This window comes from Carassius gibelio, chromosome A7 (assembly GCF_023724105.1).
Source record: "Carassius gibelio isolate Cgi1373 ecotype wild population from Czech Republic chromosome A7, carGib1.2-hapl.c, whole genome shotgun sequence".
Lineage (NCBI taxonomy): Eukaryota > Metazoa > Chordata > Actinopteri > Cypriniformes > Cyprinidae > Carassius > Carassius gibelio.
Genome location: NC_068377.1, coordinates 14,474,980 through 14,547,068, shown reverse-complemented (window position 1 = coordinate 14,547,068; position 72,089 = coordinate 14,474,980). Strand labels below are relative to the sequence as shown.

The 72,089-nt window shown below is 38.7% G+C and overlaps 1 protein-coding gene across 2 annotated transcripts; it reads left to right on the top strand.

Annotated features, from left to right (window-relative positions):
- Positions 1-52,930: 52,930 nt before the first annotated feature.
- LOC128016632 (sterile alpha motif domain-containing protein 3-like) lies at positions 52,931-59,407 on the top strand. 2 transcript variants are annotated; one of them, XM_052601299.1, is made up of 7 exons: positions 52,931-53,053; positions 53,175-53,275; positions 53,392-53,486; positions 56,385-57,436; positions 57,643-57,798; positions 58,319-58,411; positions 58,634-59,407. In XM_052601299.1, exons 4-7 carry the CDS (start codon positions 56,393-56,395, stop codon positions 58,910-58,912), a joined length of 1,572 nt encoding a protein of 523 aa, XP_052457259.1. In that variant the 5' UTR covers positions 52,931-53,053; positions 53,175-53,275; positions 53,392-53,486; positions 56,385-56,392; the 3' UTR covers positions 58,913-59,407. The 2 variants fall into 2 exon arrangements, with proteins under 2 accessions (XP_052457259.1, XP_052457260.1); XM_052601300.1 differs by lacking the exon at positions 53,392-53,486.
- Positions 59,408-72,089: the final 12,682 nt, after the last annotated feature.

Genomic DNA, 72,089 nt, shown 5'->3' with positions numbered 1-72,089 from the left:
AACTCTTTAATAAAGTCTGTATGGTGCCCTGGTGGCCTGTATACAGCAGCCAGTACAAACATTACAGGGGATTTATCATTAACATTTGTTCTCTAAATGTTATATGAAGCACCATTTCTTCAAACGAGTTATAAGACTGCCCTCTGAGAAATCATGAAAACATTGTTTTAAATTGAAGCAACCCCCTCCCCCTTTACCTTTTGGATGCAGCTCGTGTTTGTAACAGTAATCTTGGGGGGTAGACTCATTTAAAAAAAAATAATCATCAGGTTTTAGCCAGGGTTTTTTCAAACCGAGCACATCTAGATTTTGATCAGTGATCATATTAAGCCAAGCTTTATCATTTGTTTATTCTTATTGCACCTGTTTTTTATGTGTTGAACCTGAATTAAATTGTTACTCTTAAATTGGTTTGGACGTTTTTGTATTTTCTAGTTCGGGGAACAAACACAGTCTCTATAGTTTGATATCTAGGTGAAAGAGAATTAACTGACTTCTGTGGCGTGAAGCGGATAGCAGAACAACAGTTTGGCCAGTCTGTCTACTTCCTGACCTGGACCCCAGTTTGTCAAGTACAAACTCTAAGACTGTGTGCCATATTTCTAGAGAGAAGAGTGGCACCACCCTAGGAGGGATGAAGACCATCTCTTTTCAACAGGTCAGGTCTGCCCCAAAAGCTTATCCAATTGTCTATGAAACCTATGTTATTCTGTAGGCACCACTTAGACATCCAGCTATTGAGTGATGACAATCTGCTTTGCATCCCATCACCACGGTAAGCAGTGAGGGGACCAGAGCGTATTACAGCGTCTGACATCGTGCTTGCAAGTTCACACACCAATTTAATGTTATGTTTAGTGATCTCCGACTGGCGAAGTCGAACATCATTAGCCAGCGTGAATATCTTATTGTAATTATGTTTAGCATTAGCAAGCACTTTTCAATTTGCTAAGATGTCAGGCGCTCTGGCTCCCAATAAACATTGGACTATGGTGACTGGTGTCTATATTCACGTTCCATACAATATAATCACCAATAACTAGAGCACTTTCATCAGGTTTATCAGTGGGGAGAACCTGTTTTAATGTTTTGATTGGAACAGAAGAGTAGTGTGTTGACCCACGACTATGCCGCATTACTGTCATCCAATTGCCCTGCTGCGGGGGCTCTGTTACCGGAACTGAACAATGTATAGGACTCCCTGAGCTAGACGCACCCAAAGCCATATCTAGAACCCTCACATTCTTACTGTCCTCAATTAAAGTTTGAATGCGTGTCTCTAATAATAAAATCTTCTCTGTCAGCCTAACTATTTCCCTGCATTTATCACATGTGAATCTCTCATCAACGACAGAGATAGATAAACCATACATGTGGCAAGCAGTGCAAATAATGATATCAGGAGAATCCATTACTCACCGTGCTTAATGAAAGATTCTTATAACAGTTGTTTGATGAACCTGTGAAACACCGGAGAGAGCGAGAGCAGCGAGAGAGAGAGGAGAGGAGAGGAGAAAATAAAACAGCAATAGGCATGAATGGAAATGCTAATGACAAGCTTATGAGTGCTAATGCTTTGAAGGTGCACTGCACTCGCGGATTTAAAATGAAAGGGAACAATCAAATTAATCCGATTAGATTGATAGACAATATCACAAATATGGTGGGAATTAAGTTATATTTTATAACTTTAAACAACAGAGAATGATAGTAAAATAAAGACTCTACAGAAAAACAAAGCTACACAGAGCTACAATCACTAAACAACAGCAAGGCAAAGCATATGCATTTTATGTCAGACAAGTACTTACTAATTTACTGCAGCACAAGGAAATAGTGATGCAGAGAGTTGGCATGGTTAGAAACCAATCATATGTCTGTGGTGACTTGAAAACAGATTTGCCCGTGCTCTTTTCATTCCAAACTTCTCAAAGCTTTGTTCAATCACCGTCATATCCACTAGTATTGCCTCAGCCAGACCTTACCAGTTATGCCATCCATTCTGTTGTGTTGCATCAAGTTGTCATGTGCTAGAAGTTGAAATTATGCAACTATGTATGTTAGGTGATTGAAAATTTGTTTGATAAATCATTTCTATACTTTGGCTTTTTATACTTTGTTTATCTCTTTTTGTTTGTTCCTCTCTGACCTTTCAGGACCAAGGTGCAGGGGTTTGTGATACAGGACAGGTCCTCAGAGATGTGGGTTCCCAGTAGTGTTGCTTTTGTCAACGAAAATGACTAAATATCGTGGTCAACGAACCTTTATCTTGTGACAAAAATGAGATGAGAAGCAAAATAAAGGCTGGTTATGTGATGACGACTATAATTAAATGTATAATGCAATATTGTTGATGAATAAAAACTAAATGTGGTTTACAAAATAGAAACTATGCTAAAATATCTTTTAATTCCGTTTACCAAAACAAGATGAAACAAAATGTTATAACGTTTTTTCGTCTCATTTAATTGCGTTATTATTATTATTTTGCAGTATTTCTGTTTCCTATGTCTCACTGCGCAGACACAACTGACGTTACTTCCTCAAGCCCCACTCGCAGCATTATTTAGAAGATGACAACAAAGTTAAGCAGGATTTATACTTTCGCCTTGCTCTGCTGACTGAGAGCACACCTTACCAAATGGACGAGGCTTTTAAACCTGTCATTTTTCCGTTGTACTATTCTTTGAAACAACAGGGGAGTGACAAGGAGTAATTGACATCTAAAACCATCTGGAATTACCAGTGAGAAGAAGTCATTTTATCAGTTCAAGTCTTGTGATGAATGAGTTGATGAATTAATTTCTTTATGTACAAACTTAAAACAATCTTAAACTATTGACTGTATTTTGCATCAAACACATGACAACTTTAAGCACATAGTGTATAATTATTATCTAAATTAATTTTTAATTTAATTTTATACAATAAAAATAAAACATACTTCAAAAAAGAAGCCTTGGACAAATTATGCAAAACATTTTTTTCCCCAAAAAATATGTTCCATCAAAAAGCATCTGATGAAGTTTGAACTTCACATTAAACTGTTTTGATTCATACAAACACCAGCACAGACATGCATGTTCGGCTAGAATTGCCCTGAACTGTGTGTAAAGTTAAAAAAGTTAAAAAAAAATGCTGTGCACTCCGCCACGTGAAATTAGTTTGCGCACACTCAAAGCGAACTTCCGGCAACACCACGAAGGTGTCATATTACCCAAGCTCACCCAAACTAAATTGCGGCGACGTCAAGTATAGATCAGCCTTGACACATAGAAAGGGACCGATGGCTGGCCAGCCGGGTTCATCTTCAGAAGACATTTTTTTTTTTTTTTTTTTTTTTTTTTTTTTTTTTTTAAGTGTATGTGTGTGTAATTCTAACATGTTTGGTTGGTAAAATAAATGTTGTAAATTCAAATCAGAGCATCTTCCATGTCTGGAATGGATGGATTCTTAAGTCTATAAGGTAAAAATAATATAATAAGTTAACCTTGTTTGAAACCGGTTTGGCTAAAATTTTATTTTGGTTTTGTCTATACTTCTAGGTACTTGTACTATATTGACTGGGTTAAATAAAACTGCATTACTAAAAAGAGACTACAGTACCATTTTAATTGACTAAAACTAGACTAGACTAAAAAGAGTATGGATGTGACTAAAACTAATAAAAACTAAAATGGCAGCTTCACACAAAGACTAGACTAAAACTAAAATTAAAACAGGCCGCCAAAAACAACACTAGTTCCCAGGAACTTAAAGCTGAAGACACATTCAACAACCGTCTCAATAATGTGGTGGATAGATATCAATGTCTGTGTTAGAAGCACATACAACCTGAGAAGAAAACATACTCCAGTCCGTGTAATAAAATCTGTCCTGAAGTAAAGAGTTTGCTCCCATTGGCCACAGTTCGATGGTCCTCACTGATTGATTCACATGGTTGATGATGGGTGAATACTTAGAGGTGAGAAACAAACGTGACATCAGTGCCTGAAGTGTAATGTACGAGTCAAAAATGTTAGGTGCCTTATTCTTTCACTGAAGCAAGCAAACGATCTCAGCGTCAGTGCGGAAAGTGACGAACTAACTGATCTCTGCTTTATTACAGTTTGCACATATTTTTTTGTTGCGAACATTGATTTTCCTTCAACAGCCGGTAAAAGAGTCACGCTATAACGTGGATCACTATGACACTATGGCTTTTGTTCACACAGCACTCGTCCCGGGACTGAACCCGGCAATGTTACTAGGTCCCCGGCCCGGGTTCAGTGCCGGAATCAATCCGGGGACTTGTTTGCTTTCACACAGGTCCAACGTGCTATAGAAAGGCAATCAGACTGTCCCAGGTGGTGGAGGGGGTTGTGATGTAAGCTCCATTAATGTTTGTGTAAACATGATCCAAAGTTTTGTCTCCTTTAGTGTGGCAGGAAACATGCTGATTGAATTTTGGAGCACTGTCTTTAAGTTGGAGTGATTAAAATCACCCATGAAAAAAAATTTAGCCTCTGGGTGAGCAGTCTGTTGTTTACTAATGGCTGCATGCAGTTCATTCATAGCAAGCTTGGCTTTAGCATCCGATGGAATATAGGATGAAGTTACAATGGTGGAAGTGAACTACAGTGGCAGATAAAAAGGTCTACATTTAACCATGAAAAACTCTAGGTTAGCTGAGCAGTATCTCATAACAATGACGGAGTTCATACAAAAGCTTTGTTAACATAAATGCACAATCCTCCAGCTCTGGTCTTGCCAGAGTCATCTGCTGTCCTATCTGCCCGGAATATGTAGCATACGGCTAGCTCAATAGCAATATTGGGTATGTCGCTGTGTAGCCATATTTTTGTTGAAACCATGACATTTCAATCAAAAGTATCATACTGTGGGTGATGCAAAGTCGTAATTTGTCTATTTTGTTCACCAGTGACAGCACATTTGCAAGGAAAATGCTGGGTAAAAAAAAGAGCCGGAGCAGTGTTCGCTTTAGCTTAGCTCTTAGCCCTCTGTGCTTCCACCGCCTTTGTTTATAATCTCTACGATGCCTGCAAGCACTTTTGCCCGGCTGGGTAGAATGCATAGCCCCTGGTGTGCTGGTCATCTCAGGGATGAGTCGAGGATTGGTGGTAAAACTATTGAAAAAGTGCACACCACTAACCAAAAGTTAATGTCGGGTGTAAGATGTTAGGGCAAAGATGTTCAATATGAACAGGCCCAAGATTAGCAGAAAAATACTGCAAAATTGCAAAAACTGGAGAGACACTGAGTCTTGCAATGTGTACGTGCTGCCATCTTTGTCTATAATTGTGGTTCCAGCACAATGGCCTGTGACTGAAAAACATATTTTGTGTAGGACCTCAGTGAAAAAACACACACAAATAGACTGCACAATCTGCTACGCAATTAATGATTAGCTAAAGGGGAACAATGCTCAGATTGTGTGGACCTGTCAAGGAAAATAATGGCTAAAAGCCTATGTCAGCATTAAGAGAAGTGATAACGTGATTCCACAACAGAGGACGTCTGTTCCAAATACCCCCCACTCATCAGAAAACTAATTATGAGCTTATCATGTGACGTCGGCATCATGAGTTGGTTTCCTGTTAGACGTGTTTCTTATCTACTCAAAGGAGTTGATGAAATTAACTCTGATCCACAAGATCCAAACCCACAGGACTCATCAATTATTAATGTACCTCAACAAAAGATCCATACAGCGTGTCCCATGACTACGTTTCCTGCTTGCTTGTGACCATTTCTTTGAACTTTTAATAAAGACAATTATTGAGAAATCTAAAGGGTTAATTATATTCAGAAATAACACATGCTATGCCTTATGTGTGTTTGATATGCTTATTGGAATGTACGACATCCTAACTGATGTTTTACGCATTTGATCCCTATGCCTTAGTGTAATCATTGTTTTAGTTGGTAAGTTTGTAATGTATGTGTGAAAAAGATGTATTGTGTTCAGTGTTGAACAAAAGCTCACGTTATTTGCTTAAACATGGAGTGAACGGAATGTTCTGTATTGTGTGCATATTATGACACTTTATAAGGTATTAACCAAAGTTCCACAATGGAGTTCATGGAATGTTGCATGATGCTTTATCAGTGTACAAGAGAAACAGTATGGGCATGTCTAAGCTCTGCAACAGCATCCCAAAACCACAATGCCTTAACTAATTCAGCGTGCTTCCTTATTCGTCATGGCTTGAGCTACCTACTTCAAGACCACTGCTAGCATTCTTGTCATCCAGAACTCAAAAATACTCAGTTGAAACTTTGTGACTGCCAAGAATCTTTCAAGTCTTGCAAACAGTGAAACTCTTCCAAAGAAATTCTGAAGCTCTACATAACCATGCAAACAACCAATCATGAGGAGGGTTTTCCCAAAAGATGTCATTCAAACAATAGATCTGCAACCAATCCAAGGCATTGGGATTCCCTGGGACGAGGCAATAAGAGAATCTACAACTCTTCTTTTCAGTGCAAATGCTAGTAAAACAAACAAACTTAATCTCTTGCTGAAATAAGTGCAAATTGATCTTAAGCAGTAAAGATAAGACACATCTCTGCTTTTGTGATTTTCTTGGTGTGATCTAACAAATAACTTACTCCTGGGACTTCATTCAAATCCGTTATCCTCTTCAGTGACTGTATGTGTGTTTTCATTAGGTTTTAGATCCATGTAATAGAGTAGCTCAATAAATTATTTTTCATTTATAAAGAAGTATTGTCTTGTGTAATGTATTTTAAGATTGAACAGATCCTGCTTTACCTATCTCATAGCTTATAAATTATCATTCTGTTTGTGTTCTCACTGTCCATGAAGTAACAATTTTATTATACTGATTTTATCATTCGCTGGACGAACCGTTGATGAAGTATAAACTAATTAAATTCGGAATCAGTTCAAATAAAGCAATTGGAATCTTTAGATTTGATTCTTCTTAAAAGAAAAGAGCTGGAATTTCCTTACACTTGGTAAGGTCAAGGTAGTGGTTATCTCGGAAACTTCATTCATCATCTGCCTGGGAAATCTGAAACAATAAAATGTATATATGTAACTTAAAACAAAACATAAAAGAAAAGTAAAGTAAATGGTCACAAATATATGCACGTCATTACATCGATGATCATCTGTTAAACAGCTGAAACCAGATTTTTACATACACTTCAGAAAAAAAAACTAACTTATTTTACTGTCATACATTAAATGAGAAAACTTTTTCTGTTTTAGATCAATAAATATTAACATTTTTTTTTTTTTTCATTTGTTAAATGTCAGAATAGAGCGAGGAAGATTTTGTATGTATTTTTCTTACCACTTTTATCAAAGTCAGAAGGATACATACACTAAGTTTGTCTTTAAACAAAAAGAGAACTCCAGATGATTCCATTTTGAGCTTAAGAAGCTTCTGATAGGTTAAGTTCAAGTCTGCTTTATTGTCAATTTCCACATGTACAGTACATACATACAGATAATCTCAATTGCGTTACTCTCAGACCCCGGTGCATAAAGATAACATTAACATTAAAGCCTAAAAAATAACTAGATCAAATAGGTACACAATTATTAATGGATTCCATTTGAGAATTGGTGACACACCTGTGTATGCATATAAAGGCACACCTCAAACACAGAGCCTCTTCCATTGACACCATGGGAAAATCAAGAGAAATCAACCAAGACAAATAATTGTGTACTTCCACAAGTGAAGCTCATCCTTCAGTGCAATTTCCAGATGCCTGAAGGCCCAATGTTAATCTGTTCAGACAATAATACGGAAGTATAAAAAACATGGGAATGTACAACCATCATACCACTCAGGAAGGAGACAGAGTCACAGAGAGGAATGATTTTTTTGGTGCGAAATGTGTGAAACAACCCTAGGACAACAGCAAAAGACCTTGTGAAGATGCTGGCTGAAACTGGTAAGACGTCCAGTAAGAGTGTCATTATCCACAGTAAAACAAGTCCTGTACCAAAGCCATTACTTCAAAACCACCATAAAAAAAAGCCAGACTACAGTTTGCAATTGCAAATGGGTACAAAAATCTTAGTTTCTGGAGACATGTCCTGTGGTCTGATGAATTAAAAATTTTACTGTTCAGCCATAATGATAAACGGTATATTTGGAGGAAAAAGGGCAAAGCTTTGAAGCCTCGGAACACAATCCCAACTGTGAAGTATGCGGGTGGTAGTATAATGTTGTGGGGCTGCTTTGCTGCAGAAGGGACTGGTGCACTTCACAAAATAGATGGCATCCTGAGAAAAGAAAATTATGTGGATATATTGAAGCAACATCTGAAGACATCAGCCAGGAAGTTAAAGCTTGGGCACACATAGGCCTTCCAAATGGACAATGACCCCAAGCATACCTCCAAATTAGTTACAAAGTGACTTAAGGACAACAGCGTCAAGGTATTTGAGTGGCCATCACAAAGCCCTGATCTCATTCCCATATAAAATTTGTGGGCTGCACTGAAAAGGCAAGTGCAAGCAAGAAGGCCAAACCTGACCCAGTAACACCAGTTCTTTCAAGAGAGGTAGGCCAAAATTACAGCAAACTATTGTAAAAAGCTTGTGGAAGGATACCCAAAACTTTTGGCCCAAGTAAAGCAGTTTCGGGGCAATTCTACCAAATACTAAGGAAGTGGATGTATACTTCTGACTTGGATAAAAGTGATTTAAAAAAATGGCTTCTCAGGGAGAACCATGCACAACTCGGTAAACTGCAGCCTTTACACTATGCATTATCTATGTCTTATCAGGAGACATTTTTTTTTGTTTTGATTTATGATAATGATCTCTCTTTTGGAGAAACATTAGATAGTCAAATAGGATTATGAACTCAGACTTGACTTGAAATAAATAAATAAATAAATAATAAAAAAATAAATAATAATAATAATTATATATATATATAATATATATATATATATAATTATATATAAAATAAAGAAAGAGGTCAGCAACACTAAGTCACAATTCAAAAAAACGTTTAAATTAATTTAATAAAGTCTCTCGCCACACCCTTTGAATCAAGTTGCTTCAAGGTTGTGGGGGAGGTGGAACAGTTATTTTCATTTCATCAAAACTTTTCCAGCCTCAGGCCACAGATGCATTGTTCTTATCCGCTTTTAATATCAAAAGAAGGCACAGTAGTTTAAGGCAACTGAGTTTTTGACAGCGCCATCTCAACCAGCCAATAATCATTAAAATGTCTAGTAAAGTGACAATCATCAATACATCAATCATTTATTTTATGAGGTCTCCGTTTCTTTGTCTCCTCTCAATATGAATTGCTTTATAAATTCCTCAAAATGTCTATTGAGAAAAGGCATCTTGACCATTTTAACTCAAATGGCTTTATATTTACTCACCCTCATGTCATTGCAAACCCATATGATTTTCTTCCATGGAAAGGGAAAAAAATCCAGACTGTGCCAGTCATTCTTTTCCAATGAACTGTGACTCTAGCTTTATTGGTAACACTTTAGAATACGGTTCCATCATTAATGAATAACTACACAAGAACAATTGCGCACAATATAAGCACTCTAGTGATTTTTAGAAACTAAAAAGGAATTCTGATTGATGAATTAGTAAGTAATAGTGCTTAATCTAATCTTAATCTTAACAATGGTAACTAGAATTTGCACAAGCTCCAGTCTTGATCCTGATAAGAGATGATGTCACCCCCTCAGAGGACCTCAGATGATGCTAACCCTTCAACAAACTACCAAATTTTGCTATAAGGTTGCTGTTAATAGCTGTTTGATCTGTTAATCATCTGTTTGATTACGTCTTTAATTTATTTTTCCATACTTTCTGCCATATGCACATAAACTGACAGTCACCACTGATAATCTATTACTAAATATTGTAGAAACTTAATTTTCTGTAAAGTTTCTTTGCAAAGATTTGGATCGTAAAAAGCGCTACACAAATAAACTTGAATTTAATTTAATTTAATCTAATGTGGTAGTTCACTTAGTTAATAAAAAAAAAAAAAAAGGTCATGGTAAATCACTGGTGACTCAAGTATTACCAAATTCTTCAGAAGGAATTAATTACTTGGATAAGTATTATAAAGTGGATAGCACGATAACTCTCAAGTAATATGAATAACTTATACATTGTGCATAATTCACATTAATTAGGAACCTGCATAGTAGCTCTAGCAGTTCTCAGGGATATATGGCAAAAAAAAAAAAAATAATTACTGATTAGTTAATAGTAAACTACCACTTTCAACTGAGCGATATTACTTACTAAATTGTTAATCATAATTTCTTGTTAGTTAATAGTAGGTACTAGAATGTTTAACTGCATTAGTTACTTGCTCTTGTGTAGTTATTCATTAATAACAGAACAGTATTCTAAAGTGTTACTGCTTCAATAAAAATAAAAAGGAAATCAAATAAATATTATATAATAAATGCACACACACACACACAAACAAACACATACGGTAGCTAAAACGGCCATCACACATTCATTTTCATATTTGAGTGAACTATTCCTTTAAAAACATTGTATTCAATATGCACAACATATTGTGATGAAAACATTTTTTTTTTTTTATATATACCCAAAAGTGAAATGAGTTGCTTATAATATTCCATTATATATAAAAACAAATAAAAAATATCCCAAATCAACTTAAGTAATTATCATATGGAGGCTAAAATGCACATTTTTATCCCTCATGCTTTAAGGAGCTTCCTTAGTGCCTACCTTACATTCTTCTATCATCTATTAAGTGGATTTTTGTTTAACTCTTTTCCATTCATTCCTTCAAGGACCAAAAGCAGAGAATAGATTCCTATCAGTGATATTTAGGGTTGTGGAAGAGCAGATTGTTTGTCATTTCTTATTGTGCAGAATTCCCTACCAAACTAAATAAATACAACTTTTGTTTTTAGTCTTCACTCAGCTTAAATGAACAAAGGAATAAAATAGAAGTAAAATATGTAGAAGCCCTCATAACAGACATCAAAATCAGTACAGCAGCAGTCAAGGATGTTCAGAAAAGAGAGATTGATAAAGAAATCACCAATAAAGAAAAAAAAAAATCAAAGATTCCACCATCTACAGAGAGGATTTCGATGCTACTATAGCTAACGGTATCAAGCTAGCGCTCAAAGAGCAACAAAGTACATTCGATTCAGTTATGGCTTTGACTGTAAGAGAAGCAATAGACTCTGTACTGACCCCAACAGTCCATGATCTACATTTGGATATACAAACAACCAACAATTCTGTAAAAAAAAACTAAAAAGCAGGAGTTGAAAAGCTAGCCAACACAGCAAAACAGACAGAGGACCACAGGACCGGGCACACCGGGCACGCGTGTATGACAGAAGGAAAACTCAGATCAGCCGCATACTCTCATCTTCCATGTACCAAGATGGCATGACAGGTCGGCGATCCTAAAGGGTGTTCGGCATGCGCATCATGTGAAACATACACAGGACAATGTCACACTACCCAACTTTAGTCCAGCCACACCTACCTAGAGAAAGAGCTTTAATCCAGTCTTGAAGAAAATGACAACACTCAGTCTCCAGCCCTTCCTCACCTGTCTGGCAGTAATTAAACTATGAGACAAAGGTGAGCATATGATTACGACTCTGCTCAAAAGGTGGAAGATTTTGTTAATTCACTGTCGCTTAAAATGTATTCGGCAGCGCTACAAAGCAGTTGGAAGGCAACGGCTACCTTCTCCATCCTTTCACCTCAAATGATGGAAAATCAGCGATGAGGTCTGTAGTAATACAAACTGCCCTGAAGAGAACAATAACAAGATGGCCATGGACACTTGTTAAGCTCTTTTTGGATGAATGCCCTTTTTCTGTATGTTCATCTGCTGGCTGGTAAATAATATTGACTGATTTTATTTATTTTTGATTATTAGTTTTCGGCTACTAGAGAGCATGTTCAATTATTACGTTTTTGGCTTAGTGGGCCTTTTGGGGAAATGTCTTTTATTGAAGTGGACTGGCAGAATGCTATTGCAACAGAGGGGGTGGCAAAACCAGGCTGATGGAGAAGACCACACCAGTCCACACACCACTAACCACTGTTGTGACACTTAAGACCTCGTGGCGCAACGGTAGCGTGTCTGATTCCAGATCAGAAGGTTGCGTTTTCAAATCACATCGGGGTCAAGCAATCTCTTCTTAAGGGTAGTTATGGCCTAATGGTTAGAGAGTCGGACTCCCAATCGAAGGGTTGTGAGTTCGATTATCGGGCTGGCAGGAATTGTGGGTGGGGGGGGGGAGTGCATGTACAGTTCTCTCTTCACCTTCAATACCACGACTTAGGTGCCCTTCGAACCTACAACTGCTCCCCGAGTGCCGCAGCATAAATGGCTGCCCACTGCTCTGGGTGTGTGTTCACAGTGTGTGTTTGTGTGTGTGTGTGGGTGTGTGTGTGTGTGTTCACTGCTCTGTGTGTGTGCACTTCGGATGGGTTAAATGCAGAGCACGAATTCGGAGTATGGGTCACCATACTTGGCTGAATGTCAGTTCACTTTCACTTTCACTGCCGCTGACATATCTCTTCCAGTTTCCGCCCTCCTCGATTCTGGGTCAGCCGACAACTTCATCTCCGGTGCCCTCTGCCGTCAGCTCAAGCTCCGTACCACGGCAATGCCGTCAGCCTACGAGGTCCACACTATCACTGGCAAACCGTTATGCAGAAGGTGCGTGCGCCATAGTGTGGGCCCATATCCCTCCAAACCGGACTACTCCACCACGAGGAAATCCATCTGCTGGTTCTGGAGGAATCCACCGCTGACGTGATTCTAGGGTGCCCATGGCTGGAGCAGCACAACCCCATAATTTCCTGGAAGACAGGCAAGATCCTGAAGTGGGGCGAGGCCTGTTTCAAGACCTGCATCTCCGGTTGTCCAGTTCCAGTCACACTTTCCCCTGAACCTCTTCCAGTCTATTCCACATCAATAGAGAGCCCAGTGGACCAGTCCATCGCAATTTCTCACTGCTACGCACCCTTCAGTGACGTCTTCTGCCCCAAACAGGCCTCCAAGCTGCCTCCACACCAGCCGTGGGACTGTGCTATAGATCTGCTGCCCGGTGAACCAGTGCCAAAAGGAAGGATATATCCCGTATCCATTCCTGAGGAGAAGGCCATGGATGATTACATCAAAGAGCCGCTGGCACAGGGTTATATTCGTCCATTGACCTCCCCTGCTGCTTCGAGCTTCTTCTTCGTAGAGAAGGACGGAGGTTTGAGACCATGCAATGATTACCGGGCTCTCAATAACATTACTGTGAAGTTCAGATATCCACTTCTCTTCATCCCAGCTGCTTTGTAACATCTCCGTGGTGCCACTGTGTTCACTAAGTTGGACCTCCGCAGTGCCTACAACCTCATCCGGATACGTGAGGGGGACGAGTGGAAGACCGCCTTCATCACCCCTACTGGCCACTATGAATATTGTGTTATACCGTATGGATTTGTAAACGCCCCCTCAGTATTCCAGGACTTTATCCACGAGGTGCTCCGGGAGTTCCTCCACAAGTTCGTCTTACTCTATATCAATGATATCCTGATCTACTCCCGGAGCCTGGCAGAACACCAACGCCACATTGCGGAGGTCCTGCAATGCCTGAGGGCCTACCAGCTGTACCTCAAGGCCGAAAAATGCTCCTTCCATCAGCCCTCAGTGCAGTTCCTTGGCTATAACATCAGCAGCAGACCGCCCCACTCCTGGTCCATCCCGATCCTGATCGACCCTTTGTAGTAGAACCTCCAATGGGCATTGCGCAGCCGGAGAACGACAGCCAACCTTCGCCGATCAGAGGCCCCCGACTTACCAACCCAGTCAGAAGGTCTGGCTGTCCACCCGGGACATCCGCCTGCGTCTACCCTGCGTAAGCTCAGTCTCAGATTCATTGACCCATTCACCATCATCCAGCAGATCAATCCGGTCACATACAAACTCCAGCTACCCCCTGAGTACCGGATTCACCCCACATTCCATGTGTCCCTTCTTAAACCTCACCATCCTTCTGTCTCTCCCTCCACAGAACCTGGCGAAGCCGAAGCCCCCCCCCTTCACTCCTTCTAGATGATGGCGCAGCCTACACAGTCAGTGACATCCTGGACTCCTGGCAGCGTGTTGGACAACTGGAATACCTAGTGGACTGGGAAGGATACGGTCCAGAGGAAGGTTCCTGGGTCCCACCCAACCTCATCCTGGATCCTACCTTACTCGATATCTTCAACTCCAATCATCCTAACCGACCAACTCCCAGGGGAAGAGGACGTCCACCACGTCGTCAGGCCGTGGGGAGGGGGGTACTGTTACAAACATGACAGGTTCCACCTCCACGCAATCATGACGCACACCCTCACTGGAATTTTAATCACATCCAATCTGATCCGCATCACCCTCCAATCACCTCAGCACCATAAAAGCCACACACACGCACTCAGTCACTGTCCAGTCACATTCGTGACAAGGTAATTCCTGTATGCTTACTCTAAGGACTAACTCCTCTTCTACTTGCCTATCTCCAGCGATTCTCCGCAGACCCAGATCCCCAGTGTGCGTGTGTGTGGTCACCTTAACCCCAGGACGTCTTCACCCAGCCTGCACGGATCCATCCATTCACTCATCCTTCACTACCTACTCCTCTGCTTGTGTCTGTGTCAATAAACATCTTTATCTGTTACTCCTCAGCTTCCCGAGTGATCCATAACAGCTGTCTGTTGACGTGCAAATATTGAAAGTTATGTACGAACATCTGTCTGTTCTACTCATTTTAACTGACTTGTGAAAACTGCAAAAAAAAAAAAAGTTTGACATAGCAACTTTTTTTTATTTATTATTTTTTTTTTTAAGTAAACGCAAATAGTTACTTTCCCTGGTAACGAGTGACTTCTATTATAGAGTTATTCAGTTACTAACTCAGTTACTTTTTGGAACAATTAGTGAGTAACTAATTACTTTTTTAAAGTAACGTTCCCAACAGTGGGTAAACACACCACATACTCAAGAACATCAAAGCAAATGCTCAGCTTACATTAAGGTGTCATATCAGAAAAGAAAATTCAGCTAACAATTGTGTGTTTCTCTTTTTTATTTGTTTTTCAATCAATCAAATCAATAAATCTAAATCAGCAAAGAAGGCAATAAAGCAATGTTCTGACACCTCCGAACCTGACCGTGTTACATGCAGCATGGAAGAGAAAATAATAATGATGAAAGAAAATCAGCAAATCAGCTGTGTTAAGTTCAGCGTGCAAAGAAGGAAAAATAAAATAAAATTTTATAATATATAAAAACAGTATTAAGCCCCTTCCTCTCACATTGACATACAGGCAAAGGCAGGAGAAAATACTTTCAGCTGAATAACACCATTTTCACACACACAATCTATATGTCACAACTCTATGTGTATGTGTGTGTGTGTGTACTGTACTTCAGTTCAAATGTCACTAAGACTTTGGCGGAAAGCTGAAGGTGATTGCTGATAGGCTGTTCCAATAAGTGGTGCCTGCACAAGCCAATCATGTTTGAGAGAGAAACAACAAATTGAGGACGTCCGAGATTTTTTCTTTTTTTCCTTTTTTTCTGTCCGCACGGAGACACGTTTCTGTGGATACACACACATTTTTATCGATAGGCGTTTCATCCACACGGAATCTGATGTTTTGGAAGAGTGAAACAGATGTGTTTTGAAACTGTAGTGGATAAATTTGAAAACGCTGCCTTTGCATTTTCGTGTGGACGGCAAATCCATATATTTTCTGAAAGGATCAGCCTACGTCTCACCCCTAGTCAGACACCACTACATCACGTATCAGCAACAAAAACATGAACAAACACTGAACAAGTGTCTTTTTATTAACTAACGTCCATTTCACACATACTCCATCTGTAGTGCGTATCCGTTGCATATTTTTTTTTATGCACTCGTGTTAACGGATTCCAGCGTTCACACTGCACGTGGTTGCGGTCCGTCAATGCGTTCTCGGAGCAGTGCGTCTGCAGCAGTGCAGCAATCGTTTACGTACCGAGTCTATTTTTGCTGTGCTGCATGCACTGAATTAAAGTGACAGCGCATTGTTTGCGGTAAAAATGAACATCGATTGACACGGAAATGCAGTCATTTCACAATAAATGTATACTAATTAAAGCCTACTGTGTTTCACATTCAACACATGGGTTTTGGCTAGATTTAAAAAGAAAAAGAGCATCTTTAGAGAAACAAAGCAACATTACATATGCACTTTTATAGAGGCAGAAAAACTAAGTTATTTAAGATCAGTTGGGTTGCGTGTAATAGAGATTTAAATGCAAAAGGCACGAGAGTCGACTGTTTCTGTCAGTGGTGAGTTTTGATTTTAAATGTTTGGGATATCCTAACAAGAAAAGTAGGCTAATGTTGTGTTTAAATGTGTTGCAGATTGTTTCAGCAACTTATTATAAAAACCTAGCCGTCAAAAGCATGAGTAATACATTGTTTATATTTGAATTTAAATATGTCTATGAATGATTGTTACTGTACTGTGATGAAAAAGTATCACAATGCTGAAAAAGAAAAATTTTAAAATCTGAAAAAGATCCCTCAAAATTGTACTCAAGTACTGTACTCAAGTAAATGAAATAAGCTTGTTCTTGAGCAGGTTTGAGCTCATGGACCTGTTGCTATGACAGCAACTCTGGTATGATCTTCGAAGAACCTAAGAATCCTGGGTCACATCAAATTGCCAACAATAAAATACAGCTAACCCTTAACATTTGCATGGATGATGGAGTTGTAGCAATTCCCACAGAAGTTGTTCTGTCTTTGTGCATCATTTGCTCCAAACACAACAGTTAGCTTTTATCTTTGACCTGTCTGTGAGAGCAGGATTAAATTAACAATTTCACTCCTCTGCCCTCCCCCTTTCCTAGGCCTCTGTAGAAGTAACACTGATCATCAAATGAAAAAAAAATTGTTCTGCAGGCCTCTACAGCACCTTGGCAGCAGTGAAGTGTTAGCTAAAGCTAAGGGGCTTGAGATCTGTGATTGATGTCAGGGGGAGGCTAATTTTAGCCCTTAATGATAAATAATAAAATATGTGCTTGCACCATTCTCTTATACTCAGGCTAAGTGGGCTTGGGTGCCAATTTATCAAATTGCTCTGGCCTCAGCTGGAAATCAAGCTATTGCTTCCTAATGCCCTTGATAAATGCTCTTTTTACTTTTCTTTATTCATCTTTTTCACCTGCCTGCTGGTAAATGGATCCATTCAGCAATTATTTTGAATCAATATTTGTTTAGATGTGTGAGGCCTCACTTATCATAAGGTATGTCTACTACTATGAATTAGATCACAAATGCAGGCTGCTTCCAAGGGTAATGTCTGGTGGCTGATATCAGGGTCTACTGCTATTCATGTGAGCAGGTTATTTATTTATTTATTTATATTTATTTATGTATTTATTTTTTGGAAGTTAATAGTCTGGCAGCAGAATTTGGAATGAACTGCAAACAAGAGATTGAGCAAACCTGAAAACCAGAAAAAAAAGAGCATTACAGTATTTAAGTCGAGAGGTACACTAATTATTCTGAATCTTTTCTACTGAGGAAAGGACTAAGTTACGCAATTCAACGTAGGTGAAAAAAAAAAAAAAAAAAACAGTATTTAGAGAGTTTTCTGACGTAGGCATCCAAAGTCAGTGAAGGGTCTGGAGTACCTAAGTTTCTAACAGTAGCCGATGGAAAAATAGAAGAAGCATCAAGGTCAAAGCTAGAAACATTAGTTCCTTTTCAGGAACTTGAGCTGCGTTGAGTGCTTTGGGGAACGTCCCTGACGAAACCGACTCTGAATATCGTGTGCAATCTTTCCAACGGAAGGGCGTGATGTCATGGGCGGGGTGACCACGTTCAGATTGTGTGTTCCTCCCTACTCAACAAAGTTAATCGTTAGAGGTGGGGATACACGCAGTCTGTGCGCGGTCTGCCCGGGATCAAAGCGCACTGCGTAAGATTTCATGTGCGCTTCAATCCCGGAGGGCTCTCTTCAAGAAGTGAGCCTTCGCCAGCGTTCCTAGCGATGCCGGTCCCGCTTTCGCCGAGGCATTTGTTGGGTTCGCAAATCGATCTGCTGGAAGGAATGGAGACGGGCACGTCCTTATCTCCTAACTTAACCACCAGATCTGCCCGAGCTTCGGTTCTTCCCCCCTGATCATCGGGCTTGACGCTCTGCCTTTCTTTCTCCGAGGAGATTGACACGGAGGGCGTCGGCAAGCTTGTAGTTGCACAAACATAAAGTTGCATAAGCACCAGTATACAACACAGTGTTATGCCTAACATTATACAGGCAGCGTTAATGAGCAGCTATTTAATCTCCGAGGGGACTGATATTGTTTGTGTGACTAAGCTATCCGCGCGCTGTCGAGGCACGCATGTATTACATAATTTTCAGTTTCGAAGTGAATTTTTCCATACCCGACCGCGTGTCTGGTTATTTAAACTCCATTTATTAAGGAGGAGTTAGTTCTATCACTTCAGTGTGTACTTTATCACAATCTAGACCGTGTTTACTTGTCTGATTGTTGAATTGCATTAGATACTGAGGAATCTAATGACCATTATCTAACTTCGAGAAGTTCAATATATCACGTCAATGTGAATTGTATCACAATCCAGACCATGTTTACTTGTCTGATTGTTTGATTGCATTAAATTCTGAGGAATATAATGACAAGTTATTGAACATGTGAAGTTGTACTGGAGGGACTGCTGGCCGCCCGTGTTCCCCGCTTCAGGACCAGAGGCTGAAGCAACGCTCTGGGCCAGCGACTTCTCAGCCTAATCTGAATCCGATGGAGCCGTACTTCAGGCTGGGAGGTCCACGGCCAAGAAGTCATGACGCATTTCAGTCACGACTACAGAGGGCAGCCCCTACTAGGGTTGAGCCGTGTCCACCTCATTATATGGTGCCCGTCTCACCTCAGTGCCCTCGGTAGGTGGGTCTGCCAACCCTGCCAGAGTTTCAGGGCACAGCCGCTTCCAGCGAGCACTGCTCTCAGTTATTTCTACCTGTGAGCGTAGTGGAGCGGAGACACTCGCCGCCCCTTCGGGGGCCTCTTACACCAGAGGTCAGTCTCGAGAGACTGATTCCCTTAGTATATCAGTTAGCAGCGTGGAAACTACTGCCAAATGTATCTCAATGGGTCCTGCACACGGTAGAAATAGGCTATAGCATTAATACCCTATTAAGGAAGGAGGCCATCGAGGTGGTCCTTCCTCTAGATGCGTCCCTCACCGGTGTGGGTGCGGTCATGAGTGGCCACCCTGCCCGCAGTCTGAGGAGCGGTCACCATCTGACATGGCATACCTTTTGTCTAGAGATGCTAGCTGTACATCGAGCTTTGAAATATTTTCTCCCAGACTTGAGAGGTCACCATGTGTTGGTGTGCACTGAAAACACATTGGCGAGTTCCTATATCAGGCACCAGAGATATCTGCATACGCGGCCCTTGTACAAGATGGCACACCAGATCCTTCTGTGGTCCCAGGACAAACTCATCTCGTTCGGAGCAGTGTATATTCCTGGGAGATTGACTGTGGGAGCAGACATACTGTCGAGACATGGGGGGGGGGGGGGATGGGGGGGTTGGATAATGAAGTAGATATGGTTTTGGACCTCTTTGTGACTCAAGAGATAAATCGCAATGTCCCCTCTGTTTCTCTCTAGTTCATCCAGCTCCCCTGGGACTGGACGCTATGGTACAGACCAGGCTGGGTCATTCTCACGAAACAGTTGAAACGCCATGTCACTAGTGATTTTAGATATTAAACATACAATTTAGTAAAATATAAAAACACCATAATAAAGACAATACTGTTCTCTACCTTACACAAAGAGTAATTTCAACATAGGAATTAATTATTTTTGCATTTTATTGCATTTTCTGCTGAAATTCTCATTATCGCAGTGCGTCCAGCTGTATCTTAACTTATGTTATGTTGTAATTTAAACAAATTACAATTAAAATATTCTGAAAAAAGTAAATGGATATTCTTCTATAATTTTTCACATGGCAGAAAAATGACAGACTGAATATTCATGTATAATAATAATAATGATACAATAGTGGAAATATAAAGTGTCCATGACTAATGTTCTCATCCTCCGCAATATTTTTTGAGGGGCATTTATGCACACAATTTTTTTAAAAATATAAATCTTTATTTTAAATTAAGCAACACATGAGGCAGAACCTTCGAAATACCAACAAGGTAGGCAGATATCTTCATATTGTTCCAGTTAAAAGTGTAAAATTCTCTTGTCAGAACGTGTACACGACAAATTTATTATCATCACCGAAACGGGTAGTTTTCCACATTTAGAAAAATATTAGATTACAAATTTTCTATGAAAATATACTTCATTAATGACTGATTTTATACACAGAGTAAAATTTAGATAAATCATCATGGCTTCTCTGTTGTTAGCAAAGCATGCCAAGACACCTCATCCTCGGCAACACCATTTTCACTCACCGCAACAATTTAAGGCCAGTTGCGGTAGAGAGAACCTCTTTTTCGGTAATGAGAATTTAATCATACAGACTATTGTTAAATGTGTATAATGAGTTATTAAATTAAATATTTAATAACAAAACAAAAAAGCTTAAGCAAAGGCTAGGGTGACCAATTTTAGAGAAAACGTTTATACCAACCCACCAAATCCCAGGAAGGAGAGAGACATTATGGGTTACAGCAGGAGTAGTTATCAAAAATTGTTGGGAAGCCTACACAAATGTTGGTGCATCTATCATTATGATGACTTTCTATAAGTGTAATGATTTTTATACTGAGCAACAGAACCGTGTGTGTGTTCACTGCTGTGTGTGTGCACTTTGGATGGGTTAAATGCAGAGCACAAATTCTGAGTATGGGTCACCATACTTGGCTGTATGTCATATTAGAATAATTTCTAAAGGATCATTTGACACTGAAACCTTTAGTAATGATGCTGAAAATTCAGCTTTGTCACCACAGAAATAAAATTCTGGTTTAAAGTATATTAAAAAGATAATCACTGTATCATAATATTACTGTTTTTACTGTAGTTCTGATCAAATAAATGCAGCCTTGATGAGCAGAAGAGGCTTTAAAAAAACTTTTTATTTTTTATTATTGATGCTAAACTTTTGAATGGCAGTGTATTTAAATATGAAAAAATGCAGAAGTTTGAAATTCTAATTCAAAAACAATTATTATAGAATGGTTAGGGTTAAATTGAATGAGAACATCTTTCAGGAAAAAATAAAAATATATTGCGAATCATCTTTTTAGGAATGAGCGATTTTGGAAAAACTTTAGGTTCACACTTGGGTATACTCTTTACCAGAACCAACTCTTTCAGTAGAAAGAAAAAAATCCACTTGAGTTATCAAAGACTACATTCCCACTGTCTATGACTATTAATAAATAGTTATTACATAAAATATAAAATAAGAAACATTATGTAATAATGTATTGTGAATAATTTTTTTAATAATAAAACTAAAATTACAAAACTAATATTGGTCTTCTTTGTTTTCTAACATTACACTAGTATTTATTTTTGTGGAAAACCACAGGGTGCCCTTTAAACTGCTTCTCATAAAACCTATTCATAAAGCAGCCGTGACAGAATTTTACTAAGGGATGGGGAGAAATCTTAAGCTAAGAAAAAGAGTGAGGATGACCTTTTTGGTATGGATGATGTCAGCATGATTACTAACTACACCCACAGTGATTGGCTGATAAGGGATGGGTCTCTGTCAGTTATTTTATAATAGAAATATTGTAAAATGAGATATCATGTTGCCATAATCAAATAAAGATTTCAAAATAAAAATGTTGCAATATTCAAATAAAGTTTGAACTAGAGTGTCACTAATTAAACGAGCATATGTTCAGCTAATTGTCAGCTTCTACATGTCTGCATCTTATAAATAATTGTTATATATGTATAAGCAGCCTTTTAATTAACAGACTAGAATTATTATGGCTGATATGACAGTGATATTTAGTACAAAGGTAAAAGAAATCCAAACTGGATTGCTGTGGAAACAGCCATTTTAGGATTGTTTAGGATTTGGTCTTTGTGATTTAGGTGTCCTCTTGACTACCACTAACTTTTCACAGATTTAAGAGCTGATTTTTACATAAAAACACTTTATGAAGTACTTGAAGAAGAGTCAAAGAGTCCTAAAGATGTGGAGTTAGGAGCAACATTTAGTTTCACTTAAAATATTTTGTGAAAATGGCCCCTGGTGTTTATACCCTATGTTATCTAGTTATGAAGCACTGCAAAATAATTTATGCCTATATTATCTAATTTATTTTCTACATTAAATATCATTTGTTTGACTATACCACATACTTAATATGCCTATTATCATTACCGAAATCATGAACCTCATTACTGCAACATGTGTTCTTTTAAGATTTATTTAAGAAATTGAAAAAATAGTAGTCTGCTTTTAAATGTATGTGCAGAATCTATTCATTGTGTTCTTTCAGGTTTGCAACATCATTTTGAAAATATTTCAGTTTTTACTGAAAATAAAAATAAAAAATTGGCTGCAAATTGCAGAAGGTGTTGCGGTAATGAGAGAAATAATACAAAATCACATAAAAATGTTATTATAAAAATATATTTCATTCCAGAGTTTCAAGTAACTGTGCATGACTGTTATAAAACCATTTTTAAAAATGTGAAAATGTATTATTTTTCCCCACATCACTGGACTCTTCAGAGTGTTAGGGTAATGAGATTTTTAAGGACATGTTTTGGAAAATATGTTCAAAAAGTTGTTAAATTGTCAGTAAAACTTTTTTAAATTTATGGTCACTGACACTTCAGACCCGGCTCCTAATGCTTAAAAAGAAAATTTGTTGATACAAACATTTTTTTAAATATCATATATGAAATCTTTGAAACGACGATTTCATGAGAATCACCCGGCTGAGGCTTCATCTGTGCGCCTTTCCCCCTATCGTTCTGCTCCCGGGAGTTCTGGCGAGAGTACGCCAGGACGGGTCCGTCTTCTATTAGTAGCCCCGTTCTGGTTGGGCCCGTTATGGCTTGGAGTTCTGATCTCTTTCCTCGACGGCTCTCTATGGGAGATTCCGATACATCGTTCCCCAAAGCACTTGACGCAGCTCGAGTTCCTGAAAAGGAACGTCTCAAGGTTACGAATGTAACCCTGGTTCCTTGAAGGAATGAGACGCTACGTCGCAGGGCCATACTCACGGCATCCCTGCCGGCGCTTGCTTCCCTACTCGGAAGCTGAAGCCAGCTGGGTGGCAGGTGCCTTTATAGCTTCCTGGTCGCTACGTCACCCCGCCCTTCCATTGGAAAGATTGCACAGATTTTCAGAGTCGGACTCATCAGGGACATTCCCCAAAGCGCTCAACACAGTGTCTCGTTCCTTCAAGGAACCAGGGTAACATTTGTAACCTTGAGACGTTTTATTTATTTATTTATTTGAGATGGGGGACCAGTTATCAACATTTGTTTTACTCAAGTTCCAGTTAAGAAAATTAGAGTGTAGCCAGACTTTTAACTCTCTGACACACAAAGATATGGAGGCCAGTGAATGGATAGAATCTGGTTGACAAGCAGTATATATCTGGATATCATCAGCATAAGAGTGGTAGTTAAAATATGGTACTTAGAATCAGGAAATATTCCTTTAAGAGGATATGACCAAGAGCCTAGAATCACACTAAGAATTCTGAATAAGCTTACTGAAGGAACTGTCTCAACAGACCCTTAGTAGCAACATCCTTTTAAAGTCGGTACACAGAGGATACATAGGAGGAGTGGTGCCCAAGGTGGAACTGTGGCTTTAATCAACTCAAGAGAGGGCACGAAGCTGCTGTGCGAAGCCTTAATCATACAGGATTTTAATAAGAACCCAAAAAGTAATGGTGTGCAAATTTACCATGCGTGGATCTTAGAAAGTGTACAAAGAATACATGTGTACACTTACCATAACATGGATCTAAGGGGCTCTCGTGGCACTCCGAAACGCAGCCTATAGATGGAAATGGTGCACCCAAGAACAGTATATTGAGAATTCATCAACTTGATCTATGGTAAAATGCTGGAATGGCTATCAGTAAAATGCCTAGCTCAGGGAACCCCACACCTGGCTCTCAGTCAAGAGTGGGGAGGCTCGGCCAACAGCATATTCAATGCTGGATGGTTAGTAGGAAGTTACCTGGCTAAGAGAGAATAACACCCAGCTCTCAAACTCAGTGTTGTAGTCGAGACCAGCTCATTCGAGTCCGAGTCCAGATCGAGTCCAGAGAGGGTCGAGTCCGAGTCAAGACCGAGTTCAGAAAGGGTCGAGTCCGAGTCAAGACCGAGTTCAGAAAGGGTCGAGTCCGAGTCAAGACCGAGACCAGAGAGATTGGGTCTCAGACAAGACCTATAGAAATCTTCAAGAGTATGTCAAATGTTAGATGGAAACAATAAAGGGTAAAAGGGCCACATAGTATGTGGTGTAAAGGTAATTTTATTAGTATTATGAATTGTAACTTGTCAATATTAAGTGCTCATTTTCACATAACATCGTTGTACCACTATACACATCCATATAACCTTTCTAGTACACATAATATTAATGTGCGACTCTATATTGTAATTCTACATAACACTTCTAGTACAATTAACATAAATGTACCACAATACCTGTAAATGTTCAACTGTAACAGCTTTTACATAACTTTTAACCTTGAAGCTTAACTAATGACTGCTTATATCCTTACAATGTCTTGGATTATGTGCACTTTAGATGTTGTGAAGATTACAGATGGGCAACTGTAGTATTACAACTACTTTTCAAAAAAATAAGTGAGGAGACCATCCTGCTACCCAACCAAGCACGATGTGGTCTCATGATCAATCCACCCAGACTAAAAACTCTCTCTACTGGCGCAGAGGAAGCGGGGACTGACAACAGTTACCATTTTATCACTTTCTGTAACAGCAACGGATAATCTAATGCTAATTTCCCTGGATGGTGCGTTTTAAGGGTGAAATACACACTAGTCCAAGTTTTTTTTAGTTACGGAGGGCACAAGAGCCGACTGACTGTCCAGGAAAATTTCATGCAAAAGTGTGTATGTGCCAGGGGAAGAAAGCTGGATGAAATGCCATATAAGTTCAATGCATTCTGTCAGACATGTTTTTGGGGGGAGATGTTTAGTGTTGAGACAGTCAGTCTGTGTCTGTATTCATTATATAATTTAATTAAATTTTTTTTTTTTTTTTTTTTTTCTGTGACCATTTTGTCCTACTTTGTAAAAAATAACACAGTTGAGAGAAATAATGTAGCAATGTGGCTTTCTGGAAAGCGGGATCACTACAGGCGGATGGCAGGAGGGTAACTTAAGGCCGGTGACACACTGGCTGCGTGGCGTCTCTACTGCGTGCCAGAAGCGTGGTGGCTGCTTCGCGTTTTCTGTGTCTTTACACACCAGAAGCGTGTCTGACGCGGCGCTAGTGCGCTGCTTCTGCTATAGGTGACATAGAGAGAGGCCGCCGAAAAACCAGGCTCTTGTCTTCATGACAACAATATCAACTTTTTTTTTTTTTTTTTACACACCTACTGATAGGACAAAATAGAGTATGTTTGACAGGTGCAATATTTGAAAATCGATCATTATTAATTTATTTTCTAAATTACATTTATATCTGAATTTATGCCAACCTATAGACTTTCAAATATCAAAATGTCATGAATTAATATGTATTTGTGTACAAAATGACATATCTTCCTAGTATATTTTGCCTGGAAACGCTTCCAACATGCACGCGTGTCACGTTAAAAATATGCGTCGGTTCTATTTCTAGCATGCACAGGTTTTCCGCGCGTCTCACCCAGGCAGTCTGCAAGATCTAACCTGTTAACATGGGAGCCGAATTAAAAACAGACACGCCACGCAGCTGAGACGCTTGCGCCACACATCCGGTGTGTCGCTGGCCTAACGTCTCACGTCAAAAGAAAATCACCAGTCATTGGATGGGTCAATCAATTTCAATTTAACATCAATTCAAATTAAAGCTGCAAGCAGCGATGAACGGGCCCTCGCACCCGGGCTCACCGGCAGCGAGTGGCTTTAGTTAATAGGTGAACGGTGAGAAATATGCGTTTAAACTCATAAATATAAGTAGAATATATCAATGTTTATTCCATATATGTGCCAATCTTCCTGTTGCCAGCAGGTGGCGCTATCATTATAATGGAATATTGGCCTTCAGATGTGTTCAGGGCAGGACTTTTATCGAACATGTGAGGTTTGGGGAGGATTGGACATTTTATGCCTGAGTTACAACAACATCCTATTACATGGCGAAACAATGAAATTTGTCAGGCCGCCATGGACACGCCCTTTAACGAAACCTCAAGATCTTTGCAATTTAAGATCGCAAAAGGCTTTAGATTACACTGACCAAATTTGGTGTTGATCTGAATAAATATCTAGGAGGAGTTCGTTAAAGTACAACCCCTGAAAATGGCCAAAACAACACTAATTTTGCAGAGAAAATTCGAAATAACCGACTTCCTGTTGGGATTCGGACTTCGTACCAAGAGACTTTTTCGTAGATATTGGTGTGTTACATGTGTGTACCGATTTTTGTACATGTACGTGAAACATAGCTCAAGGCGCACTCTGTTTAAAGTGTATACGCACTCCGTTGAAAGTGTATAGGTGGCGCTATTGAGCCATTTTGCCACACTCGATGGAATATTGGCCTTCAGATCTGTTCAGGCCAGGACCCTTATCACACAAGTGAAGTTTGGGCAAGATCGGACATTTTATGCCTGAGTAATAACATCTTTTATTCCCATGGAGAGACATCGAACTTCATCACGGCGCCATAGACACACCTTTTAACAAAAACTCAAGATCTTCACAACTAAACATCACACAGGTCTTTAGATTAGACTGACCACAAAAAAGACATTGATGTCATAACATTTCTAGGAGTAGTTTGTCGCAGTGTAAAATATGTCACTTCCTGTTGCCAATAGGTGGCGCTATGACTATAACTGAATATTGGCATGTAGATCTGTTCAGGTCAAGAGTCTTATCCAACATGTGAAGATTGGGGCAGATTGGACATTGTATGTCTGAGTTACAGCAACTTCCTTTTTCATGGCGAAACATCGAAATTTGTCAGGCCGCCATGGACCCGCCCTTTAACGAAACCTCAAGTCCTTCGCAATTTATTATCGCAAAGGGCTTTAGATTACACTGACCAAGTTTGGTGTTGATCTGAATAAATCTCTAGGAGGAGTTCGTTAAAGTACAACCCCTGAAAATGGCAAAAACAACACCAATTTTGAAGGGAAAATTCAAAATAACCAACTTCCTGTTGGGATCCGGATTTCGTACCAACAGACTTTTTTGTAGGTATTGGAGTGTTACATGTGTGTACCAATTTTTGTACATGTACGTGAAACATAGCTCGAGGCGCACTCCGTTGAAAGTGTATAGGTGGCGCTATAGAGCCATTCTGCCACACCCGGTGGAATATTGGCCTGAAGATCTGTTCAGGCCAGGACTCTTATCACACATGTGAAGTTTGGGGAAGATCGGACATCTTATGCCTGAGTTATAATATCTTTTATTCGCATGGCGAGACATCGAACTTCGTCGCGGCGCCATGAACAAGCCTTTTAACGAAAACTCAAGATCTTCACAACTGAACATCGCACAGGCCTTTAGATTAGACTGACCACAAAAAAGACATTGATGTCATAAAATTTCTAGGAGTAGTTCGTCGCACCGTAAAATATGTCACTTCCTGTTGCCAATAGGTGGCGCTATGACTATAACTGAATATGGGCATGTCAATCTGTTCAGGTTCGGAGTCTCATCAAACATGTGAAGTTTGGGGCAGATTGGTCATTGTATGTGTGAGTTATAGCAACTTCATTTTTCATGGCGAATCCTCGAAATTCGCCAGGCCGCCACGGACACGCCCTTCAACGAAAAGTCAGGATCTTCGCAATTTAACATCGCAAAGGCCTTTAGATTAGGCATACCAAATTTGGTGTTGATTTGAAGAACTCTCTAGGAGGAGTTCGTTAAAATACAACACATGGAAATGACCAAAATTACACAAAATATGCTCATAATATTAAAAATAACCGACTTCCTGTTGGGTTTAGAATTTCGCTCCAAGAGTCTTTTTTGTAGGTATTGGTGTGTTACATATGTGTGCCAATTTTCGTGCATGTACGTGAAACATAGCTGGAAGGCTGTTGATTTTCTTGGTATAGGTGGCGCTGTCGAGCCATTTTGCCACACCCTCTTCTGAATCCTATATCAGACGAAAATTTTCACCAGGTTTGATGAGTGTGCAAAGTTTCATGACTTTTTGAGCATGTTAAAGCCCTCAAAAATGCGATTCATTCGGGAGAAGAAGAAGAAGAAGAAGAAGAAGAAGAAGAATAATAATAATTAAAGCTGCAAGCAGCGATGAACGGGCCCTCGCACCCGGGCTCACCGGCAGTAAGTGGCTTTAGTAGATATGTGAACGGTGAGAAATATGCATTTAAACTCAGAAATATAAGTGGAACATGTCAAAGTTTATTCCATATATCTGCCAATTTTCCTGTTGTAAGCAGGTGGCGCTGTCATTATAATGGAATATTGGCCTTCAGATGTGTTCAGGCCAGGACTCTTATCGAACATGTGAAGTTTAGGGAAGATTGAACATTTAATGCCTGAGTTACAACAACTTCTCTTCCGATGGCGAGACATCAAATTTTGTCATGGCGCCATGGACACACCCTTTAACAAAATCTCAAGATCTCCACAATTTAACATTGCAAAGAACTTTAGATTAGACTGACCAAAATAAAAATTTTTATGTCATAAAATTTCTTGGAGTAGTTATTTGCAGTGTAAAACATTGACACTTCCTGCTGCCAGCAGGTGGCGCTATGACTATGACTGAATATGGGCATGTAGATCTGTTAAGGGCAGAAGTCTTATCTAACATGTGAAGTTTGAGGCAGATTGGACATTGTATGTCTGAGTTACAGCAGCTTCCTTTTTCATGGCGAAACATCGGAATTTGTCAGGCCGCCATGGACACGCCCTTTAACGAAACCTCAAGATCTTAGCAATTAAACATCGCAAAGGGCTTAAGATTACACTGACAAAGTTTGGTGTTTATCTGAATAAATCTCTAGGAGGAGTTCGTTAAAGTACAACCCCTGAAAATGGCAAAAACTATGCCAATTTTGCAGAGAAAATTCTAAATAACCGACTTCCTGTTGGGATTCGGATTTCGTACCAAGAGACTTTTTTGTAGGTATTGGTGTGTTACATGTGTGTACCGATTTTTGTACATGTACGTGAAACATAGCTCGAGGCGCACTCCATTGAAAGTGCATATGCACTCCGTTGAAAGTGTATAGGTGGCGCTATCGAGCCATTTTGCCACACCCAATGGAATATTTGCCTTCATATCTGTTCAGGCCAGGACCCTTATCACACATGTGAAGTTTGGGGAAGATCGGACATTTTATGCCTGAGTTATAACATCTTTTATTCCCATGGCGAGACATCGAACTTTGTCGCGGCGCCATGGACACGCCTTTTAACATAATCTCAAGATCTTCACAACTAAACATCACACAGGTCTTTAGATTAGACTGACCACAAAAAAGACATTGATGTCATAACATTTCTGGAAATAGTTTGTCGCAGTGTAAAATATGTCACTTCCTGTTGCCAATAGGTGGCGCTATGACTATAACTGAATATTGGCATGTAGATTTGTTCAGGTCAAGAGTCTTATCCAACATGTGTAGTTTGGGGCAGATTGGACATTGTATGTCTGAGTTACACCAACTTCCTTTTTATGGCGAAACATCGAAATTTGTCAGGCCGCCATGGACACGCCCTTTAACGAAACCTCAAGTCCTTCGCAATTTAACATCGCAAATGGCTTTAGATTACACTGACCAAGTTTGGTGTTGATCTGAATAAATCTCTAGAAGGAGTTCGTTAAAGTACAACCCCTGAAAATGGCAAAAACAGCACCAATTTTGCAGGGAAAATTCAAAATAACCGACTTCCTGTTGGGATCCGGATTTCGTACCAAGAGACTTTTTCGTAAGTATTGGAGTGTTACATGTGTGTACCAATTTTTGTACATGTACGTGAAACATAGCTCGAGGCGCACTCCGTTGAAAGTGTATAGGTGGCGCTATAGAGCCATTCTGCCACACCCGGTGGAATATTGGCCTGCAGATCTGTTCAGGCCAGGACTCTTATCACACATGTGAAGTTTGGGGAACATCGGACATTTTATGCCTGAGTTATAACATCTTTTATTCCCATGTCGAGACATCGAACTTCGTCGCGGCGCCATGAACAAGCCTTTTAACGAAAACTCAAGATCTTCACAACTGAACATCGCACAGGCCTTTAGATTAGACTGACCACAAAAAAGACATTGATGTCATAAAATTTCTATGAGTAGTTTGTCGCAGCGTAAAATATGTCACTTCCTGTTGCCAATAGGTGGCGCTATGACTATAACTGAATATGGGCATGTCAATCTGTTCAGGTTCGGAGTCTCATCAAACATGTGAAGTTTGGGGCAGATTGGACATTGTATGTGTGAGTTATAGCAACTTCATTTTTCATGGCGAATCATCGAAATTCGCCAGGCCGCCACGGACACGCCCTTCAACGAAAACTCAAGATCTTCGCAATTTAACATCGCAAAGGCCTTTAGATTAGGCATACCAAATTTGGTGTTGATTTGAAGAACTCTCTAGGAGGAGTTCGTTAAAATACATCACATGGAAATGACCAAAATTACACAAAATATGCTCATAATATTAAAAATAACCGACTTCCTGTTGGGTTTAGAATTTCGCTCCAAGAGTCTTTTTTGTAGCTTTTGGTGTGTTACATATGTGTGCCAATTTTCGTGCATGTACGTGAAACATAGCTGGAAGGCTGTTGATTTTCTTGGTATAGGTGGCGCTGTCGAGCCATTTTGCCACACCCTCTTCTGAATCCTATATCAGACGAAAATTTTCACCAGGTTTGACGCGTGTGCAAAGTTTCATGACTTTTTGAGCATGTTAAAGCCCTCAAAAATGCGATTCATTCGGGAGAAGAAGAAGAAGAATAATAATAATAATAATAATAAACAAAGCAGATACAAGAGGGTCCTCGCACCTCGGTGCTCGGGCCCTAAAAAACAAAGCAGATACAAGAGGGTCCTCGCACCTCGGTGCTCGGGCCCTAATAAACATTAACATACAGTAATAATCATGAAATATTTTGATTGGGACTCGAGTGGACTCGGGCATAAGTCCGATTCCTAATATGTTCGAGTCCGAGTCAATACAGAGTCAAAATGCACACGAGTCCATGACAAGACCGAGACCATTAAAATACGGTCTCGAGACCGAGTCCAAGACCGAGTCCGAGTCTCGAGTACACAACACTGCTCAAACTAGAGGGGACTCGAGCTACAGCATGATCGTTAGATCAAAAGGGTAAGCGTACTGCAATTTAACCAAAAACACAGCTCATCAGGGAGGCAGAGAAAGGGTCAGTTCACCTGATGCTGCAGGTTCTATGTGCTCTGGGAAAAACAGAGAACTGAACTCTCATGTGAGAGGAAAACTCCGAATTCAGAATGAGTAGTGTGCTCATAGGCAACCTTTTGATAAAGGGGAGCACTGCTCAATACTCCCACGAGAACGGTCCACGGACAGAGGAATCCAACTCCTCAGAAGGGGAGAGAACTCGAGCGCTTGAAAGGAAGCACTATGCTCACAAGAACCCTCAATGGTGATGAAAGCAATTCTTCGACATGTCAGAGACACACTGGTAGAGTGGAGCCCAAGATTTACCAGACGGGACTGGCAAGCTCAATTGTAAACCTCTGAGGCGAGGGAAGCGCTGCCTGGGACAGCATTACACAAGAAGCTTCTTGCAAATGCCACCAATACTTCCCGCTCAATGCCTCAGCAAAAGGGGATATCCTGGTGACCAGGAAGCACCTAAGGGCGACCTAGATATTATTATGTACCAGACAGGGCAGCCTGAAAGCTTAAGCCCAGCCTGGACATCCATGAAGTTTTTGCCATACCATTCTCAGGGTCTGATGATCATAAGGCTACAGCAGAAGCATGTTACCCAGTCGCGTGATCCAGGAAGCATGAAGCCAGAACCAGGGCTATCATACCGGCTGGATACAACATCAACGAGTGAAGTAAACTCTGCAAGTCGAGCACCCGGTTTCTGATTCCAGTAGAGGCAGTTTAGCTAAATTTCTGGAACTGAAATTTATGGACTGATTAACACGTCCTCACGTTTAAACTCAAGTTCTCTCATTATAAATCAACAAACGATGTAAAAAAAGAGCTTCATTAATTGACAATTTAAGTTTTCAAAAGGGAGCTGAAACAAGAACCAAGGTCTCCTCCACATGTTTAAGGCACTGTCAATTGCCCTCACTCTAGTGAAGTTCAACCCTGCAGTTTCCCCCACTTGAAAGGGTATGCTTGCTTCTGAAGGTTTGGTCTGGATTTTACTTAAATGTTAAAATTCAGTCCAAACCTTCAGAAGCAAGCATACCCTCTCAAGTGGGGGAAACAGCAGGGTTGAACTTCACTACAGTGAGGGCACTTGACGGTAAAAAAAATAAAATAAAAAATTTAAAAATAAAATAAATGACTCCATCCTTGTTCAAACAAGCTTTAATCCTGCAGTATCACTTTCCAGGCCCAGTTTCTCCACACATCTTGCCAACCTGCTTTCCATCCTGTGAGTGACTACGATTGCCTTTAATCATTAGATCCCTCGCACCTGGTGACTAATTAGTGGTCTGATGAGCAAAAACACCCATGCAGAAAGGGTGTGGTCTGCAGCCCATCTCAACACCTCCCACTCGATCTTCCCACGGAAATCGCAGTAAACTAGTATTCAGAGATTTCCTCCTGGGATCCCGGTCTGCTCCTCCACTGGCAGTAGGACCACCAACCGATGGACGTCCCGGTGAAGAATTGTGGACTGAAGGTCCCTTCGAATGCTGGAGACGTAATGCTTTACAGGCCTCACCTCCGGAATACAGGAGCTTGCCACAACTCTAATATTCACATCCCGTACAATGTTTCTTGAGTCAGGGTTAACGTTGATGACTCTTCCAAGCTTAAAGTGGCCCCTCAATCCATTCTGATCGCAGAGCCAGACAATATCTCCAATTGCGACATTCTTCTGTGCAGTGTGCCACTTGCTCCTCACAAAAAGATTAGGACCAGCAAGTTGGCTCCAGAATCTCCAGAATTTGTTGACTTGATGCTGCATTTCCTGGAGTCTCTTATAGGCATAGCTTGTAAAGTCATTTTTTTTCCAGTAATTACTTGATGATGCTCGTCCCAGCAGGAGTGTATTGGGTGTGATGTACTGCACTGTATCTTCAAGGCTCTGCACCCTGGCATTAACGGGATGCTCATTTGCCAGATTAGCAGCGAGCTGAAGTGTCGTCTGAAGCAGTTTCCACAAAAACATTCTGATGAGATGAATCAGCTGGCAGAATTTCCCAATGCCAGTCAGTTCCATTTTGAGCTGAAGTATCCTCCACACCAGACCTATCCAAGCTGTCCAGGAACTGATACTACAACTTCAGAACAGACATGAAACCAACAAAATTAATCCCCGGATCAGACCATATCGTCTTAGGGTGGCCTCTAATTGCTGTGAACCTCTGATAAGCCATCAGGAGACTTTCAGTTGATAGTACCGTATGGATTGCTCTGCTGACCATACAGCAAAATACAACTCCCTAGACTTTAATTGTGACTCTTTTCCTAACATCATCTTTGACCTGATAGGGTCCAAACATGTCAACTGCTGTGAACTCAAGTGGAGATGCTGGCCTGGTTCTCTCTTGAGGCAGATCACCCATCACTTGCGGACATCTTCTCACTCTGGATTTTTTGCAGACCTCACAATTCTCAATTATATTTAATTATATACACCCCCACCCCCCAAATATAAGAAAATATATTTCCCAATAGCATTGAAGGCTTCTACAAACTATTTAGTCAGTAAACATACTGCATAGTTTTATTCAGTTATAAAACACTAGATAGAAACTTAGACATCATATAAGTGATTTATTTGAGCACTAGAAAAATACCATAAGATTAATTTGAGTAAGAAAAATAAGAGTAATAAAAAAAAATAAGATTTAACTTTGTTTGCCAATTACAGAACATCCTGAGATTGCTAGAAATGTATTATTTTCAATGAATTACGATGCAAATAAGTGCTGATGTCCTGATGGTCACTTATACAGATCGTAATAACACAAATGTGCCAAAGTAAATAATCCACTCACTCTATTCATATAGACGCGTTCACTTTGATAGCCATCATCATTCAGTAATAGCAAGCTGATTTGGGCTGATTTGCACTCAAACAGATGGTAACCATGCAAATACATTCACATTCAACATTAAACACACTCTCACATATAAAAACTGATGTAAAATAAAACAAACAAAGGAAAAAGGCGATTGCTGTAAGTTCCACCTCCATCAGCTGACAGTTGCGTCAGAGCGCATCACGAGGGAGCAACAAATTCAAATAAACTAACTTTTGCCTATTTATCATTCATTCTTTTTTCCGGTAGATTGTCTCATTCTGTTTGTGACATGGTACACTACAAAACCATGTCGTGTTTTTACTACCAAGATGCAGTTTCCGACCATGAGGTATTCCGTAACGGATGCAAACAGTTCTGTCGCTGAAGAACTGAAACGTAATCTATTCATAAACACTGACATGTGCAAGTTGAGAGGCTTTGAGGACGAGGGCGTCGTCAGGGTGCAGGCTAAGAGGTTAACTTGAATTCGGCCATGTTGCTCAAAGTACCTCTTTGAGCAGCGAATACTGCCCCACAAAGCTCTGCCTTGACGGTTTCCCCCTTGTGGTCTAGGGGAGCCAATTTAGCTTTAGACTCCACCAGTCTCACAGATGGACCTTGATCACAGTCCCACCGCAGATACAGAACGGCACCATAGGCATGATCGCGCCCATCAGAAAAGGTAATTGCATCAGGCTCAGCTGGCACACTCACTGGTGTCAAGGCTCTAGGGAACTTTACTTTGCTCAGCGTATTCTTCTAAAAGGCTGATGGAGAACTGGAGATTTTCTGATAGCGCAAGGTCCCAAGTGTCCCAGACAGTGCTGCATTTGTGTTTGGCCTCTTGAAATGCTTTCCGAACCAAAATGGCTAATTTCTGTTTTACAGGCAGACCAGCTGGGCCATACAGCCCAGAAACTTGGCTAAGCAACTCTCGTTGTGTCAGTGGGTCTGGCGTCTGAGCTCTCACCTCTTCCTTTTGAAGGTATTGGCCAAGTCTCATCTTTCTCTTCCTCTTTGAAAAGGTTATGGTTGGTTATAAAATGAAGCTTGTCATCCTCCAGGGTGTAGCCGAAGCCAAGAGTTTTGTTGTCCTTCTCCTTGAGCTGGTTTGACAGGACTACAGTCTTTGGAGTAGCCTTCTGCTCCTGTTTCCAGAAAGAATCCCTCCTACTTCACCAGAAAAGACCCACGGCTTCAACTTGAACCCTCCTGCTCCCAGAATCTGCTCCACATTTTCTGTGATAACTTTGAGCTGGTCCAAGTTGTTATGAGAGGTCAAAATATCGTTGACATAGCTGTCCTCCTCTAGCAACCGATGCTCTTCCTCAAGATGGCTAAACTGGGGGAGATTTGCGGTCTCTTTCATGGCGAGTAGAGCAATACAACCTGCTGGCTTGTTACCAATGTTTACTCTTGTGACTGCATATAATTTAAGAAGTCGGAGCTCTTTAACAGGAGGTCATTTAGACTCACACCTCTACACTTCTGACTACTGTTCCAGACCAGTCTCACCGGAGTTGTGACAGAGTGTGGGTTGGGTGCGATGAGGTGGTTAATGTACCACACTGGGCCAGTCCATGTCTGAAGGACGTCTTTAGACAACTTTATTGCCGCCCGGCGCTCGACCATATTGTGAACTTGAGCAGCATAGGCAGCCTTCCACTCCGGCTCCCTGGTCAGCTTCCTCTCCGTCCTGAGGAAATTGCCTCAACTGCACGCCTGTTGCAAGGTAATGTGGCTGGATCTTCTACCCAGGGGTTCCTGGCATGCCAGCAAGGACTTTCACTGTGCTCATCAGCAACTACATATGTTAGCCCATTCTTTACCACCTCCAGCTACCTTTCTTCACCACGCTGGTGTGTTCTTCATTCTTTACCGCAGCAGTTCTCATAGACCTTGCGAAATGTGTTCTCGATGTGTGGGGTGAAACAGTTACTGCCTCAAACAACTCAGGATGGGTGCCAACAACTGTCTTTCCCATTGGTCCGTGCCAGAGCACAAGGTCCCCCACCGTGTGGATTTTCTGCAGAGCCAGCTGGCCTTCCTTGTAACTAACAAGGAGGTGGATCTCTCTTGGCCTTGCAGGTCACTGAGTGGAATGTCTGCAATGCTGTCTAGGCCATAGTAAATCAGCTGGTGGGATCTGAGAATGCCTCTTAAGGTGTTGACCCGAATTTTCAGGAGGTACCACTTTGTCTTGACAAAGCCTTTCATGCCTCCTACACCATGGACTATAAGCGTGATGTCTTCACTTCTGAGATTGAGCTGACCTGCTGCCTCATGGGTGATATAATTAGTATCGGAAGCTAGTTCGATAGGAGTCCCAATTTTCTGCCCAGCATTTGCGGTTACCTCCAACAGCATCATGATGACAGGTCACTCCACTAGGCCGCTCTCTACCAGAAGACTTAAATGACTTTGTAATATGGGAGGTGCTTGCTGCTGTGTTACAGAATGCATCCCAACATTGTTGGGCTAATTCAGGTGAGAGTTTTCTGAAGAATTGCTCCTGAGCCTCGATGTAATTCTTCCAGCTCTCACCTCCCACTGTGGTTTTTCTCCTCCTCTGAGCCGTACTGTCTCTGGATACCTCAGGACTGGGACACAGATAGTATTGATGGTCTGTAACTCTCTGCTCTCTACAATCAGGATTTCTGCACAGAAACAAAGTTTTGCAGTGATTACCCTCGTCATGGACCTCCAGACATTTCCAGCATGCTCCCAGCTTCTGCACTGCGTCCTTCTTCTTCGTGTTTCTTCTAATAAGAACATTTTCTTATTATGCTTGATGTCCCAGCAGACCACACATCCTGAGAGATTGCTACTTGACTGGATTGATACTCTGGTCCTAACTTGCCTTTGCTCAGGTCAGTTTTCCTTCCTCAATGGCTCTTCATCCCTCAATTGATCCAGCTGTTTGTAGATGCTCTCTTGAGAAAGGCCAGAAGATAGTTGATAGGGGTCAGTACTGCTTCTCTCAGCTGCATAGATATGCCACTCTTTCTTCAGTGCATCTGGAAGCTTACTTTCAATTGATTTTGTTACTTTTAACCCCAGCTGTTTCGTGTCCACTCTGATTGAGCTAATATCAACCAATCTTCGATGTGGTAGAGTCATGAAAGTGTGGGGTCAGAGTGCAAGGCCAGAAGAAGAACCGGTATTGGTTGGCTTTTGAGAGTGTGTCTACTTCTGTTCCATTACCACCCTGGTAGGCCTGAGCAAGCTTTGGTAAAGGAACCATTTTATTGAAGCGGAGGGGAACCAAACTGGATTTTGTGGCTTCTCACTACAGTGTGCAGGACTCATTGATACATGTTTGGCAGTCGTTTTCACACTGCCAAATAATCCACTAAGGGAATCAGCCTCTCGAGACTGATCTCTGGTGGCATCAGAGCAGTTAGCTCGGTGTGCTGAAGTGGCGCACCTTAAGTTAGCTACTCTAGAGACCTCCGTAGAGGTAGCGTGCCTCTTAGTACCACTACATTTCTGGGCAGTAACAGAAGCACTTGCCAGAGACCGCTACACCCTGGAACACTGGCTTGTGAAAAGGCAGCATCTGAAAGTCCTGGACGTTAACAAACTAAAAAACCGGAACATATCTGTCAAGTGCAATCTTTTGTGCGGCAATCACCCGGAGAAAGTGCAAGGCGACCTTCAATAAAGTGTTCGGTAAGTACAATTTTAATTTTAGATTTGCCTAGTTTAATAAAGTTTGTTGGTTTCTCCCTTTGTGACAAAGATTTTTTTTTTTGCTGTAAACAAGCATGCTAACGTGACATGGAAAGTAACTTACTGATAATAATACTAACCTACTGATGCAAAAGAGGTTCCTGACCCCTGCCAGGGATGTGCAAAATTCAGAATTTTAGAATTTAATTCAGTTCAATTAATGATTTGAATGGACTTCACCTTACAGGATGTTTAATTAAATTTGAATTGGAATTGCGAAATTAACTTGAAAAAGTGGAACTGAATTCATAACAATTCAGATAAATTTATTATCACATAAGTGAGAATGTGATACGTTACTTTTAGCATTAATTTTTCTTCCTAATTGAAGTATAGACACTAACATTAAGCATACATTCACAGAATAATTAGCAATATCTTAATTTCAAAGTAATCAAATGAAACATTTTTTGGTATTACAATTTTAATAATCTATTTTATAGAGAATGTTTTTAATGTTAATTTATGTGTAAAGTTCATACAATAATAACTGTATGAAATTCATGTTGTAATCATGTTATATATATATATATATATATATATATATATATATATATATATATATATATATAGTAAAGCTTCATTGTAAAATGCACCTTAATTATTATGAATTTATTTGAATTTTATGGAATTCAAATTCTACTTTGAATTCAGCTTCCTGTTTGCAATCTCAATTCAAATTCAAGGATAATAGCAAGTTAGATGTGTGTAATTATTTTTATTTCAATCTTAACCATTTACTTTCACAGGCATCAGCAAAGACCGTGTGTCCCGGGTGGCTAAATATTATGCCGAGACTGCTGAGGCTCGCCCAGAGAGAAGAGGTGGTGCACGGCACAGTAAGGAGCACAGCAGGAGAAGGCAACTCATTGTTGAGCACATCCAGTCTTTTTTACCTGCAGGGCCAGCCATTATGGTCGGAGAGGAGCACAGTGAACACAGTGATAGTTGATTCAGATGATTTGGTTAATAGCTCGTTTAGAGAACCTTTTCATGATAGGCTAATTTTTTGAGATAGGAATTTTGGGTTTTCATGAGCTGTATGCCAAAATCATCAGTATTAAAACAATAAAAGACCTGAACTATTTCAGTTGGTGTGCAATGAATCAAAAATATATGAAAGTTAAATTTTTATCATTACATTATGGAAAATGGTGACCTTATCACGATATGCTTTTTTTGAGATGGACCTGTATGCATGCATGTATGTATACACACACACACACACACACACACACCAAATTCATTATCTCAGAAAGTTAGTATATTACTTAAGACCCATACAAAGAAAGGATTTTAAGAAATCTTAGCCAACTGAAGAGTATAAACATGAAAAATATGAGCATGTACAGCACTCAATAATTAGTTGGGGCTCTTTTTGCCTGAATTACTGCAGAAATGTGGCGTGGCATGGAGTCAATCAGTCTGTGGCACTGCTCAGGTGTTACAAGAGCCCAGGTTGCTCTGATAGTGGCCTTCAGCTCTTCTGCATTCTTGGATCTGGCATAGTCGCATCTTCCTGTTTATAATACCCCATAGATTTTCTATGGGGCTAAGAGTGTGGGGGGGGGGGGGGGGGGTGAAAACTTTGAAGAGGTCCACATTTTTCTTCATATATATCCATTTAGTTCTGCTATTGTATGTTTCCCGGAACACAAATTAAGTACAATTTACCTTGATCTTCAAATTCCAGCTCTGAATGCATTTTGTTTCCTTCTGGAGCATCAGTGAATGTTTAAACCTTTTTTTAATAGTGGTGTTTGAGTCCCTCAATTATCCTCAGTTTAAAAACAAAAAGGACCTCAAAATCATACAGTCACTGCTGGAAAGGGTTAAAATATGCAAAGATGCTGGGAAACTGAAAAATCTACAGGACCTTAAAGCTGCAGTCGGTAACTTTTGACGCTCTAGCACCCCCTTCCTCAAATCTTGCCCTGGAGGTCCAATGCACTGCAGTGTTTAGCTCCAAACCTGATCAACTTCACCTGTCTGGGATTTTCTAATGATCCCAAAGACATTCATTGGCATTGATTAGCATGCTAAGGTGTGTTTGATTAGGGTTAGAGCTATACTCTGCAGGAAAGTGGATCTCGAGGTCCAGATTTGAGGAGCCCTGCTCTAGCGATTAATAAACAGAACTGCTTGCGTCTTGCAGAAGAACATTGTAACCAGATCTACTTCTCTCGGTTTATGTCTATGAAGAATCACAAAGGTACTGGGTTACTCCGCCACGGTACCCTCGAAGCAATCTAAAATAGTCCGAATATAAACACTTATTATAGGTGCACCCTAGTGATTCAGGACAAGCTAAAAACACGGTTTGGAAAATGGATTCAATGTGTACTCTCTTATTATATATATTTTCTACATTTTGAACACAAACAAAGTTACGGACCGCAGCTCCGATTGGTTGTTTTCTTTAACAGGAACGATGTATTCCTGCAAATGGCAATAGGACCACTGGGAGGAGCCAGAGGAGCTTGATTTTTTTTCACAGATTATCGGACTCATAATGACAGGTTTAACAAATATGTAAAAAATATGTTTTTTACAAAAGTTACCTACTGCAGCTTTAAATATTTTTCTGATAAACAGTTCTCAGTTTAACTGTTCAGAAAAAAACAAGGGACTCATGCACAACAATCACAAAACAGAAAGACAGTTGTGGATCATCCAGATAACAGCAAGCAATTCTTAGAACTAACCAAACTTTTGAATGGGGTTATTTTAATCATTTCAGCATTTTTTTTTTTCTTCTCGTCTTGTGGACTATATGCAAACATCTTTTCTGTTAAATCTTACTTAGGACAGTACTAATAATAATAATAAATAACATGCATTTTGTTTGATCTCTCTTATTTTGTTAAAATTATACACAGAAAGGGGTTTCCAAACTTTCAAATGCCACTGCATGCAAACACACATATACATATATACATACATATATATATATATATATATATATATATATTCAAATTCATTGCACAGGATGAAAATAGCTTACAATCTTTATAGCCTGGAAATTAAAAATATTAATACAAAAAAAACAACAAGTTATCATCATTGTAATTAAGGTCATTAAAATAATGATTTTTACAGTTTACTTATCTGAAAGATTTTTTTAATCTTAAAAAAAATAAGTCAAATAAAACCAAAAATTAAAAAGTGAAAGTGACAGGACATACAGCCAAGTATGGTGACCCAAACTCGTAATTCGTGCTCTGCTTTTAACCCATCTAAAGTACACACACACACACACACACACACACACACACACACACACACACACACAGAGAGCATTGGGCAGCCATTTATGCTGCGGCACCCAGGGAGCAGTTGGGGGTTCGGTGCCTTGCTCAAGGGCACCTAAGTCGTGGTATTGAAGGTGGAGAGAGAACTGTACATGCACTCCCCCCACCTACAATTCCTGCCGGCCCAAGACTCGAACCCAGAACCTTTCAATTGCAAGTCTGACTCTAACCATTAGGCCACAACTTCCCCTATTATTATTATTATTATTATTATTATTATTTTCCTTCAAAAGTCTGGCTTTTAACAGTAAAACTATTGTGTGCACTAACATTAAAGGTGATTTTTTGACAGTATTTTACAGCATGGTTGTTTCTGGTTCACCAGTAAATTTTATGCTGTTATACAAACATTACATCAGCAAAAACCAGGCACTAAGTCAGGGTACTGTAATGGGAACACACGCTTTCTCTTTCTCCGCAGAGTATCGAATGCAATTTGTTCATAGTCTTAATAGGGGGTTATCTAGCTGACCCTGGCGAAGATAATTTCTGCTCCGAATTAAGCCCTTTTCATCTAATCACTAAAAAGTGTGTGATGTTTGAGTCTAGATTCAAGGAGGAGGCAGATTCAGATTCAGTCTCAAATTATTGCTTGGACTCAAAGGACATATACATATATACGTACTGTATGCATATATCTAAAGGTAAAGCTAACACTCTCCAGCTTTATTTTTGTATCCGAGTCAGCTTGGTAACCCATTTATTTTTGCATGAGCATTTCTCTGACAGCTAAGTATTTATGAGGACTGGTACAGTATTTGTTTCAGAGATGTAACATCTCAGCAGTAAGTGCTATCCGCTCTAGATACAGTGGATGTGGGTTTAATGGTACATTTGAGAAGGATACTTAAAGGTGCCAAGAGGCTCTGCTGTAAGAGCTTTGCATCCCTGACAGAAAGGCCATAGTACAAATCAGGGAACCTTAAATGAACACTATCATAGTGCCCTTGCAAGTATGTATGACTGTCTCTGTGCTATAATGCCTCACTTCTCACTCTTAAAACATTACAGACAACAATATATAATGTCTTCATCCAAAAAAAAAAAAAAAAAAAAGTGAACAGTGTAGAATGAAATCAATCACTCACTCACTCATTCAATCAATCAATAGTAAGATACGCTTTATTTGCAATAACACATGGTATCGGTGGACAGAGACCACATGCATGCACAAATATAGATTTCATTCTACTAGTCCAAAACAATCCCTCTCTTCGAATTCACAACCAGCGAACCACAGCAAAATAATGCTCTCCCTATAAAATTTTAATGTGCTTTTCACTTCCAACCCAGCGCTTTTTATTTATACACAGTTGTTTATTAAACTCTTTATTTTTAGGAACTGTGAAATTGCATGAGCCAAGACGCCTGCTTGTCATTTTTGTGCACCGTTCACCAATTCTTCCACCCTCCATTTCCACTGTGCTGTAAATCTGGATGCATGTGCCATGTTTTGTGCCATTAATGCATGTTTCTATTCTATGCATTGCATAAGGTTTCATTGAAAAAGCACTCTGGGGGCTGATGCGGAGGTTGTTGGGGTAGTTTAGTAATTTTGGGTTAGTCCTGTCATAGTTCATAGGTATTTTTTTTTTTTTTTTTTCATGTAAAGATTTGTTTTAAAAAGGCATGATAAAACCGAAGTAGTTTTTGTGTGTGTGTGTGTGTGTGTGTGTGTTGTGAAATGTATTGAATAACATCTGTAGATTTTTACTGAGAACTTTACTCACCTAATATGCACAACTGGATTGTACACAATGAGATATTGATATATTGTTTTTACATATACAATATATGTAAAAACAGTAAAAGTTGTATGGTAGTACAGTATATGCTTAATCTTTCACTCATAAAATTAGGTGAAAAAAAAAAAAAAAAAAAAAAAATTCAAAATTTGTTCACAGCCGAATCAAGCCTTATTCTTTATTATCATGGGGCATTCATGGCCTAAAAGTTAGAGAGTCTGACTTTGTGGTTTCACTTCCGTGTGAGTGGACTTGGATGGGTCAAATGCAGAGCAAAAGTTTAGGAGGTGTCTTCATACTTGGCCGCACATCACTTCTCTTTAGAAATATACTAAAAGAGAGATAGAAAGTGTTTAAACCTCGTAAGTTAAAGTTACATAGAGCCAATTCAACAGTCATAAGGCAGATATTTGTTAAAATATCCTTGTTCAGATGACCTCACAAACTAAACCGATTTATTCACAAACTGTCCATTTCTAGACAAGAGGTTGTCTGACCATTTTTTTTTTTTTATATTAATGCAATTGTTATATGTTATAATTATTATTACTTGAATAATATTTTGAGACTTTTGTTTAGGTGGAAGGTAAATCTAATAATCAATTGCTTTATTTTAACATGCATGCTATACCGCTAGCTAAGTGGAAGGAGAAAGGTAGAATTATCAGCACTGAATATTGCACAGGCAACAAAAAAAAAAAAAAAAAAAGCCACTTTTTTTGTGCAATATTTTTCCATATATTATATATATATCATATCATACAAGAAGCTAAAAAAGATTGGAGAGTGGCATCTTTCCCATTGTTGTGAGTATTCAAATCATAGAATTCCAAATAGAATGCAATTCATACAAGCAGGAGTTTGTTTTCTGCACTTCTCAAACTTAAAATATTTCCTACTACAGAGGACCCCTCACATTCTCTGCAACCAAGGACACTGTACCAAAAAATAAAAAATCTCTAGACATGAACAAAATCAATTAATAGGCAATTTACAGTACTAGTCTTCTTGGCCACAAACTCCTAGATCTCACCAAGGATGATAACCACAATGATAATGACAAAGTTGTAATAATCAGTCTAACTCTTTAAGAATAGTGAAATCTACAGTTCCATAATGACACAGAGGAATGATATCATTGGAATGAATTTCAAAATGATTTTTTTTTTTTTTTTTTTTTTTTTTACAAGCTGATGAACTATAAAAACATGGACAGTCTATCAGAATCCATCTGACTTTAAAGTGTTTGAGCATTTAAAGCGGCAGACAACATTGTAGTGCTGTTTAGAATAAAGAAAACATTATTGTTTGTTGCGGTGGATGGTAATACAGTTATCTTTCTAGTTATTATTCTTGGTGTGAATTAGCTTCAAGCCAGTAGCTTCCAGTCTCTGTAGGGGTGTGCAATATGCATAGTCTAAGATAATATCATTATTATTTGTATTATGTGCACATTAGATTATAACACTCACAAATAGGCCTTTATAGTGGTTGCATGCTTTGCATGATTCAGCCTCATTCTGATCTATAGCTAATCTAATTTTAGAATGCCCCCAAATTTTAAGAGTCAGGGACATTTTCCCCAATTTCTTTTTCAGCAGGAGCGCAGTGACATTTTCGAATCTATGAGTTTTTTTTTTTTATTACACACACACACGTTTGTTTTTGTGAAAAGTGGGAACATCCCATAGGCATAATGGTTTTTATACTGTACAAACTGTATATCCTAATGCCCTACACCTAACAGGAAACTTTCTCTTTTCCCTTTCTCAAAAAAATAAATAAATAAAAAATAAATAAAATAAACCCTCTTTCTGTATGGTTTACAAGCATTTTGAAAAAGGGAACATGATTTATGTCCTCAGGTCACCCTCTCCTTGTAATACTTTTGTCATACCAATGTCAAATACAAAGTTGGGTCCTGATGGGTAACAAAAACACACCCACAGTATTAATGAAAATGTCCAAAAAAAAAAAAAAAAAAAAAAAAAAAAACACACAGCAGAAACGTTTTGTGTCTCAGAGCAACACATAGCAGTGCTTCATTACTAAATGAATCAACATTAACACATACGTTTAATGAATGATTCAATAAATCAAACTGAAGGAGACATGAACATGCATGGCAATGAGGGGACTATAAAAAGCTCATTACAGTAAATACATTTCCAACCAATTGGCATTAAAAATTGGCTCTTTAGTCTGCATACAAATATTGCTCGCTTAACTCTTCCCTCACATAAACATTCACATTATTAAAGATTGACAGTATAAAAGATAAATTTCCAATGACCAAATGCTACATTACTTTGTCACACACAAGGACAAGACCACAAGAAAAAGATGATTCTTCAACAGCCTGGAATTGAACTACTGGTTTCGTCTGGTCAGAGGAGAACTGGCCCCCCAACTTAGCTTGGTTTCTCCCAAGGTTTTTTACTCCATTCGGTCACCGATGGAGTTTCGGTTCCTTGCCGCTGTCGCCTCTGGCTTGCTTAGTTGGGGGCACTTCATCTACAGCGATATCATTGACTTGATTGCAAATAAATGCACAGACACTATTTAAGCTGAACAGAGATGACATCACTGAATTCAATGATGAACTGCCTTTAACTATCATTTTGCATTATTGACACACTGTTTTCCTAATGAATGGTGTTCAGTTGCTTTGACGCAATGTATTGTTTAAAGCGCTATATAAATACAGGTGACTTGATATTATACTTCTTAGAACTTTACAGCTCAACAATAATAACCAAACACGCTCACATTTATTCACAAAGACTTAGATCACCTATACACCTATCCTATTCACCTATCAGCAGTATGTTTGGACTGACTTGTACAATTTATTAATTTTATAAAAACAGCAGTCACAGCATTTGTCTACTCTATGCTATGGTTTAGAATTAATTTTAGAGTATTAGATTATCAAAATTATTGGGTTCAGTACATGTAAATTGCCAGACACATATTTGGAGTATGTCACAGCCTGGGATAAATTGAGAACTCTGACGCAGAGGAGTATTGAGAGAGGATATTTAGTCTCACTAAACACTGCACAGGTCAAGGGAGATTCCAGAGCTGGCCAGTAGAGACTGGAGACCATAGGAGCTGCCTGATCTCTGAGACCATGAATCCTGAAGCACAGATGAACAAAGGGCAAGTAATGCTTGAGCTTACACGAAACGGAATGAAGGACAGAAAAGCAGAGATATATATGGGAATAGGGGAATAAGCGACAGGTGGAGGGGAGTCAGCTCAGGATCTGTGTACTTCCGCTGCAAAATCAGCATTGATTGCCAAGGCCACAAGCTGCTAAAAATTACAGGAAAACACAGACAACAAGATGAGCAAAGAAGGCATCCTGAAATAAGACACCGCATGTATGGAAGGGTTTGTTATATATTTTTTTTCTCCCCCAAACCAGGTAAACTTAAACCAGCCAATTTCAAATGGTCAACTAAATTAGTCACCAGTCAAGAAATCTAGGTGAATCGCTGTGGATTTCAGAAAACGTATCCGTTTGATCTGATTAATGACAAAAAGTAATGCTATGGGAATAAGGAAGTGCACATTTATGGATCACGACAATACAAAAGAAACAATGTTTCTAAAAAAATACAAAGAAACACACACACAGGGAACCAGAATCCATTTAACTTTAGATTTCCTTCAATGAAAAAAAAAAAAAATAAATAATAAAAAAAGATTTACTCGTTTAATGATGTGCAGGTTGGTTAAACTAGGTTACGCGCAATTTAAAAAAAAAAAAAAAAAAAAAAAAAAAAAAAAAAAAAAACACACACAACACACCACGAGAGTACTTGTGTTCCCTGCATGTTAAGTGTCCAGTACTTTGATTCAGGGCCATTTCCAAAGCCTTTCTAGACCACAAATAGAATGAACACGAGGATGACAAGCCTTGAAATGGTTAGCACACTACCCAGGTCTACATTTTATTGAATTTTATTCTAAATTGATGTGACACTACCAATCCCCAATTAATCTTTTTTTAAGATGACAGATGGACACAAAATGTTACCTGTGCAACTGCCCTTGTAGGTTTTTCTAAGTCATTAATTTCTGCCCGTGTTTACTTGAAAGCTTAAGTGATTTGAGCACTAGAGAGAAAAAAAAAAAAAAAAAAAAAAAAAGTAAGAAAAAGATTTAACTTTGTATGCCAATTACAGAAAATCCTGAGAATGCTAGAAGAGCAGCATTTACAAAGAAAAATGTGCTGATGGCCAGTTCTAGAGATGGTAATAATACAGATGCGCTATAAAGTCAATAAACCACTCCATTCATATAGATGGCGTTTACATTGATAGCTGCGATTACACCGTAATAATGAGCTGATTTGCACTCAAACAGATGGTAATCATGCAGATACAAGCACATTCAACAAAACACACACACACACACACACACATATATGAAAACTGTTGAATCTGGTATGTAGTCCGTTTTCATTCGTGTTTTGAGGTGTACTGCTTACACAAATGTAGCAAATACAGTCTTTATAAGCTTTCCATTGAAAAACAGCGATGGGTCTTCAATGCTTAAATTTGTCCATTTTTGTTTAATCGGTTTGTAAATATTGACACGTTCGAACATGGGGACTTGAAGACGCCCACCGTAGGGTTGCAGGTTAGTTGTCCTGCCAAGTAACCAACTGTAAAAATAACAATTTAACCTCTTCCCAACAGGGAAAACCGCCAACAACCAAGAATGCATGCTTATATGGTGTCATGGCTTTGCAATAAAAAAAAAAAAAAAAAAAAAAAAGTAGTCATTAGAAATCGAAGTCAAATGGGGCAAAAACAGCCATGAACAGTAAATGAGGGAGAACATTTTAAAGCTAATGCTGCACAATAATTAATCTGCAATGCCAGTGCCAAAAAACAATTATATATTTTTATAGCAATTTAATTTAGTGGATGCTTCCATCCACAGACATAACGAAAGAGTAGTGAATTTGCTCAATGTATTGTTGAGTGTCAAAATGTGTGTCAAAATAAGATTGGTCACCAAAAATAATTCCATTTGCTGAAACACAGAGAAAGTTGTGGCAAAAATAAGACTCAACTTTACCCCGTAGTGGATGAAAATGTCCCTAACATCGCATAAGGATTAACTTCTTCCATGAGAAAAATATTATCCATTAAGATAGGGGATGGAATTAATCATCCCTATCCAGGAAGTCCACCACATACCTCCCAAAAGCAGACCATGTGCAAGTCCCACAGCAGGTCCACAGGCCAATTCATATTGTGCAGCTTGGTCATGGTTTATGTTGTGATCTCAGGCAAATGACAGCAGGTAAAGTCCAAAACTCTCTCAGTTTAATAACAGACTCCAAACTATAACTATTTAACTACTCAAACTATTTATCAAAGATAAACGAGGGAAAACACAACTTAGTATAATGGTGACTGAACCAAGAGTGACAGAAATGGGGCAAATTAAATAAATAGACAGATTATGATAATTAACTAAACACAGCTGATCAAGATAAACCAATTAGTGTAAACAATATCAGTAACATGATCAAATGAGGGCACACAGGAATAAAACAAAACAGAAGTCATGAAAACACAATAATAACTAAAAAGGGTGACAACAATACAGCAGTGTGTAGTCTGCTTCATGAGCCAGGAGGACATAAATCCTCCTCTGAGTGAGACGAGTCTGTTGACTTCATCACGCAAAGAAACCATCCAATGTTAATGGTCAGTAATTGACCAATAAAATAACTGCATTCATACCCCAGCCCCACCCCCAGTTTTGCCCTCCCCCATCTGCATTTACAAGTGCACATGTGAGTTTTGCTACGGGATGTCTCAAGTAGGTAGTGGTGGAAATTATGATTCTTTCTAGTGATTCGTTCATTTTCAGTTCGTTCACCAAAATGATTCGTTCAGAATCGTTCACTGATTCGTTCAGTGACCATTTCTTCGTATTACACAAAATAAGCCAGCAGATGGCAAAAAAAAGTCTATTATGTTGTTATGTCTTAAGTCAACGAACGTATTCACTTGTTGCAAAAACTGATCTGGCTTTATTAAAATGTGTGTATAATCGCATTCAATATATAAAGTCTAATTAAGTTGTTCAGATGAACAAAGCACAAGGTTTTCTTGCCTAAATAGCATTTTAATTGTTTGGTCAGACAGTTTGTATATTATATATTCACATTCATCAATCGTGGATTAAACGTGGAGTTGCTAAATATCAAAACAAGCGTATGTGAACAGTACAGTACCTATAACTGCGCTTTGCATTTTTGCGAGATTGACATGCTAAATGGCAGACTGACCCGGTTTACTATCATTCATTTCGTTCACGAACGAGATAAGCTATGTACCAGTTCATTTCATTCACGAACGACATGTATCCGTTCATTCAGCTCGTTCACGAATGACATGTGTGCCAGTTCAGTCATTTCATTCACGAACGAGATTTACTAAATCATTCAACTCGTGCACGAACGACATGTGCTTTGCCGATTGAGAAACGTGATTGGTAAACAGTTTGCCAGAATATACCCTGACCATCAGGTCAGTCATTTCATTCACGAACGAGATGTATCATTCAACTCGTGCACGAACGACATGTGTGCCAGTTCAGTCATTTCATTCACGAACGATATGTATCAGCTCATTCAACTCATTCACGAACGACATGGGTACCAGTTCAGTCATTTAGTTCACGAACGATAAGATCTCTAGATCTAGTTCAGACTCATATGAAACTCGTTCATTGAAGGGCGTATTCGTTCACTACATTCAACAAATCAAATACTCTGTCACATCTCATACTCGAAGGCTATTGGCTCGAGGTTGAGTAATTCTTTGACAGGATGAAACAGTTGTTACCTGGTTCACTGAGCTGCGCATGCGCTGCTTATAGCGCCGCGCTGCTGTGGAGGGAGGAACTTCACTGAACGAGAAATATGAGTCAGTGGATTACGTGAACGAGAACGATTCGTTCACCTAAAAGATTCGTTCAAAAAGAACGATTCGTTCACGAACGACACATCACTACAAGTAGGAAAAGTCAAAGAGTTAGGATTTGAAGTTGTACTGCCAGATCTGAAATGTTTTAAGTGTCGACTGTAGGTTTGTACAGCAAAACTACAGTAAAGTGCAAAAGTAAATATGTTGTACACATTTGTGTCTGTGGTTTCATTAATGTGAACATCATTTTACACATTAACTACACTCTAAAAACTAATTCAGAGGACCTTTAGTCATTACTTAAATATATACATTGTTGTGAAATAAAAAATCAAGTTCTGAGATATTGTTAGACTTTTTAATTGTAATTGTTATTTTATTGAGCTGGGATGACACACAAATTATGCCTATTGATGAAATATACTATCATGACTTGTCAGAGTTTAACATTTTCAGTTAATCAAAAAACAAATTAATTTTAAGTTCTGTTAATGTAAAAAACAATTTGATGACGTGTTAACGGGCCACAGTTTCCGCGCGCATGTTCAAGGCCAGACGAGGAGAGGAGCATGCGGTGAATGGTAAGTAATTTTATGCTTAATTACGCATATTCGCATTCGCTCAGGATTCAGTTGGTGATAGCCTACTGTAACCGAATATCGAAATCTGCAAGTTCTTACTCTGAAATTTGAGCAGTTTTGATAGTAACGTTATAGTCTGTGTGCCATGGTAAAGTTAGCTATAACGTTAGCTGTAGCCTGTCACTGATTGAGTAGCTACACTATTTGTTCAGATATTTTGCTCAAAACCAGTCGGAGTTATGTAGGGCCCTATGAATTCCTTTTTTTTCCCCTAAATTTCGTTTTATTTATTTCTCCAAATTTCGTTTTTTTCCGTTTATTTATTTTTTTTTTTACCTTCTGCTCGTATTTTACCAAAAAGAGTGTGTTTTACAACCTGCTCTCATTGTATGTTAAGAATTTATTTTGAAGAACTGTATTTCATTTATAAGGGTTAATTCACGTTAAGACCGTGAATGTGATAATTAGTTAAACACATGGATTAATGTGGGGCTGCGCGATAAAACGATATGTCTCGAGATAGACATGTAATCAATATTAATAAAAAATGCGCTCGATAAAACGTTCAAGATTGATATATATATATATATATATATATATATATGTTTTATTTTTTCGTCGGAAGAAACCAGATTGCGAAGCAAGTTTGTTTGCATGAACAAAGCCATTCGCTCTCTGGTAACCTAGCAACGTAGGGAGTGACACGCTACCAGCCAATAATGTAACGTTAACAGTTTGGTTGCGCCATATCGTTGTCTCATGCTGGATTCTTCAGTTATAGAACCAGCGTGGAGTGATAAGTGGAAAGCTTAATTTGATCGGTGAGTGAGATAAGATTACTGACTGCTGCGCCAATTCTAAAAGGAGAGAGAGAGAGAGAGCGAGAGAGAGAGAGAGAGAGAGAGAGAGAGTCCTCCGGCCGCGCGCGCTCTCACAGTCTTCAAACTGTCTTTCTCTCCCTCCCTCCCGCATATTAATCAAAATGATATTACAATCAAAATCAAGGGGATTTTTCTTTCCCCTGAGTTAACGCTACCTTTGGGTGTGAATTGTACTAAAATAACGTTGCCTTATCTTCTCTGAAAAGCGTGCCGCACATTCAGCTGACATAAACCACACTTTAAATAAACGAGCAAAACCTATCCAGTGATGAAATTTTTTTCTGTGTTGACACAAATCTTGCGCGATGTTCTAAATACCGGGATAATCACACGTGCTGTCGCCGCGTCATGATAGATGAGGTGCGCCTTATATTTTCCTGCTTATTTTGTCCTTTGCCAATCACACCTATGAATTAGAGGAAGGTTAAGTTAAAAATAGGGCTGTCAGTAAACTACTGTTCTGTATATTAACTGCAGCTCCATTTGAAAGCAGGTGATGGGGATTTACCGCTAATCATGGAACCGGCTTTACTGACGAGATGCGCATGATCATATCGTTCGATATATTGTCCAGCCCTAGTTAAAAATAAAAATGTTTAAGTTTAATATATTTTTCTCCTGGTCCTTATTTTAAATAGGTCATAAAAAAGATCAATAATTATCGATATCGACCGATATGAAACACTTGTATCGTGATAAAGTTTTCAGCCATATCGCCCACCCTAGATTCAAGTTCTCCGTCGCTACCACGGATTTCCGTCATTCAAACTTCACAGAGGCAATTTACAAAAAAGGGTTGGCTGATTTTTATTGACAGATTGTCACACTCTACAGCCAATGGTATCGTTAACAGTGTGAGTGCGCCTGACCAATGACAGTGTAGTGACCATAAATTTCAATTGAATGTCTGATCTGAAGTGATAAGTACACAGGTTAATTTCTAAGAAAATGAATGCTTTACGTTGTATTAGAAAGGACAGTAATGGTAATACAGTTCATTTAAATGTTTTGAAAGGGAAATAAGATGAATTTTACATGTATGTTTAAAAGAGAAATATATTACAATTTCATGGTGCTAAAAAGATAAATAGTGATTGGAAAGCTGTTTAAAATATACATCATTCCTTATAAAAGTCAGTAATTTAATTTGTGCTATTTAAAATACAGATTGTGAATTCATGATGAATAATTGTTTTGTTTGCACTTAAATATTCATCCTCCATGAGCAACCTTTAAAATTTCCCTGACATTTTTGTGTTATAATTTATCTTAATACCAGCATTACAAGGCTTGCTTTAAGATTGGACCAAGAGTGGACCAAGGGGTTCAAGTTGAGACTTGGTCAGCCTCTCAGGACAAACTAGACATCACCTTCTCCTTCCCCTGAGGTGAGTAGCGGTCAGAGTCCATCTACAGTTAGTGACGATGACACCAGTGAAACCTATTTAGTTACTGTATTGAAGACTCACAAGGGAAATTGAAAATACTGTTGTGTGTGTGTGTGTGTAGGTGTGGCTTTCTGCCTTGATCCAGTACCCTGGTGTTGTGGATCAAGGATTTCAAGTTGAGACGTGATCAGCCTCCTAAAGAAAATTGTGAAGAAGTACGGGGTGAGACAGAAACATTAACACTTAACTTTTGTAATTCAGATCCACAGCAAATAAATCAGTTGTGTTCACACACACACCTCCTTGAATTATTTTACTTAATTTATCTCCCTACTTAGGTCTTCAGTCACTTTGCCGTGTGCCTTGCAAGGACAAAAAACTTGCCTTCATCTTCTCCTGGTTTCGTGGACCAAGGGGTTCAAGTTTAGACGTGGTCAGTGTGAAGAAGCATGGAGTGAGAAACATGAAATATGCAGTGGCCTTGTAAAATCTGTAAATATGCGACCCCTACTAAAGACGAGTTGTTGAAACATTATAGGTTACGTCATATCCGCGGTGGGCAACCTCTGCCATGTCCTTATCTGGATTGTTTTTGTTCATTTAAATCATGGGGTAGCCTGAAATCACATATATCAAGGAAACACTCAACTCACTCAACAAGAGTGAGAACCTCTGAAATACTCAATTTCTGTTGCCAGTTCTGTAATGTAGGCACATTCTCCACCGAAAAAGAGTATTTTGAACACCTTCGTCAACATTTGAAAAAGCAAGAAACTGTCACCTGTGTTTTCAAAAATTGCAATTTCAAAACTAATATCTATGGAACCTTTGCTTCGCATAGAAATCGCAAGCATACTCCCCACTCATTAGATGAGTTCAAAGACGAGGTGATAAAGAGGTATGAAAACCCTTCACAAGCAGATCAGTGCAGTGATGGAGTTAATCAGGAGGGTGAGCAGTCTGATATTGATGAGATTAGAGATGATGATGTAAGAGTACTGCCAAAGTTGATTGAAAGAAGCTTGGCTCATTTAATGTTGAAATTAGAGAGTTCCTTTCATGTACCCAACCAATGCATTGATGAGCTTGTAGAGGAGTTGCATTTTATTTCTCATTCAGCCTCTGCTCCCATCATGAAAGACATTTTACAGTCTTGCCTGAAGAGGCACAACTGTGAAATTGATGAAGTCATTGTATCTGAAATAGTGAACGACATTTGTGGTGCTAACCCTATTAATTCTGCCCTCCATGATGGTGGTCCTCTGTCCTCTGCCTTTAAAAGAAGAAAGTATTTTAACGAACACTTTTCTGTCATTGAACCGATTGAGTATGTTCTTAGTAGAGAGAGCAGCTTCCAGTATGTCCCCATTCTAAAGTCATTGCTTCAGGTTTTTAGCAAGAAAGATATACAGGACCTGATCTTGAGTGAGGCAGAAGCTCAGAGAACTCTGTACAAGTCATTTCATGACGACACCTTTTACAAAACCAATGAGCTGTTCTCAGGAAGTGACTGTACCATTGCTCTCAATCTCTACGTGGATGACTTTGAGATATGCAATCCTCTTGGTACATCCAGGAAAAAACACAAAATCACAGCTGTGTATTGGGTGTTAGCTGATGTCCCCTCATTGCTCAGATCTGAACTAAACTCAATTTTCTTAGCAATCCTGTGCAAGGCTGAGGATGTGAAGAGATTTGGTTGCAGTGCTGTGTTGGAGCCACTGCTCAAAGATCTTGTGTACTTAGAGGAGGAAGGACTGTATGTTCCAGCATTGGGCAGAAGAGTCAAAGGCACAGTGTTTAGTGTGGTCGCAGACAATCTAGGTGCCCATTCTTTGGGGGGATTTGTTGAGAGCTTTTCCAGTTCATACGTGTGCAGATTTTGTCTAGGTGAAAAGTCACAGTTTCAAGATGGAGAAGTGAGAACAGGGGCATTCCCACCCAGAACGAAAGATCGACACGCACTGCATATTCAGGCTGTACAGGAGAATGATAGTTTGGTGCATTTGTATGGCGTGAAGAGACAGTGTGCACTGACAGCAAAACTGAAATATTTTAATGTTTTGTCTGGTTATCCGCCGGATGTGTTGCATGATCTCTTTGAAGGTATAGTGCCCCTAGAAATAGCACTGTGCCTCAGAGTGTTCATTCAGAATAAATACTTCACTCTTGAAGAGCTGAACAAATGCATCAAAGAGTTCCCCTATAAATGGTCAGACAAAACCGATGCACCACAGCCTGTCTCTGTGAACTTTGCCACACGGAAAAGTGTGGGCGGCAATGCCCACGAGAACTGGACTTTGCTGCGACTCCTGCCACTCATGGTTGGATCGAAAATCCCTGAAGGTGACCCAGCATGGGAAGTGCTTCTTGTGCTCAGAGACATTGTTGAGCTTGTTGTTAGCCAAGTCTACACAGAGGAGACCATTTGCTTCCTGGATAGTAAGATATCTGAGCATAAACACAGGTTTCTCATGGTTTTCCCAGAGCAACACCTCATCCCAAAACACCATTTCCTGGAACATTATCCAGAACTGATCAGGGCTTATGGTCCTCTGGTGTCACTCTGGACAATGCGGTTTGAGGCAAAGCACAGCTTTTTTAAGCGTGTTGTCAGACATGCTCGTAGCTTTAGAAATATTCTGCTGTCACTTGCCATGAAGCATCAGTTGTTGCTTGCTTATAACCAACATGATTCCAGAGCTGTCAGACCTCTACTACAGGCTACAACACTGTCTACAGTGGATGTTAGTGTGCTGAGAGAGGATATTCAAGAAGCACTGCAGGATAAGTTTCCTGGTTATACATTTGTCCAGATAGCCAAAAGTGTGTGTTACAGGAGCACCAAGTACACCAGTGGAATGATCTTGGCTTATGGTTCCACTGGTGGTCTGCCAGATTTTGGGGAGTTGATCCAAATTGTGGTTGTGAAGGGCAGCATTGGATTCATTGTGAAAGGTCTGACTGCTTGGTCAGTTGAGCATTTGAGGAACTATGTGCTTGAGAAAAATGGTCCTGTGAAAGTCATAGAGCCAGCTGAGCTATCAGACATGTTCCCCTTAATATCTTACTTCTGTGGTGGAACAAACATTATGACTCTGAAGCGCAGCATTTATGTTCCATAGATGGTGCCCATACTTTTTGGAGATTTTCAGATGAAATGATACAAATTCGCATATCACAGTCTTCCTACTTTGTTCAGACTTGGCATATACAGTAAATGTGTTCCTGATTTCCATACCTAGAGGTCAAATATAATATGCTCTTAACATTATTCACCATTTACCTGTGACAAAAAATTAATGAAACATGTAAAACATTCTGTGTACAGGATGCATAATGTCAAAACCGGCTCAACTCCGAGTGATCCTTGCAGATCATGATGTCCGTAAAGTTGTACTACCATCTGGAATCCCTGAGACAGTGGATGACCTTCACTCAGTCATTCGTGACACATTTTACATTGCCAGAGACTTCAGTCTTCACTATAAAGATGTTGATTTTGATGAGTTTTTCACCCTTTATTCTACAACTGACCTCAAGGATAAGGACACAATCAAGGTTGTGTTTCTCCAGGACCAGGAGCCTGCAATAACTTTAAACTTAACTGATGTGACCAACACTGATGTGACCAACATGACTGATCAGCCTTGTGAGGAGCACTATGTTGATGACACCGCATCTGTGTCAACCGATGACACACTGATTCTCTCATCTGAAGATAGTCCAGGCCACCGTTCCAAGCGCTGGCCTGCTCAGTTTTCAATTCCCAGCTTTTCTGGCCTCACAGAGATCCAAATTCAGTCAGCCAATGAGCGCTTCAAAAAATATGGGACTCTTCTCACTACAAAAGATTTAATTCCACTACTCCCAGACATCCTTGGAAAACTAGCGGAGGCTATTTATGAGTACACTGCTTATCCATCTAGTCTGCAGATCGGTGAGGTTGCAGAGGCCCTCACTCAAAAGCATCCCTGCCTCAAAGAACCAGGTTCCTTTAATGGGTCCTATGGATGGGCGCAGCGCCTGAAATATAAGATGAACAATTTCAGAAGCAAACTTCGAGGTCTTGGCTGCCCTGAAGTTAAGGTGAACTCACTCAAGAGAAAACAAACATATGACCAGTATCCGGCAAAGAATCTGAAAAAACCAAAGAAGGCTGAGGTGAACTACCTACCCCCTCATGCTCAAGGTGAATCTACTGCAAGTTTGGAAAAAGAGAGAGTGGAGCTCCTAAGTGAAATGATGAAAAGGGACAACTCAAAGGTGGTAGCTCAGAAAATGGCCAAGACGTTCAGCCTTCGTCGGGAGGAAATAGTGAAAGAGGTCCCTGCCATCAGTGACTGCATGAAGCGCTGGCCTGCACTTTTTACTGAAGCACAGGTGAGATTATAAAATGTTTATTAAACCATTATTTTTTTTTACTGTGGGTTGATACAGTGTGGCTACATGTTCACAATTTGAAATAAAATAAATAAATGTAAAAATATAGAAATAGCCTTTTTCATTTCCAAAATTTACTTATATTTATACTCTTATTTATTTATACTTATGTCATGTTTGGTCCTTCATACTGGTGTGCCCTGTAGATAAGTGAAGAATTCAAGAGGATAACAACAGTTAGCCTTGAATCAACCTTTCTGGCCAAGCTTGACCAATGCACCCCAAAATTGATGGCCTTGACTCAATCAAAAGGAGGAGCTGCAGGCCTGAAGATAAGGCACATTAAGGACATGCTTCTTGAGGTATAATGACTAACTTTATTATGAATAGACCTTTATTTTACATATATGTTTCTGCCACACTGTTTCATGTCAATTGTCAAAATGGCTGCTATGAACAAGGTCAATTGCATATTTGCACAATTGCAGGCAGATTCAGGATTGACTGGGAGAGGAATAGGGTGCACATGTGGGTGCGCAGATCAACATGTATAAAACATAGCCCAACCAAATTAGAAACATCTATAGACGAGACTTGTGGCTACATTTTGACGTTTGAATGGAGTCTGTAGCTAAAAGTATGCATAAATAATGTATATATTTTGAAAAGCCCGAAAAATTGTATAATAAAAAAAGAAACAATAAGAAACGATACAGTAACAATAGGGTCCTTGCCTCCAGGCCAGGGCTGGAGTCCTCTCCCTCTTACCTTTCAGCTCGGTCCCTAACTAACACATTTTTTTTTTGTTTTAATTGTCATGATTTGGGTTACACTTGCATCTGATTTTTGTTGAACACCTTATCTCTTTTTTCCATGAATCAGGACAACACAGTTGAAAGGCGGAGAGAAATTGCCATTCGCTGCCTCATAGTCTATCTTGGAGAGAAGGAGGAGGACCTTTTCAAACAGTATCGTGTAAGTAATTGAGTATACTTTTTAATTTTTACTTTTTTTTTTAACTGCATTTCTCTGTAGCCTTCCCATGTGAAGATATGGCCGTTTCAATCCCGTGCACCAGCCTCCTGTGGGCTAGGCTTTAAAGTACTTGGTCACCCTGCATTCCCTTATGCACGTCACCCTGAAGAGCTTGAGCCATGTATTTTATACATCCTAACATCTTTTAATTTCTTCTGCAAGGATGTGGAGGAGCTCGACGCAGACCTTGCGATGCAAGTGATGAAGATTGCCATCATCGGTGATGGGCGTGCAACCATCGTAGTAGAGGGAACCAAGATCCTGCAGGGGATTGATGTCGCCAGATCCTGTGCTTTGCTGATGGGGGTAATCTATGCTCTTAACCTTAGCTATCCCAAGCAGTTGAAATTTACCTTTGAGGCATTCCAGAAGCTCTGCCTTGAGCTCGATGGACAAAAAGCCAGCTCTAAAGTAATGAATCTCAAGTATGGTATTTTCTAGAGCGGACTTGATTGACCTTGCATGAGGGAGAAGCTCACATCACACACACGCACACACACGCACACACACACATGCAAACACACGTGTTCTTTTGTTTCTGTCATAGTATGAATACCTACTGAGTGAAGTCCAAATCAGTAAAAGTTATCAGTATAGAAAAGGATGACCTCTGTTCTCTGAGGGTGTTAGTGTATTTTGAACTTTATATGCAGTGCCTTCTTTTGTTGGATATTTCTCCTGGAGTTAGTCAGGAGTTTGAGCAGTCTGATATTGATGAGAGAAGAGATGATGATGTAAGTGCTGCCAAAGTTAATTGAAAGAAGCTTTGCTCATTTGATGTTGAAATTAGTGCCTTGAATGTACAGCCACCTGTAATTTTTTTTTTTGATCATTTTCATGTGTACAAGTCAAAGGATGGTGATTCATGCACAGGGTTTTACTTAATTTTATAACACTGTTTCTCCTCATAAAGCTTCTGGGTACATGTTTTGTGTCTTAGGAGAATGCAGCCTACAAATGCTGCTGTTTGCACTTTCAAGGATTTAGTGCTACTTCTAATGTTAAAAAATGGTTCGAATTAATATGAATATTACTGTCTGAATTTCTGTTCTTTTTGAGCACCCTTAGCTGCTGTCCGGTTGCTACGTTTTGATACCCCCCTCATGCCTCTAAATAAATCTATCAACCTTTCAGAATGTGTTTGTCATATTCTTGCTGTTTTCCATCAGGCACCCTCAAACAAACAAAAACACAAACCATCCTTACCTTCCTCAGATTGTGTTGTAATCATTTGATTTGAACTGCTTCTTGCTTCTTAAAGACAGCAAGGCTCTGTAGCTACACCTAATTTCTGGGGGATTCCTAAAGGTTGGCTAAAGAATTTTTCTCACGGTCATGACAGAAGAGCAGAAACAGCACATGGTAAGCTTGAATATCATTTGGGGAAAAAAAAAAAAATGGTGTCTGTCTATATTTAAAAAATTGCCTCCTGGAAAACACAGGAAAATGTCTTTATTATAGGACAGGGCTCAACTTAATTATTAAGCTCATGTTACTTAAAAATGTGTTTTATTGTGGCCAAAAAACTTCTTCACATAACTTAAAACATTATGTTGGATCAACTTAATTACTAGCGTTCATGTTACTTAAAAATGTGTTTTATTGTGGCCTAAAAACTTCTTCACCTAACTTAAAACATTATGTTGGATCAACTTAATTACTAGCATTCATGTTGAAAATTATTAAGTTCATGTTACTTAAAAATGCGTTTTTATTGTGGCCTAAAAGGTTAATTCACCATACTCAAAACATCGCTTTGAATTAATGTAATTCTGCCAGTAGTCTTAACATAAAAATTCTAGTGGAAAACGTTAACATATTTTTTTTTTTGTTGACCCAATGTTTTATTTTTTAGAGTGTATTAATCTGCAAATTTGAAATCAATACATGGGTGTTTTGATTATTATCTGTGTGCAAATCAAAAGATTCAGCTTTTCACATCCGAGCTGTGAGTGTAAATTTCTATGTACAAATACAAAGATTAATATGACAAGTTCTCACATTTAAATCATCAAGCTCTCAAGTTTTGCATCTATTAACTTTCATACTTTGGGATGGATCTGATCCCTCAAACTTCTTCAGGAGGTGATTTGAGACCCATAAATGGTATAATTTGCTAATTAATTTTTCTTTAGGTCACATGCACAATTTTACTCCTTGCAAACTAAGCAATGTCTGCATATAGAAATCTGTGAGTCCTGCAGTCCATGCATGAAAGGACCGGAAGTTATGTTTGTGTGGGAAAATTAGAGATTTTTAGACATCATGTTTTCTCCCACTATTTTGTACAATTTCTGAACATTTATGTTAAACCACTAAAACACCTATATATAAAAAAAAAAAAAAAAAACATATATATTTATATGAAAACATAGAATATAGCACATACCATACTGAACCCTAAAACCGTGAACCAAACCAATCTGAACCGTTATACCACTAGTCAACTCTGTATTCAAAAATTATGGTTGCTGTTCATCAGGGCAACTACAAAAAATTATCTAATAGTCCTAATGAACTTTATTTGCAAAAACAAAATAATAATTCAATAATTAATAATGCAATATAATGGAATATTAATATTGCTAAAGGCTTTTTTTTTTTTAGTATATTCAAAATTATCTCTTAATTGCTTTCATCTGTTAATTATTATACATAATTTATTCATTCAAATTGCCCTAACCCCAGCAATCCAGCCCTATTCTAGGGCCAGAAATAACTTCTAATAATAAAACAATTTAAAGTAAATTCCTTAAGGAAGTGTTATATGCTCTAAAGTTGTTGCTCTTTCTGGAAACCTGTTTGCTTTGACATCAAATATCCAAAAAAAATAAAAATAAAAATATGTGGTGTAGTCTGGAATATTCAGTGCACATAGTCATTGTTTCTCTGTGTGCTTGAGATTTGATTAAAAAAAAAAAAATGTAAATAAAATAAAATATATAAGGAGACGGAGGGATGAGGGAGCCTGGTGAAGCTGGTGGACTGATGGGCCACGGTGGTGAGGAGGGAGCTAGGAGCTATGGTGGAGCCACTAGGTCATCGAGCCAAAGCGGAGTCTGGAAGCCACAGCATCGATAGAGACTGGCAGGCGGTTGTGAGGCCTGGTGAAGAGGTGATAGGAGAGGAGGGTGGGCAGACAGGGGTTCATGACAGTTAGTAATGGTGTATGCTGCACACACACACCAAAGTGCGACTTTCAGCATAGTGAGCGCTAGAGATAGGGGAACAATCTCCATGGTCGTGATGGGGCAGACAGACTGTTAAGGGTAGAAACAGTTCAGACAGTACAGGGCAAAAGTTTATGACTCTGATTGGTTTTGCTTTTCTACCTTTTTAAGAAGCGCCAAAAGTCAACGACAAGTGCCTTCCACTTACTCTCTCTTTAAAAAAAAAAAAAAAAAAAAAACTGGTTATTAAACTAAGACAGGGGTGTTTTAATCCTTATGTGTATTCACTTTTGGAGACTGTGTTTTTTGTGCTTTTTATGGTTTTCTCCAGGTGGGGGAATTCACTACACGTAACAATTATTTTAATCCTTCCATATGGTCTCATGGTGTCTGATGTCACTATTGAAGAGCTGTATTTTCTTTAAACATTCTAAGTCTGACAAATAATCTTAAGGCATTCCAGATGTTATTGCTTGTACTAATACAGCATTTTGTCCTTTTAATTACATGTCTCTGTATCTCAATTTTTGTCCTCACGCTTCTCCCGATGAGCCTCTTTTCATCACTGAGTAAAGCCATGTCCAGATCTTGGTTCGCAGCACTTTTTGGCCTTTTGACTCATCCTTTTTGCATAGAAGCAGCAACAACAGCAGCCTATGTCAACAGTTCTTCGAGACGGTTCTATAAGAGCTATGGAATCTATGTAAATGCTTCTCCTTTTCACTCCTGACTGCTGTAAAGGTTAACTTTGCATTTAATTGTCCACATGGTTTTCTTTCATATCTTTCATGTCAGCCATCAGACTCATTGATGCAGGGTGCATGCTTCCCCAACCAGACTACCTCTAGTTGCACTGGTCTGTATACACAACATGCTTGTTGTATTAAATTTATTGCCTCTAATGTTGTAGCTTCCCCAATTATATTCATATATTATTTGACTACAGCAACATGCTTGTTGCAAATATATTGCTTCAGCTTGGGGTGATGCTTCCCCTTAGTCTTCGTCCTTTTACTGGAATGCTGTGATAGGCTATTCTCTGTTCATGAATATAGCTATATATGTTTTTAACTATATATATATATATATATATATATATATATATATATATATATATATATATATATATATATATATATATATATATATATATATATTGTATAGGCATACATACAAAGCATGCTTTTATTTATGAATGTAACTGAGCTTCTGTTCATGAATATCTGCTCTGAAGTATTCATTGGTGTTTGCGATCGTCTGAGGTATACATGTATCTAGTAAGCTGTAAATATCACTGATAATAAATGTGCTATATGGTAACCGTGTTCTTTTTTTCCCCTATAAATTACTACTAATATCAGTGAACATCACAATAATGTTAATAATGTAGTTTATTTGTGTAAACAGCATGCTTTTTTATTTCAGATGTGAGGATAGCATTGCAAAAGAGCCAATGCAAATAACCATCCCACTCAGGAACCTGGAACACAAGACCAAGCGAGGCACATACTCCCATGAGTCTCTTAAAACATGTTGTCCTTTAGAGCACATAAACAATATACAGGTCCTTCTCAAAAAATTAGCATATTGTGATAAAGTTCATTATTTTCCATAATGTAATGAAAAATAACTTTCATATATTTCAGATTCATTGCATACCAAATGCAATATTTTAGGTCTTTTATTGTTTTAATACTGTGATTTTGGCATACAGCTAATGAAAACCCAAAATACCAAAATTCATCATTGACACCCTCAAGCGAGAGGGTAAGACACAGAAAGAAATTTCTGAACGAATAGGCTGTTCCCAGAGTGCTGTATCAAGGCACCTCAGTGGGAAGTCTGTGGGAAGGAAAAAGTGTGGCAAAAAACGCTGCACAACGAGAAGAGGTGACCGGACCCTGAGGAAGATTGTGGACTGAGTCTGGAGTAGAAACATCCAGAGCCACCGTGCACAGTCGTGTGCAGGAAATGGGCTACAGGTGCCGCATTCCCCAGATCAAGCCACTTTTGAACCAGAAACAGCGCCTGACCTGGGCTACAGAGAAGCAGAACTGGACTGTTGCTTAGTGGTCCAAAGTACTTTTTTCGGATGAAAGCAAATTTTGCATGTCATTCGGAAATCAAGGTGCCAGAGTCTGGAGGAAGACTGGGGAGAAGGAAATGCCAAAATGCCTGAAGTCCAGTGTCAAGAACCTACAGTGAGTGAAGGTCTGGGGTGCCATGTCAGCTGCTGGTGTTGGTCCACTGTGTTTCATCAAGGGCAGGGTCAATTCAGCTAGTTATCAGGAGATTTTGGAGCACTTCATGCTTCCATCTGCTGAAAAGCTTTATGGAGATGAAGATTTCGTATTTCAGCACGACCTGGCACCTGCTCACAGTGCCAAAACCACTGGTAAATGGTTTACTGACCATGGTATTACTGTGCTCAATTGGCCTGCCAACTCTCCTGACCTGAACCCCATAGAGAATCTGTGGGATATTGTGAAGAGAAAGTTGATAGATGCAAGACCCAACACTCTGGATGAGCTTAAGGCTTAATATATATATATATATATATATATATATATATATATATATATATATATATATATATATATATATATATATATATATATATATATATATATATATATATTATCGAAGATATCGAAGATCGAAGATACATTTTCAGCAGCATTACTCCAGTCTTACTCCAACTGTAACAATATACACTATAACATTCAAAAGAGTCAGTATATATAAAAATCAGAACTTATTTAGCACACACATGATGATGAATGCAATAATCATGTTACAAACAATGCTGTTCTTTTTATTCATCAAAAAAAAAAAAAAAATCTCAGCTCTTTTCAACATTAATAATGAAAATAATAATATGTGTGTGTTTTTTTTTTTTCTTTAAGTTGCAAATCAGAATATGAGAATGATTTCTGAAGGATCATGTGACTGGAGTAATAATGCTAAAAATTCAGCTTTGAAAGTCAGCTTTGATTGTTCCTAATAAAATGTTTAACTGTACTCACAAATTAATCTCAAGTTATTTTGTTGGACAATTAGATATGTTCTAAATAAATTACAAACATAAAAATATATACATTTATTTTGTCATTCTTTTTTGTAACTCTTCCCTCACAGTCACACAACTGACTGAAAGGCTCATTATGCAGCTCGTTGTGCAGGTGTAAATCACACACATTTTCATGGTCAATCACGCTTACTCACATATGCCCTTTCGGAACAAAAAGTGTCTTAGAAAATTTAAAGACTTGCTTTCTGTAAACAAGATGATTTTCTGATTATTTGAAGCAAAAATTCTAGGCTAAAAGTTCCACGTTTGACAGTCTTGTGAACAAATGTTCTGTAAGTGTTTTATGACCTAATTTCAGTGACTTCAAAATTTAAGTTTTTCACTAACCATGCATAAACATTGTTTTCTCAAAAACACAATCATTAAAATACATGCTATTTACATATTATTGTAGCCCAGTTTGTGCTGAATACAGTGTTTTCAGACTTTAACCATGTATATGTTTATAAGAAACTGAAAAAAAGCACAAAAGTCAGGGCATGTCAAAACTTCTCCAGGCCCCCAAAACCCCCTTAGACCCCAGAGTGTTTTAACTCAGCCTTTCCCACCTTTGGGGGTCCTAATTGTTTGGCCTAGATATATGATCAAGAAGCCATCTCTGAGCCATCAGTTCTAGATGCCCTGATCAACCTGACCATCATCCCATTCCCTCTACCCCTTCGTCCTCTTTCTAATCTTCCCCAACACTTTTTCCACTAACTGTTTCATAGCTTGTTTGTGGCGTGGTCCTAGCTAGTGAAAGGGAGTTAATTGGCTAGCTGATGTTCATGAGCAGGGCCACGTCACAAACGATCATCTGACTGCCCAAAACCTCCATATATTGGACCACCTCATCCAATATATCTCGAACCCACCCTTCCATCTCATTCTCATCCATTCAGCCAACCTAATCCCACATTCTCTTTTTTTCAGGTTGTACCCAATCCCGTTGTTAAGTGATGACATAAGAAGCGCTGTTTCCGGGTCCAAATCTCAACTCGCTTCACTTGAGAATACGACCTCAGCAGCCGTTTATGAGCACTGTTTATTCATATGAATATTTTAAGCTAAACACTTTCAAACTTTCAAACTTACGGTATACACTACAGTCTCCGTGCTCACAGCGTCCAAACACAAATATTTTTTTTTAGATATATTTTATATTTATATTTAATTGTCTGGCTATCTGGGGCTTCGGTATGGAGTTAAAGGTTAAGATTATAACTTTTTTCGCTAGTATTTTATCACATTGTGAGTTTATATTAGCACCTTTTGTTGTTTTCTCGTGGTAACTGATAGAGCGTTTGGACACGGAAGCGCTGCTACGTGACGTCAGACTTAACAAGCGAATTGTCTTGCCTAAATATATGAACTGGGCAGGAGGATTTCAATTCCCAGCATTATAGTAGTGAGGAAAAGTTAAATTGAACAGTTGTTTTGATTGATTAACTGACTGATTGATTGAATGTTTGAGTTATTGATTATATGAAAAAGGGGAAATGTGTTTAATGACATTTTGGAGGTTACTACTGTGGTAAACTGATTTCTTGGTTCTTGATTCAGCTCAACAGAAACAAAACATAAGATAAAATATAAAAATAAAAGATAATATTTTACAGAAACATGTTCATTTTTATTTCTAACAGCATGGTCTTTATACTTGAAAATATACATTTGCCTTATTTATTTTTTATTAATTTATTTTTTGTTAGGAATTGGGTCTCTCTCAAGGTAATTTTATTATTATTATTATTATTATTATTATTATTATTATTATTATTATTATTATTATTATTATTGATAAAGTTTTAAAACTTAGGCTTAGTTGAGAAATGGCTTGGAAGACCAATATCGGTGTCCAAAGACTGGTTTACTCTTGTTCAAGCTACAAACCAACACCTCAACTCTTCAGTGCAATGGAACCAACACCATGTTTATTTACAATGTAAAGGATGTTTATTTTGATAGCTCTTTAGGTATGAATACTTGTTTTAGACTGGCTAACCTTGATTAAATTAATTATGCTAAAATCTAACTTGCAATCATACCATTGTCATTAACAGTTTTGGGACAATAATTGAAAAAAGCAGGTTATCTTGTATTCACTAATTTGCTTTGCTAATACTGCTTTGGTCTAAAATTTTATTCTATCAGTGCTCCAATTATCACACAATCGAATATGATGGAAGAGAGCAACAAGATGAACTGGTTATGATACGTTGGTACCAAAGACAGGAACAATTATACCCATATCGATTGTATACTCTGATAATTGAATTTTACGAGAGGTAAAAAATCTATTATAATCAGACTCTGGAATGTGTGTGTGTTCATTTTTACAAGACACTTTATTTCTCACCTCACTTTTTCATGCCATTTTCAGTTATGTGAGAAATGGTAACCATATGAACCATCAGATTTTCAGATATTTTTGTAGTCAAGAGCAGTATTTAAGTAATCTTTCTTTTCTGTACTGGACTTATGCTCTCACTTAATATATCATATAATAATAAGTTGTGATATTAATCTCATTAGCCTGATATACCTACTAATTAATGTTTCATGACAATACACAATGAGTTAATTTTCCCTGGTGGAGTGAGGCCAAGAAGCCATTGAGTTTTACTGGACAGATTTGTTCAATCTTTTGAAATATATTCTTGATTTATTATTATTCTCATTGTGCTTTCACCACACTTTCCATTGGCATTCTAAGGCCAGTAGTGCTGTAAATATAATAATAATAATAATAATAATAATAATAATAATAATAATAATAATAATAATAATAATAAATAAATATCTACCTTAGGTCACAAAAAAAATAGAAAAGATTGGAATTTGCTCTTCGGGTAACAATTCTTAACACATTTTTTTTCTTAAAAATTCTAAACACTTTTTATTCTTAAAGGTTTTTTATTTTCTTTTTTTTTTACAGTGAGTGATCAAACTTATGGGTGAGAAATATATATACAAACACACACACACGCGCGCGCGCGCACACATACACTATATTCGAAAGAATATACAAAAACAGCTCTGCAGAAAATATATCCATTTAATCCATTGAAAGAGATACATCAGCTCTTGAAGTTCCAACAGGCTTCTGCATCTATTTCCTAAAATTGAGGCTGATTTGAAAACATATTTGTTTGGTTTGCTGACCCTTTGTTTGCAATCCTTTTGTTGGCTTGTTTTTTCACAATAAGATTTTACATGAAAAGATGGAAATATGTTTTAATAATTTGTTAATTTATACAAATTTTTTTTCATAGTTCCCATCTTGTGGAAAGTAGGAGTAAAAACCATTGCCTATAACATTTAAAATGTGTACAATAGTAATATAATGATACAAAAAAAAGTGCATATGCTAGTTAGGTGTTTTGAAGCATGGCTGCTGGTTTGAGGTTGTTTGTGCTGGTTTAAGATGGCCCTTAGCTGGTCATGAGCTGGCTCTTGTCAAATTTGTTGATACACATAAGGTATATTTGATTGCTGTGTTCTTGATTAGGTGTCAACAATAAGCAACCTCTCACTCACCTTGCCGCAGATCTAATCCCTTTAAGACAGTGGGGTGGATCAACTCTAAGGATGCCAGGTGAATAAATATATGCTAGAATAAAGCTTGACTATAAAAGCTTTGCCTTCCTCCAAATCAGTCTATCCACAAATCTCCTGATGCTGCCTATTTTCCATTTATTGTCTTTAACCCTCCCACGGTCAAATGCTAGGGATTACTGAACAGTTACTTATTTTCTTCATCTCACAGTCCTTTCATTTCTGCAAAGGACATGCTATCATGAGAAAAAAGGATCAGCAGAACACTGAGCTGGGATGGAGAGAGAGAGCTGGAGAATGAATGCTCCAGCTAAGACCTTTCTCTCGAATCCCCAGAAGAACACTAAACTGGATGATATTGAAGAGAGAATACTAATAGCGGGCTGAGGGTCAGAGCGGACCCCCTTATGCATTGTGCCTCAGTTCTCTTCCATTATCATTTCTCACCTTGTTAGCCCTAACATCAGGCCTAGATTCTGTTAGCAAGGCTTTCACGGTGTGATCAATACTGCACTAAGCCCGGAGAGAGCATGGAACAGTAAAAACAGAACAGAGATGATAGTGGAGGGAGCGCCTCGGGGTGGACTCTTCCCAGAGAAATAATGGTCAAGGGTTTTAAAATAATTGGCACTACCACATCCTGGTCTGAAGCAGCAGATGAATCAAGCACTATCAGAAAAGGCCACAATGTTCCATAGATATAATGTGTGTGTGTGTGTGTGTGTGTACTGTAGATACCTCAGTAGCGACTGTCAACTTGACTTCATTCACTATTGTAATCACTGAATATTTGTAAGATGTCACAATCCTTCACAGAACAGCTCAGTGGCTCTGTGAGAATCTACAATATGGTGAATGATGTCAACTTGACCATTCCAAGATGGCGGCTGCATCTGTCTGCCTGGAGCCATCGAATAGGTACACACTCAAAAAAAAATAACTCTTTGAACGAACATAAAAAATCATGGAAAGGATTTCCACATGATTAATTTGCTTTATTTCAGCATTATGCAACTCTGTTACTCCAATTTAATGTACCTACGTTGGGTCAACTTAATTTATTAAGGTTGATTCAACTTATTTACTATGGTTGGGCAAAGCTTAATTTAATAGTGTCAGCCCAACTAATTTGCAATGTTTTGGACAATGTTTTTAATAATTAAGTTCATTTTACAAAATAAGTTTAAGTAAACTTAACAAACCTTAATAGAGTCAACAAACAACAAATGAGTTAATTGTACCTGAAAATGTTAAATAATGATGACATAAAATTTGAATAATGCCATTTTAGGAATGCCACCCCCTTGCAGTAGGATCATGAGCAGGTGATTAATATTACTTTTCATTCAAACCTTTCTATAATTACAGCTTGTAAAGCATATCACAAACATATTTAAATTACAAAGCAACATTTCAAACCTTATGTTTCTTTGTTTGTTTTATTCTAAAACTTATTAGAACAACTAAATTACTATAAATTGTATTACTCATCTACCTATCTAATGGTGCTACACTTCTCCAAGAGGGTGACAGAATAACAATTACCCATAATACACTGCAGAAATACTCAACCAATGAGATGCAAGTCTGTGTTGGTTTCACTAATATGTTACCTTTACGCAAAAATGTTATGTTGGCTGAACAAATAATTTTTAAGTAAAGCTGACAATACACATTTTTTTGTTGAATGAACTAGATTAAATCAATTTCACATTGTTAAATAAATGTTTTTAAGTAATCATAACATGAATGGATTAAGTAAAATTAGCAAAGGTGAAAGTACATTTTTTTGAGTGCATATTTACATAAATATTTATGATGTATACAGGGAAATTGGAGTTTTTAGCTTGTGATGTCAGAGCTACAGTAGCACTGTAATCTCTGCCTACTGGAAAGTTTTCCAGGCTTCTGATTGGCCAACATGGCTTTACGGTTGAGATTATGTCACCACCTGTTGGCTTGGCATGCTCTTGACAGCGTTTCATAGCACAAGTTTGTGTTTTCATGTAGATTTACATTTACATCTACATATAGTCATTTAGCAGAAGCTTTTATCTAAAGCGATTTACAAATGAGGACAGTGAAAGCAATCAAAAACAACAAAAGAGAAATGATATATAAGTGCTATAACAAGCCTCAGTTAGATTACATATAACAGCCAACGAAGAAACTTAAAACAGGGAACACTTTAAATACAGAGAACAGAATGATGGGATGCCCCCATTTCTTTTAAGAAGCCAAGCAAAGGTGAACTGCCTGTGTTATAAACAGTGATAAGACTAGTCCTGCATATTTAATAACCCCAAAATGGGCCAGTAGTATTTGAACATTTTCACTTACTGTAACTTCTGCTATTTCTCGGAGTACGGATCATTATGAAATTAATATTAGCTACAAAAGAGGTGCAGATTTTGCAATAATAATAATAATAATAATAATAATAATAATAATAATAATAATAATAATAATAATAATTTGGTCAGAAGCTATTTTGTTTAGTTATCAGTAGGGTGATAATGATCTCTATTTGATAAAAATAAAAATAAAAATGTGATCCATTTATCCAGATTTGTGCAGCCTACTCCTATGTTTAACGGATGTTTCTCCCATGGCATACAGTTACGGGCAAAAAGTAACCCCCTACTTTCCCCATACCTTTTACAAATGATCTATATATCTCATGGACAAGGGGCAGTGGAACGAGGATATCAACAAAGACATGTTAGTTGAAAACCTTAAATAGAGGTCTCTCGTAGCACATTTACATTTACATTTAATCATTTAGCAGACGCTTTTATCCAAAGCGACTTACAAATGAGAACAATAGAAGCAGTAAGGTCAACAAGAGAACAACAACAGAATACAAGTGCCATGACAAGTCTCAGTTAGTATAGTATAGAACGCATAGCCAGGTGTGTATATATATATATATATATATATATATATATATATATATATATATATATATATATATATATATATATATATATATATATATGTATATATTTTTTTTTTTTATTAAATGAAAAAGACAAGAAAAGGAAAAGTACTGGTGTTAGTAGGTTAAGTGCAGGCGAAAAAGATGAGTCTTTAGATGTTTCTTGAAAATGAGTAAAGACTCAGCTGTACAAATTGAGATTGGGAGGTCATTCCACCAGCTGGGCACAGTCCAGGAAAAGGTCCGTGAGAGTGATTTTGAATTTCTTTGGGATGGCACCACAAGGCGTTGTTCACTTGCAGAGCGCAAACTTCTGGAGGGCACATAGGATTTAACCAGTGAGTTTAGGTAAGTTGGTGCCGTGCCAGTGGTCGTCTTGTAAGCATCAGTACCTTGAATTTGATGCGAGCAGCTACTGGTAGCCAGTGTAACCTGATGAGGAGGGGAGTAACATGAGCTTTTTTTGGCTCATTGAAGACAACGCTCGCTGCTGCATTCTGGATCATTTGCAGAGGCTTGACAGTACATGCAGGAAGGCCCGCCAGGAGAGCATTACAATAGTCCAGTCTGGAGAGAACAAGAGCTTGGACAAGAAGTTGGGTTGCTTGCTCTGACAGGAAGGGTCTAATCTTCCTAATGTTGTATAAGGCAAACCTGCAGGACCGGGTCGTTGTAGCAATGTGGTCAGTGAAGCTTAATTGATGATCCATCACAACTCCTAGGTTTCTGGCTGTCCTCGAAGGAGTTATGGTTGACGAGCCCAGCTGTATAGAGAAGTTGTGATGAATCAATGGGTTAGCTGGAATCACCAGTAGTTCAGTCTTTGTAAGGTTAAGCTGAAGGTGATGGTCATTCATCCAGCTATAAATGTCACTCAGACAG

Coding starts and splice junctions, on each gene's coding strand:
- LOC128016632 (XM_052601300.1), top strand. CDS start 56,393: ATGTCAAAACCGGCTCAACTCCGAGTGATCCTTGCAGATCATGATGTC. Junction 57,437..57,642: donor CACTTTTTACTGAAGCACAG/GTGAGATTATAA, acceptor TGTGCCCTGTAG/ATAAGTGAAGAATTCAAGAG. Junction 58,412..58,633: donor ACCTTTTCAAACAGTATCGT/GTAAGTAATTGA, acceptor TTCTTCTGCAAG/GATGTGGAGGAGCTCGACGC.